Source organism: Lygodium microphyllum, chromosome 29, assembly GCF_053477565.2.
Source record: "Lygodium microphyllum isolate KBCC chromosome 29, Lygodium_microphyllum_v1.1.10, whole genome shotgun sequence".
Classification (NCBI taxonomy): domain Eukaryota; kingdom Viridiplantae; phylum Streptophyta; class Polypodiopsida; order Schizaeales; family Lygodiaceae; genus Lygodium; species Lygodium microphyllum.
In genome coordinates, this window is record NC_141163.1 from 21039051 (window position 1) to 21097832 (window position 58782).

The 58782-nt window shown below is 41.4% G+C and overlaps 1 protein-coding gene across 5 annotated transcripts; it reads left to right on the forward strand.

Annotated features, from left to right (window-relative positions):
- The first annotated feature begins 15870 nt into the window (after window positions 1-15870).
- Window positions 15871-47952, forward strand: CLF (SET domain-containing protein). Of its 5 annotated transcripts, XM_087671238.1 has the most exons (20): window positions 15871-16048; window positions 16160-16292; window positions 16379-16437; window positions 41579-41686; window positions 41805-42136; window positions 42257-42418; window positions 43181-43265; window positions 43480-43719; window positions 43966-44013; window positions 44170-44241; window positions 44352-44904; window positions 44986-45079; window positions 45586-45748; window positions 45851-46071; window positions 46157-46288; window positions 46369-46459; window positions 46592-46639; window positions 46740-46868; window positions 47341-47418; window positions 47549-47952. In XM_087671238.1, the coding sequence occupies exons 2-20, from the start codon at window positions 16184-16186 to the stop codon at window positions 47738-47740; spliced, it is 2916 nt and encodes a 971-aa protein (XP_087527364.1). In that variant the 5' UTR covers window positions 15871-16048; window positions 16160-16183; the 3' UTR covers window positions 47741-47952. The 5 variants fall into 5 exon arrangements, with proteins under 5 accessions (XP_087527364.1, XP_087527360.1, XP_087527361.1 ...); XM_087671234.1 differs by having other exon boundaries at window positions 44352-45079; XM_087671235.1 differs by having other exon boundaries at window positions 44352-45079; window positions 45586-45745.
- The last annotated feature ends 10830 nt before the right edge of the window (window positions 47953-58782 follow it).

Here is a 58782-nt window from a genome sequence, read left to right on the forward strand (position 1 = left end):
TGACATGTAATCGGATCCTTGTTGTTGTTGATGAATCCTCGACCTCTTCCTTTAGGTACAGCAGCTCCTTTGGTGTACAAAAGATTGTCCCTAGATGATGAGACATTGTCTTTTTGCATTCTTTTTTTTTACTTTGCCTTCTTCATCGAGTAGTGAGTGCTCAATATCTTTAAGTGTGAGGATCGGAACATTACTCAAAGTGGACACAAGATTTTTCATATGGATCCTTGTTTACACTTGCAAGCAGTACGACTATTGCTTCATCTTCCTCAATATTCTTTTTAAGAGATGCAAGCTGAGTTTTTAGACTCTTAAACTTATTAATGTGTATGGTCATAGAAGCACTGTCTTTGATATCCAGTTTATAAAACTGCATGAGAAGTTTTACCTTTGAATTCTTTGCTTGAGTACCAAACATTTTATCAAGTTCCTCCCAGGCGGTTCTAGCATTTCTAATGCCAGATATATGATGTAACACATCATCACTTAATCCCCAAGCAATGATGCCTAGTGCCTTATTATTCATCTTCTTCCATTCTTTGGATTTGAACTGGTCTTCTTCAACAAACCCGTCTTCATCATCTTCCTTCTTGTTATCTGCATCATCTTCAAACAGGTCCCATAAGTCCTTTCGCATCAGGTGATACATGGTCTTTTCCTTCCAGGCATGAAATCCTTCACCGTTGAATTTAGCTATTTGCTCAATCTCTGCCATGTTGCTAAACTTCAGTTAACCAGCAAAAGATTGTATTTTAATGTGTCAAGAGACACAAGAGAATCAGTGTCAAATTGACACTAGTTGAGTGTTAATGGATACTAGTCGGTACTTGATCTGCTTTCTCTCAGGAACTTTGTGGATGGCTTCTGAGCTTCCTTGGACACTTCCAGACTAGTAATGATCTTCAGAGAGTATTCCTCAGTGATTAAAATCATTGTTGATGATGGTAATGAGAAAAGGAACAATGTTGCCAAGCTTTCCAAATTTTTGGATATGGCTTCCTCTAGGGTTTCAGATAGCCGACTGTTCTTTCAGTTCATGCAGCTCAACGAGTTGACCATTGCCCAAGATATTGTATGGGGAGTAGGCTTGCATAGTGAGCTTCAAAAGCCCTATGCTCACAGGGTCGATTGTGGACTGTACGATTGGCATCAGCAGTACGACCGTGGACAGGCGCAGACAGGACAGCGCGTTTCGATTTGTGTAATGCTGGAGCTAGGAAGTAGTAATGTCGTCGATTGAAGTGCTAGGATGAAGCGTCTTGAGCAAGGGAAGATAGCTCCAGAAGGAATCACCTGAAGATATGGCCCGTAAAGAGGGATCCAAGAGCTCCAAGGTGGGTAGGTGCAGTCTGGCTATGGCTGCCACAAGGTCCAACTGAGATTTGAAGTTGAAACTGAAGGTATGAGCTGAATGTGGGCTGGTTAGAGATCACCAGAGGTGAAGGGAGACTAGAGATTCAGAGTATGAGCTGTGCCATGCCCAACTGGGCTCTGATACCATGTTAAACAATGTGGATCTAGGACATGACACAAGCTATGGTGGATCAAAGATGTAAACCAAGTTCATAATGACATGGACAAGTAGAGATAAACTATTACACAAGTGAATTAGGTTCCAAGATAGATTAGCTTGGACTCATAAACACGATCTTGTGTAGAATTGACAATGACAGACACTTAACTGAAAGTACAAAGCATCATGATATTGTGTTCATTTCATAGTCAAGTACAATGCTTTACAGGCTTTGAGTTGTTCCACTCTCCTCACTGTGCATATGGGATTCAGGACAGCTCCTCTTGGAGCATACATCATTTGTCTATTTCTCAACACCCCCCCTCAAATGATGAGTCCCTACACTTGCTGGCTTTTGCCCCCCCTACATGATAACATGGCCCGGAAGACTAGCTCATAGGTAGCCTAGTCAAGTTAAAGCTTGAGACTTTACATCTTGGCAAGGGTTTTACAAATCGAATCCACTAAGGAAAAGAAAGATCCACTATGGGAAAAACATATGAAAGATACAATGAAAGTTCTTCAAAACAATCTGTCAAAGTTGTTGATGACAGCGGAAGCATATTCTTCTTCTTCTTCTTCCATGAATTGGTTCTGGTGATGATCACTTTGCAATTGTTGGGCTCTTTTCTTGTGGAACATTCACCAGCTACATGGCCAGTTTTACCACAATAGTGACATGTAATCGGATCCTTGTTGTTGTTGATGAATCCTCGACCTCTTCCTTTAGGTCCAGCAGCTCCTTTGGTGTACAAAAGATTGTCCCTAGATGATGAGACATTGTCTTTTTGCATTCTTTTTTTTTACTTTGCCTTCTTCATCGAGTAGTGAGTGCTCAATATCTTTAAGTGTGAGGATTGGAACATTACTCAAAGTGGACACAAGATTTTTCATATGGATCCTTGTTTACACTTGCAAGCAGTACGACTATTGCTTCATCTTCCTCAATATTCTTTTTAAGAGATGCAAGCTGAGTTTTTAGACTCTTAAACTTATTAATGTGTATGGTCATAGAAGCACTGTCTTTGATATCCAGTTTATAAAACTGCATGAGAAGTTTTACCTTTGAATTCTTTGCTTGAGTACCAAACATTTTATCAAGTTCCTCCCAGGCGGTTCTAGCATTTCTAATGCCAGATATATGATGTAACACATCATCACTTAATCCCCAAGCAATGATGCCTAGTGCCTTATTATTCATCTTCTTCCATTCTTTGGATTTGAACTGGTCTTCTTCAACAAACCCGTCTTCATCATCTTCCTTCTTGTTATCTGCATCATCTTCAAACAGGTCCCATAAGTCCTTTCGCATCAGGTGATACATGGTCTTTTCCTTCCAGGCATGAAATCCTTCACCGTTGAATTTAGCTATTTGCTCAATCTCTGCCATGTTGCTAAACTTCAGTTAACCAGCAAAAGATTGTATTTTAATGTGTCAAGAGACACAAGAGAATCAGTGTCAAATTGACACTAGTTGAGTGTTAATGGATACTAGTCGGTACTTGATCTGCTTTCTCTCAGGAACTTTGTGGATGGCTTCTGAGCTTCCTTGGACACTTCCAGACTAGTAATGATCTTCAGAGAGTATTCCTCAGTGATTAAAATCATTGTTGATGATGGTAATGAGAAAAGGAACAATGTTGCCAAGCTTTCCAAATTTTTGGATATGGCTTCCTCTAGGGTTTCAGATAGCCGACTGTTCTTTCAGTTCATGCAGCTCAACGAGTTGACCATTGCCCAAGATATTGTATGGGGAGTAGGCTTGCATAGTGAGCTTCAAAAGCCCTATGCTCACAGGGTCGATTGCAGACTGTACGATTGGCGTCAGTAGTACGACCGTGGACAGGCACAGACAGGACAGCGCGTTTCGATTTGTGTAATGCTGGAGCTAGGAAGTAGTAATGTCGTCGATTGAAGTGCTAGGATGAAGCGTCTTGAGCAAGGGAAGATAGCTCCAGAAGGAATCACCTGAAGATATGGCCCGTAAAGAGGGATCCAAGAGCTCCAAGGTGGGTAGGTGCAGTCTGGCTATGGCTGCCACAAGGTCCAACTGAGATTTGAAGTTGAAACTGAAGGTATGAGCTGAATGTGGGCTGGTTAGAGATCACCAGAGGTGAAGGGAGACTAGAGATTCAGAGTATGAGCTGTGCCATGCCCAACTGGGCTCTGATACCATGTTAAACAATGTGGATCTAGGACATGACACAAGCTATGGTGGATCAAAGATGTAAACCAAGTTCATAATGACATGGACAAGTAGAGATAAACTATTACACAAGTGAATTAGGTTCCAAGATAGATTAGCTTGGACTCATAAACACGATCTTGTGTAGAATTGACAATGACAGACACTTAACTGAAAGTACAAAGCATCATGATATTGTGTTCATTTCATAGTCAAGTACAATGCTTTACAGGCTTTGAGTTGTTCCACTCTCCTCACTGTGCATATGGGATTCAGGACAGCTCCTCTTGGAGCATACATCATTTGTCTATTTCTCAACACCCCCCCTCAAATGATGAGTCCCTACACTTGCTGGCTTTTGCCCCCCCTACATGATAACATGGCCCGGAAGACTAGCTCATAGGTAGCCTAGTCAAGTTAAAGCTTGAGACTTTACATCTTGGCAAGGGTTTTACAAATCGAATCCACTAAGGAAAAGAAAGATCCACTATGGGAAAAACATATGAAAGATACAATGAAAGTTCTTCAAAACAATCTGTCAAAGTTGTTGATGGTAGCGGAAGCATATTCATCTTCTTCTTCTTCCATGAATTGGTTCTGGTGATGATCACTTTGCAATTGTTGGGCTCTTTTCTTGTGGAACATTCACCAGCTACATGGCCAGTTTTACCACAATAGTGACATGTAATCGGATCCTTGTTGTTGTTGATGAATCCTCGACCTCTTCCTTTAGGTACAGCAGCTCCTTTGGTGTACAAAAGATTGTCCCTAGATGATGAGACATTGTCTTTTTGCATTCTTGTTTTTTACTTTGCCTTCTTCATCGAGTAGTGAGTGCTCAATATCTTTAAGTGTGAGGATCGGAACATTACTCAAAGTGGACACAAGATTTTTCATATGGATCCTTGTTTACACTTGCAAGCAGTACGACTATTGCTTCATCTTCCTCAATATTCTTTTTAAGAGATGCAAGCTGAGTTTTTAGACTCTTAAACTTATTAATGTGTATGGTCATAGAAGCACTGTCTTTGATATCCAGTTTATAAAACTGCATGAGAAGTTTTACCTTTGAATTCTTTGCTTGAGTACCAAACATTTTATCAAGTTCCTCCCAGGCGGTTCTAGCATTTCTAATGCCAGATATATGATGTAACACATCATCACTTAATCCCCAAGCAATGATGCCTAGTGCCTTATTATTCATCTTCTTCCATTCTTTGGATTTGAACTGGTCTTCTTCAACAAACCCGTCTTCATCATCTTCCTTCTTGTTATCTGCATCATCTTCAAACAGGTCCCATAAGTCCTTTCGCATCAGGTGATACATGGTCTTTTCCTTCCAGGCATGAAATCCTTCACCGTTGAATTTAGCTATTTGCTCAATCTCTGCCATGTTGCTAAACTTCAGTTAACCAGCAAAAGATTGTATTTTAATGTGTCAAGAGACACAAGAGAATCAGTGTCAAATTGACACTAGTTGAGTGTTAATGGATACTAGTCGGTACTTGATCTGCTTTCTCTCAGGAACTTTGTGGATGGCTTCTGAGCTTCCTTGGACACTTCCAGACTAGTAATGATCTTCAGAGAGTATTCCTCAGTGATTAAAATCATTGTTGATGATGGTAATGAGAAAAGGAACAATGTTGCCAAGCTTTCCAAATTTTTGGATATGGTTTCCTCTAGGGTTTTAGATAGCCGACCGTTCTTTCAGTTCATGCAGCTCAACGAGTTGACCATTGCCCAAGATATTGTATGGGGAGTAGGCTTGCATAGTGAGCTTCAAAATCCCTATGCTCACAGGGTCGATTGCGGACTGTACGATTGGCGTCAGTAGTACGACCGTGGACAAGCGCAGACAGGACAGCGCGTTTCGATTTGTGTAATGCTGGAGCTAGGAAGCAGTAATGTCGTCGATTGAAGTGCTAGGATGAATGGTCTTGAGCAAGGGAAGATATCTCCAGAAGGAATCACCTGAAGATATGGCCCGTAAAGAGGGATCCAAGAGCTCCAAGGTGGGTAGGTGCAGTCTGGCTATGGCTGCCACAAGGTCCAACTGAGATTTGAAGTTGAAACTGAAGGTATGAGCTGAATGTGGGCTGGTTAGAGATCACCAGAGGTGAAGGGAGACTAGAGATTCAGAGTATGAGTTGTGCCATGCCCAACTGGGCTTTGATACCATGTTAAACAATGTGGATCTAGGACATGACACAAGCTATGGTGGATCAAAGATGTAAACCAAGTTCATAATGACATGGACAAGTAGAGATAAACTATTACACAAGTGAATTAGGTTCCAAGATAGATTAGCTTTGACTCATAAACACAATCTTGTGTAGAATTGACAATGACAGACACTTAACTGAAAGTACAAAGCATCATGATATTGTGTTCATTTCATAGTCAAGTACAATGCTTTATAGGCTTTGAGTTGTTCCACTCTCCTCACTGTGCATATGGGATTCAGGACAGCTCCTCTTGGAGCATACATCATCTGTCTATTTCTCAATAGATTTTTCATGCTGAAACACTTTGAAATGAAGTACTTTCACTAGTACTTGGTGGACAGTAGCTTTGGTTTCACTTTTCTTCTCCATTTTTCCTCGATTTTGGTGATTTTTTGGTCATTTTCTGTAGCAAACAACAAGCAATTTTGAACTATCTACAATCTTCCAGCCTGCATTATGGTGAGTTCGTCCACTAATCATGCTATTTTCAATATCACTAAGCTTGATGGTACGAAGTACTCTTATTGGAAGAGCCAGATTTGGTAGGTGTTGGTGCAGAAATAGCAGATCAAACCTTTGAGGTTAAGCGGGCATCCGCCTACAACTATGTCAGATGAGGAATGGCTTGAGCTTGATGAGTTATGCAAGTCCACTATTGTATTGTCTCTCACAGAACAGGTTTACTATAATGTCTTTGAGGAAGAACAAAGTGCATGGCAGTTGTGGGAAAAGATCAAAAATCTCTATAACAAGAAAAGTCTAGCGAGTCAGATGTATTGGCTAAAGCAGCTTATGGATCTGCGCATGAAGGAGAATGTGACTATGTTTGCTCACTTGAGCCAGTTCCATGCTATACTCAAGAACTTGACTTCGCAAGACATCACTTTTGCAGAGGATGTCATTTCTCTTTTCTTGCTTGGTACTCATAATGTCATGGGATGTATTCCGCACTACATTATGTGCCTCTACTACTACCTTGAAATTATCTGATGTTGAGAGTGCTCTTCTGCAGGAAGAGGTTAACCGTAAGAATTTGGATGCCTCTCATGTGTCTCATGCTATGACAGTTAGAGGCAGGAATAATGGAGAGGCAGGAATAATGGATATGGATATGGAAAGCATGGCAGTGGTAGTGGCCGTGGACAGGATTCTCAGAAATCTCGGTCCAAGTCTCATTGGAAGTCACGTAGCAAATCCTATGGCAGGAATGCAGATATTACTTGTCACCATTGTGGGAAAAAGGGCCATATTAGGCCACAATGCCATGAATTGAGCAATGAAAGGCGCAAAGATAAGGGGAAAGACAAAATGCAAGATAAGTCTTTTGATCACAGCATAGTACTTGCAAAGTCCAGTGTTAAAATTGAAGAGATCAATGTTATGTAGCCTGAGAATGTTGATGATGATGATTATATCCTAGCAGCTTCTTCTAGCCTTCGTAGATGACAGAGATACACTCTATGTATGCATAGTATTGGCTCTTGGACTCAGGTGCGTCCTTTCATGTGACACCATGCCGAGAGTGGTTTCATTCATACCATACTGTTTCAGGTTCTGTGCGCTTGGATGATGACAGCTCTCTTGATATTGTGGGCATTGGTGATGTTAGGCTGCAATTTCCTTTTGGCAGCAGTTTTGTTATACATGATGTACGTCATGTACCTACTTTGACACGCAGTTTCATGTCAGCTGGACAGCTTGGTGACGCAGGATATCATGTATGTTTTGGAGACTCTGCATGGAAGATCACTCGTGGCAGACTTGTGATTGCGCGAGGTGCCAAGGCTGGCAGTCTCTACCCCTTGATTGTATCATCTTCTTCCCTTGATCATGTTTTGTCTGTGGGTTCTATCCCACATGTATCTCTTTGGTGTGCCTGTTTGGGCCATATGTCTTTGAAGGGAATGAAAATGCTTTTTGGTTTGCAGTACTTACCGCCCTTGATTATGCATGTTTTGATTCATGTGAGCATTGTCTTTATGGCAGGCAGACTAGGTCTACACATAAGAAGTCTGGTAGGCCGCGCATGAGTGAGCCCTTAGCATTGGTACATTTGGATGTCAGTGGGCCCATGCCTTGTCAGTCTATGGGTGGTGCAAAGTATTTTGTTACGTTCATAGATGATTTTTCACGAAAATTTGGGCTTATTCCATTAAGCTGAAATCTGATGTCTTGGCTATGTTTCAGAGATGGCTTGCATTGGTTGAGAACCAGTCTGGGTATAGGCTAAAATGCCTAAGGACAAATAATGGGGGCGAGTATGTCTCACATGCTTTTGAGCAGTTATGTGATGAGAGGGGTATTAAGCGTCAATTGACTGCCCCCTACATCCCCCCCCCAGAATGGTTTGGTCGAGCGAATGAATAGAACCATCCAAGAGTGTGTACGCAATATGCTTAGCCATGCAGGCCTACCATAGAGCTTTTGGGCTAAGGCAGTTAGTACAGCTATGCATGCCATAAACAGATCACCCTCTAGTGGTTTGGATTTCTAGGTTGCAGAGGAGGTATGGACTGGAAAACCTCCCTCCTATGCACATCTCCGTGTCTTTGGATGTGAGGCATTTTGCCATGTGCCTAGGGACAAGAGAAGTAAGCTAGATTCCAAGCGTGTCAAATGCATTTTCCTTGGTTATGGGGATGTAGGCGAGATGGGTTACCATCTCTGGGATCCGCAAGCACGGAAAGTCATCCGCAGTCATGATGTAGTCTTCCATGAACACAAAATGCATAGGCAGCCTGAGAGAGTTGTTGAGATCCGCAGGGTCATATTTCAGGAGGAGCCGAGAGCTCCCGCACAGCTAGTTGGACAGCCTACAGCTGTAGTAGATGCTCATGGTCAGGGTGTTGGACAGGCAGCTAGGTAGGCGCAGCAGAGCCTGCCATGAGACGGTCTACTAGAGACAGACATCCACCTGCCCCTTGATGCATTATGTCTTGGTTACAGATGCAGGAGAGCCTTTCACCTATGATGAGGCTATGCGTAAGAATGACACTTGGATTTGTTTTCCTTGCCTACGGGCAAGAAGGCTTTGCCATGCAAGTGGGTGTACAAGCTAAAAAGTACCCCTACACACCCCAAGCCGGCATACAAGGCTAGATTGGTAGCAAAGGGTTTTAAGCAAGAGCATGGTGTGGACTTTGACGAGGTCTTTTCTCCTATGGTTAAGATGACCACCCTGCGCTTAGTCTTGGCTTTGGTTGCTCAGCTTGACTTGGATTTATACCAGATGGATGTCAAGACGGCTTTCTTACATGGGGACTTGCATGATGAGATTTATATGGAGTAGCCTAAGGGCTTTGCAGAACCTGGCAGTGTGAAAATTGAAGAAAAGTCTTTATGGCTTGAAACAGGCACCTAGGGAGTGGTATCATAAGTTTGATGCCTTTATGTAGTCACAGGGCTATAGCCGGAGTGCTATGGATCCGTGTCTTTACACGAAGCAAGTCTGTGATGGTTCTTTATTGATTTTGGTACTCTATGTGGATGATATACTGATAGCAGGGAAAGCTCATGATGAGCTAGATGCTCTTAAGGCTCAGCTCAACAAGAGCTTTAAGATGAAATATCTAGGACAAGTCGCTCACATACTTGGTATGCGCATTAGACGCGACAGGCATCAGGGACTCCTCTACTTGTCATAGAGGGAGTACATTCATAAAGTCCTTGAGCGCTTCCGCATGCAGGACGTAAAGCCTATTGGCTATCCATTGCCTTCTTATGTGAAGGTATCACAAGCTAATTGTCCGCAGATAGATGAGAGCAGAGGGCTGAGATGGCCAAGATTCCCTATGCATCCGCAGTGGACAGTCTTATGTATGCCATGATAGCCACTCGTCCAGATATTGCCTTTGCAGTTGGTGTTGTGGCACGCTATATGGCTACACCTGGCAAGAAGCATTGGGATGCCGTGAAGGGTATCATGAGGTACCTGAAGGGCACTGCAGATATGTGCATATGCTATGGCAGCCAGGATATAGAAGTCGTGGGGTACACTGACTTTGATTATGCAAGACATGCAGATAGTAGAAAATCCACTTCTGGCTATGTATTCATCTATGCTGGAGGTGCTGTTTCTTGGATGTCCAGGTTGCAGAAATGCACGCCCCTTTCTACTACAGAGGCCGAGTATGTTGCAACCACTGAGGCTTGCAAGGAGGCCATTTGGTTGGGTCGTTTAGTTGCTGACCTTCGTATTGATGCTACACTGCATTCAGATTCTATGAGTGCTATTCAATCAGCCAAGAATCCGATCTTCCATGCGAAGACGAAACACATTGAGGTGAGGTATCGCTTCATACGTGGGGTCATTGAGGACAAGTCTGTTGATCTTGTCAAGATCTTGACTGACCAGAGTCCTACAGATCTGCTCATGAAAAGCCTCTCTATAGAGCGCTTTGCCTTTCTCAGGAGGTTGATGGGCGTGGGATGAGATGACATCTTTTCTCATCCTGTTATACATGTGTACATGTTGTACTTCCTTTTTTCTTTTTCTTTTCACTCCTCACTGGGGCAGATTCGCCTTTAAGTGGGAGGTTGTTGGGGGTAAAGGCGCCTCTGCCTAGCTGCCTGTGTATTACTACACTGATAGTCACCGCCACTGCACACTGCAGGTGGCAAGCGCCTGTCACACCGTCACTTTATTCTTTATTCTTTTAGTAACAGTTTGAATAAAGGAAGGCCCGATCACACATTGTGACTGTTGGAGTTCCCATTTCTAGTCTCTCCCTTTCTTGCTCTTGCTCTCCCGCCATAGCTCTCAAGTCCAACCTTCGATCCGTCGCTCCCTTTCAAGAAGATTTCTAAGCTGGTGTCCTGCAATTTTACCCCCCTTTCGAAGCCAATAAAACCATTAGATTTGCAATTTGAGCATCGGATTGCATCTTGGAAGCTTCAGATTGCTGATTTTGCCAAGATCCCCTTCATAAATAACTCTTCTTCTTAGTCATAACCCTTCTTCTCTAATTTAGCTATAAATAAGAGGCATGGGGAGCAATTGAGAGAGGCTCGAGAAAAAGGGGAGAGGCCCTTCTCAAAGAGTATAGAGCAAGAGGGAGGAAAAGAGAGGGAGGTAGAAGGATATCCCCCCCCCCCCCCCCCCCTCGAGAGGTTGTGAGAGGGAGCTAGAGAGGAGGAGAATTAGAAAGAGAGAGAGAGAGGGAAGAAGATCCCAAGAGGTTGCGAGAGAGGAAATTAGAGAGGGGGTTAGAGAGGAAACGAAATAACTCAACCTCCCCCTGTCTCGGTCTTCAATTCGGCAAGATGCTTTCACACTCTCCCATCCTAAATTCATTCCACCTTCTCTGTCTCTCGAACCCACTTGTGAACAATGGCTCCAAAGCAACAAGGCAAAAAGATCATGAAATCCACTGCAACCCATCGGGTATTGCCAGAGATATGGAAATGCCTAAGGTTGCTCGAATTGCCACTACCAACGTAACATCGGGTGTGGTAAACACAAGCGTAAGCAAAGACGAAATTCCCAATGATGTCGTGCCAAACCAGGTTGTTCACAACTCAGAAATAGGCTATTATTTTCATATCACCACATAAAATAATATGTTTTTTTTTAAAATTAAGTACATAAAATGTTAGCTTTTGCATTTACACTTACATGAGATGTCAGTTTCATCTAGAGAGCGTATTAATACATGCACAAACGATTAGCTACTACTTATGATTTATAGTTAGATTAATCAAGATAATAATGCGTAGAATCATGATGAAAATAGTTGTAGGAGGTTATTGCACAAAATGAGTAAAGAACGTTATGCACATGTCAATAGAGCAGTAGTTTAGGCAGGCAGAGTTGGTTGCTATGAGCCCACACAAAAAGGAAGGTCCGGCACTCGAGATTAGTAAAATAACTCGATATTTTTATTGCCAAATGCGACAATGGTTAGGAGTTGATTAACACTTAAAAAGTAAAAGTCTATTTAAAGAATCTTGTAAATCATCTTGTTAAATTATTGTCGCAATATTTTTCTAAGTACCAACTGAGGAAATTCACTTATGTTGGGTAAGTTAGCCCTAAACGGAAAATTCGTGTCTTGCTAAACAATGTTGAAAGATTTGCACTCAACACTTCTTTATGGGAAGAAGAATCCTCGTTAGAATGTAAGGTTACCTCGGGTTAAGGATCTACCTTGGCTATGTGAAGCTGTGAATTGCACGATGGTGTGATTGTCATTGTTTGAAAGGATTGTTTGTGTTTGCTAGAATTTAGATCTTTGATTAGAAACATTGACAAATATGACAAAATGAAGGATCACACTAGGCTACTCCCAAGCTAGCTACGAGACCCTACTCCAAGGGGGTCATGCTTATCGCTTTGAGAGGCTTAGACCGGCTCCGTAGCAGAAAGGTTTGTTTGTAGGGATAGTCTCGAGTAGTAGGAAATGTGGATGCCCAAGGGGGACTCTGGCTGTAAATTCCACATTACTCCTAGAATTTGACGAGCCCCTTCGCAACCCAGGATGGGATCCTAGAACCCTAATACTAGTTACAAGGGAGGAATCTTGGTGGACAGAATACCTTGTGGAACTCTGTATATCTTTCATAGGGTTGAAAAGATGAAAATTGTAATAAGCTTCTAATATAATAAATGAATTTATTTTTTATTCAAGGGTTGTTCGAATTGTATGCGTGTTCATGAAATAAATTACGTGAAGGAACCTGTGATTTAACAGACTAATTACGGAAGCTGGTTGTATATGTTTCAATAAATGTGCTGTAGGTAATTTAAAAAATAAAGATAATACCGTCATCAAAGGAAATCGGGTGGACATGACCCCCGACGGGCATGTCCAACTGTAGGGTGGTCCCAATTAGCTGGGAGCTTTTCTAAATCGGTGATAGAAATAGGAAGACGATAAATTGACCAACTAGTCGTAAGGTAGAACTAACTTGCATTGTTTTAGGGGGCTGTAATGGGATTTTGCATTATGGGTAGGAGGGTTGACGTATTGCACTTCCCTCCGTCTTCCATTCTCTTTGAACCAAGTGCAATGGAAAGTCCACTTCAATTCAAGTAATCCTGTAGGAAGTGGGAACTCGAAATTACTGATGGTAGCTGGCTATTAGGAGACCCATCTGATTTCAGGAACCCAAAAATTTAGGTCGATCCTAGTGGGTTCGACCGGAACTCTTTTGTTGTGATGTAGACTTAGTAGGGCCTAAGTGACAAACCCTGTGATACTCCAAGGGAGCGCCGGGTGGCATCATTTTGAAAAACCTATTGATAGACTACTAAAATGTGTGCCTTGGATTGAGACTGTCAGACACCTCACAAAGGGCATGTCAAGCCTTAATATCCCATTCCTATTACTGCGCTTCGTGTAGTGTGAATCATTGTGAATCATCATTTTGTCTAGCACAAGGTCAAACACTGACTTTTATGTTTCAATTGCAGGTCATTCAAGAAAAACTTTCCATGTCTTATGAAGACCAAGAGCCTTCTAGATCAATAGCAAGCAATTTGGCCATGGTTGAGCTACATGATTCTCATTGGTTGGGGGAGAAACCACAAGATGAGTCTCAAGACAAAACCTCTAAGGAGATCAAGTCGAGGACTAAGGAGATGAGAGCGAGATCATGCTTCGTTTGTACGAGCCTAGAAATAAACAACAAAGGACCATCACATGACCCTAGAAGCCATACTTGTGAGCTCCTTGTGAGGAATGCAATAGAGCCAAAGGCTTATGGTAATGAAGCTCTCTTTCATCGGCTTCACCCTCCTCTTCAATGCTTCCAATGTGGTCTCCCTTTGCTTTTCTTGCCCTATTCCTATAACTCCACAATTCCTCTATCTTTTGTAAAAAAATAGAAAAGAATATATCCAACACAAAAGCCAAAAGAAAATGTAAAACACTCTGCCACTCAAAAAGCTAGAGATTTATCTCAAACCCCTTGCTTTTGGTTTTTCTCTCTATGGACTTACAGAAATTGAGAATTTCCACATTTCATTGGCCTTTAAGACTTTGAAGCTTAAATTATCATGCTTTAACCTTTCTAAAAAACTTGAAATAAATCTTTGAGTTCTCCTTTGTGATGTGTTCTTTTGTGTTGTCTCTTTCGTTCTCTTCTATATTGTGTTCATCGGTTTATTTCTGCACTTATTTTGCATCCATTGTTGCATCACTTCTATTAGACTCTCCTTCTATGAAGGATCACATCAACAAATTGGAGAATATGCAAGATGAGCTTGCGTCCCTTGGGAAGGACGATAACTTTAGAGGATGTGGCCATGATTATATACTGACTCAGTTGCTCCTAGGTACAATGTTTTCTACACTAGCCTTTTGACATCAAGGACTCGAGATAAGATTCTTTGGGAGGAGCTTTCACCGTTTATCTTTGAGCATGATGTCAAAAAGTTGTGGCTATTGAGTGGTGCTAAAATTGGTTCTATGTGAGGTTCTACAATAAACTCATGGCAAAGGGTTATGCTCAACAAAAGGGCATTGATTATGATGAAACCTTTGCTCCCACTTGCTATATGATAATTATTCATAGCATTTGTGCATTAGCAGTGAGTTGGACATGAAAATTGTATTTTTGAATGGCGATTTATATGAGGAAGTTTATGTTTTTCAGCCTTGTGGTTTTGTGTAGAAAAGGCAAGAAAACAAAGTGTGTAGATTAAAAAGGATTTGTATGGTTTGAAGCAAGCACCTAGGCTTAGTATGAGAAGATATATGTATAGTTGAGTGCACATGGTTTCCAAAATAGTCCCGTTGAGGGCACATTATATGTCAAACATGAGAGTGATATGCCACTCATCATTGCGGTTTATCTTGATGGTACACTGCTCATTGGTCCTGTTGAGACACATATTGCTGCTTTTAAAGTAGAGATAAATTTAGCTTTTGACATGTCAAAGTTGGGTCTAGTGCATCATTGTTTTGGATATTCAATTTAAGCAGTGTGATGGAGGTATTGGTTTGTGTCAAACCAAATATCTTGAGGTATTATTGCAACGATTTAGTTCAAAAGATTACAAACCTATTGTTACTTCTACGGAGATAGGTTTAAAGTTAAGCCTTCGTGATACCAATGACATTTTGATGCCTTTCTCTATCAACAAGCTATTGGATGCTTGATTTATGCATGCACTACGAGGCCTAGTATTTAGTTTATAGTCTCATAGATGACTAGATATATGCATAGCCCATGCGTTAAGCATTGGTAGATAGTGAAGCTAATCTTTCATGTTTGGGCTAGTTGTTATGACACTCATGTATCCATAAGTGGTTCTTGCTTCATGCTTGGCAGCTCATGTATATTGTGGTTAAGCAAGAAGCAACCCAATGTGGTCACTTCTAGTTGAGAAGCTAAGTATGGAGCAACTTTCACATCTACAATTGAGTGTGGTTTGGCTCATATGCCACTTGGTTGATTTATGTGTTGGATAATCATTTGCCACCACCATCTTCACTGACAATCATAGCACATTGGCAATACATAAAATCCAATGTTCCATGCACATACTAATCATGTTGAGATGTACTATCATTATGTCATCATCGCTCTCATGTACTAACACATGATAATGTTGTAGATCTTTTTATAGAGGCTTTGCCTTTGAGAAGTTTGAAACTTTTTGCAAAGCTTTGGGATGTGTGTACCCTTTACCCTAACAAAGTTTGCATTGGGCTCATTCTATTCAATCGTCCAAATACAATGTTCACGAAAAATCGAGGATTAATGTAAAGTGAATTGCAATTTAAAAATAAATCAAAATTGAAAGAAGAAGGTTTAAAGCGTGGAACTCTTAAGAAAATTTACTTGTAGAAATGACAAATATATATAATTTCATTCAAAAATCTCAAAAATTTGAGTTAGAGCTACCAAAAATATTTTTCATGAGGAGTGGTCCGAACGTATGATCTGTCCATTTGCCTTAATTAATAACGTCCATTATTACTTTGCTTAAAAGGGAGAACGGATGAGAGTTCAAACTGTGCAGCGGACTTTAGTCAGCATGACGCAAAGGCAGAAGCAGTGAAGAGGGTAAGAAGGAACGCAGGACACCATTGTTACGATGGATGCGATCGACGGGATGCCTAGTGAATCCGTAATTATGCTGTCATGGAGGTGGATGACCGAGTTCTGATGAGTTGAGACGTGAGTCCATATTCCATCGCGTTGTGGAGTTTCCCTGAACATGAGATTTTCTTTTCTTCCTATGCATGCATCTCACTTCGAACGTTTTTCACTCTACTCGCTGTTGCGTAGATTGATTTCCTTCCGTCTGACGCCATGATTCTGACCACAAGAGAAGACCCCCCCGAGAACGTGAAGGAACAAAAGAAAGAGAGAAAAGATTATCTCAAAAAAGGCAAGGAAAAGATGGATGCTTCCATGACAGGTTAGCGAACTCATGTGCTTAGGAGCTTTTGGCAAGCTCCATACTTGTTTCTTTTCGACATAACTTCCTCATTTCTTGGATTATAGGCAAGGAAGCAAAACATAGCTTCGTATCTAGGAGGAGCTTTGGAGACTCTTTTTCACAGGTTCGCTCCTATGCTTGAATTATGTAGCATTGTGATAGTGTCCAAGTCTTTTGGAAACACATTCTCAGTTTTTGAAAAGGTTTAGTTGGGATGGCACAATTGAGGATCTCACTTGCATCCACAAATGCATGTATGTGTGTACACGTTGATTTCATTGAGAGCTCTTCGTATGACCTTGCCATGGTGGCAAAACCATTGTATGGCCGTTGTGAAGTAAAATGGCAAACAGTTTGGAAGCCTTCAAAACTTAGGCCAAAGCTTAAATATTGTGGCACCAAGGTTATGCGAGAATGTGCAAATAAACAGCATTAGGAAAACACAGTATAGTTACTAACACAACAAACAACGAGAGAAGAATCTTGGAGAGTGAATGATGAATGGGCAATGGAATCTGTAACTCAAAGCATGAGAATGACCAATACAAACCACACCAGTACTAGCACATGTGACAACTAGCAATGTCTCTAGTCTCCCTCTCTCTGAGTGATGCGGTCTGATTGTACTAAGAGTGGAGGAGTGCAAATATATAGTGCATGGAAAGCCACTTGAGATAAATAGGTTGGCCAGCATACAAACACCTTACAATGGGCAGGTCAGCCCAGAAATGAAGCCACTGATGACAAAAACATGCCACTCGAGGTGCCTTAAATGTGCCTAGTCTAAGCCCTAATAAGAACGCCCAACACCCATGAAGTGTGTGCTGGTAACACCCTCTCTCAAGGCATAGGCGACCAATCGGAATCAATCCATCCATGCAACACCAAGGTGGTGTCTCTTATACTTGCAGGATAGAAAATGCAAGTATAGAAAATGCCAAGATTGGGGGTACTCTTGAGGAATCAAAGAATCCTCAAGGCAGCTTGCCAATGAGTGTTCTTGGGATCACTCATAAAGCTTGCAAGCAGACCCACTGGAAAACAAACATTTGTGAGTGTGCAATGGAAGACAAGAACATTTGAGAGGGAAGAGAGGGTAGAGACAGCAAGAGAGAAGAGAATGAAGTGATAATCTACACTGAATCTGAATGGAAGGCTGAATACAATGGCAGAATGATCAGTTGTGCATGCATCCCAACACATTAGTGAGGGCACAGGATCAGGCTGATGACTGTGGCAGCATCAGAGACAGGAAAGCCGTAGGTGGGGTGTGTTGAATCAGCAAAAGGAAGAAGACGAATCTACCAATTGTCAGGGCAGGCTATAGATAGCCTGATCAGGCCAAAGCTGGGTGACTAGATTTGGGCCACTAATCTGCTGCAGTCGGCCACATTAAATGCTGGCCAACTAGCAGATAAAGTAATAAAAAATGTGTCACAATCGTCTAAACAGGCCACCCATAATCAGACAAAAAAAAGAGCTGCCCACCCACTAAGAAAGAAATGTAAGTGTGAACACACCTCAAACTCATTGAAAAAAAAGCACACAAATAGAATAGGCTGAAACAGTTAGAGCTCCTATGTCTTCGCTAGACTTTAATGGAGCTCACAACTAGGAGATGATAGACTTACAAAGTACAGATTTAATAGCCCCTCTCAGATCCTGGGATTGTTTGGAGATCCAATGACCTCATGTCATAGAAGCTTGAGACAAAGGCTTCATGAAGAAACCTGTTGTGTTGTCCTTTGTGGGACGTAAGGCCATTGCTAAATCAGAATCCACGATCTGGTCCTCTACAAAATGGTACTGAATGTCTATGTGCTTCACGTAAGTATAAAACATAGTGTTCTTCGTTAGAGTTAGTTGAGTGGGTTCTATCTGTGGAAAGCTAATCTCCACCAACAATCGGCGGAGCCAAGCTGCCACTTGAGCAATAGAACAAAGTGCTAAGTATTTTTCCTTCGTAGAAGATAAGGCCACAATAGGCTACTTCTTACTGCTCCATGAGATAGCTCCCAAGCCAAGGGAGAAAGAAAAACCTCTAGTGGAGTGTCCAAATTTCACGTCTCTCACCTAATTTGGGTCATTCCATCTAGCAAGAGCACCCCTCTCTCCATACATGATCTCATAGGATCGAGTATCCACATTGCAGTTCGTGGTCTTCATCTCTCCTTGCATCGGGCGGCCTGTCTCCTTCACCTTTGAGACTATGTTTTGGGTTGCAAATTCTCTTCCTCCACCTAGCGACTATCTCCACCCTCTGGCGTGAGATTGTACCTGCATTTTTGGCCAGAGATTCTCTTTCTCCACTTAGTGACCATCAACTCCATTCAACGTCAGTAGACACTTACATTTTTGCTGCCAGATGATCTCTCTCTATATAACAATAATGCTCTCCACTTGGTGTCAGCCTCTCAAGTAGTGTTTCACAATTTGACATCTTCCTAGCATTGGCGGTGGGTTTGGTAGGCACTTGCTATCTTAGATACCTGTGTTTTTGTAGTTCTTAGTCCATCAAGGGGTGAATTTATCTAGCAAACCATCTTGTTGATCCTTATCTTCCAGAGTATGTGTTTGTTGTTGGTGATTCTCTTTCTTCTCTCAGACAGCATTAGAGTACCGCATTCTGCTTCCTTGATAGCTATCCATCTTCAAATTACCTTGATAGCCCACCGCACAAAGGATTATGCTTTGATTCCTTCACTGTGTAGATTGCCTTTAGGTGTTGCGGCCTGATCAGAAAGGACAATGCAATCATCTTTTAAGCTTCAGCTCCGCTGTATCAACTTTGTTCACTCAACATGATTTAGTGTTTCATCATCTTTTTCTGTGTTTTTCAAGTTTCTCTTCTCTCTCAGTGTTTGCTGTACACACTCTATGTGCCATGATGACATGTATTTTTGAAACCTCACTTAAACATGTGGATGAATTTTTAATCACATGATTAAGTAAATGTTGCACATGTGAGGTGCAACTGGGATTAAAGTAAATTTATGAGTTCGGGACCCGAAGAAATCACGGAATGTCAAAGGCAAAAGTTGCTATAAGTTATGCCACACAGGTACTTGGTGGTATCTGGTGCCAGTTGTTGGCCTAGGTTATCCATTTGGCCATAAGTGTCAATTGGTGACACTAGAGAAGTGGTGTTTAATGGTACCTAACGCCAATTTGATGGTCAAAGATGGTGTAAAGACACTCAGGAATGAAAATTGCCTAGCCAATTTAATTATTGGCCAGTTAGATTATTTTTCAGGGCATTGAAATAATTATTAGATTAATTTTCAGTATTTGAAGATTGAAAATTAATATTTAATTATGAAAAATACTGAAAAAACCATTTGGGAAGCCTACCACTTGTCAAAAATGCCCATACAAGACTAAAAAACGTCTTAAGAGGCTGGAGAGAGGCATTTTTATAAATTCAGCTTGCAAGAGAGAGGGAGGAGAGGCTAGTGGTCTGATTTGCAGCCATTGGAGAACCTTTTGAGGTTGCCAAGGGTAGGAGAAGACCAATCAACAGCGGGAGACATTATCTACAGGTTGTTGAGATAGGGCAGCAACAGTAAATGACTGATTTTTTTTAGTTCTTTGCATCTACAAGCTATTGTGGTAGGCCAACAGCTGCATTTGATTGATTTTAGTCATTCTTTGTGACAAAACTCTAAATTTTCTCTCTCTATAGCTTTTCCTCTCATCTCCCAGCCATTTCACAGCCTTGCTCTGAAGATCTCAGTATTTGGATCCTTGGAGGCTGAGAAATTTCAGATTTCTCTTAGCAGCAGCCTCGGGAAGTGTGCTAGAAATTGGAAGCTCCAAGACTTGGATTCAACAAGGCTGAAGCTATTTTAAGCCTAATTAAGTGGAGGAACGAGCACATAATTGAATTTGGGGCATTTTCCATCTCCATCAAAGCGGATGAAGACCAATTGATTGCTCGAATCAAGGGGCAAATCAGATTAAAGAATTCCTGGTAATTTTGAACAGCAAGGGGAGTTGAAATACCGAAAGGGATTGGGAGAATCCCATTGTAAATCAACTTCGTTTTCAATAAAGCTAAAGAAATATCGAAAGGGGTGCCGATTTTGGGGCCAATCGGGTGTGCATTGTCCAAGATCAATAGGTAAATTTGTATTTTCAGATTTGCATTAACTGTTTGTTGCTGTAATTAAGTTGTAATCGGGGATTTACCACCCATCCACGGAAGGAAGGCTAGTTATATGGTTCCATTGTCGGGATCACCACTCAATCCCTTGATTTGGTGGACCCAAGGCACTTGATTGCAAGTCAAAGCTTTGTGCTAGTGCTGATTTTTACTTTTAGCTGAGAAATTACAGCGATATGTCTTCATATAGTGAGATGGGCTCAAGCAATGATGGTGCCTCTCTTAGTATGAACGTTCACATGGGAATGAAGGAAATGCAATGCCTGACCTTGGACAAGGCTCAGACCATGGAAAACAAGCTGAAAATGTTGCTGTTGGGCAAGATGCACGGTCTTCAGGGCATAAGGAGGTTGATGACCAGCAAAGTGAAGAGAAATTTGATGACCAGTTCAAGAATCGGATGAGGACAGTAGCAACTCTCTTTGCTAAATTGACAAATGATCCTCAATTTACTCGATTTTTGAATGCTCCAAAGAAGGAAAGGTCTTCTACACCTTCGGGACAGCAAGATATACCGAAGATAATGCCAAACCCTTCATTTGCAGCTCCCAAAGATGCTAATGAAATAAAATAGTTGATACTTACGGGGCAAGGAATGCAAATGCAAGGCCATCAAGGAAGTGCCAATCCAATGGATTTTTGACAGCCAGGTGTGCATGCTATGATGGGGCAACGAGGATATTTTGGTGGAAGTACGATTTTTCATGCTATGGTTGGACAAGGACCGCATACGGGAATGTATGGCACAAATCCCTATGGTATGCAACAACCAAAGCATGGAGTTCAAGGCCCAATGTATTCAGGTATGATTGGAAATATGCAAAACCCTATGTATAGCAGCATTGGCTTGATGCCTGGGGCACAAAGTAGCATGTTTGGTACTGCATCTGCACCCCCGAATGCTTATGGGGCTCAAGGAATAAATGTTGGTCATGCCAATGCTCCGTTTGGCGTTGGTTTTGATGTAAATTTAGCAAATGCACCTTTTTTGTAGCAGCCAATGTATGATAACTTGACACCCAAAGGGCAGCAAAAGACTATGATGAGGGTGGAAAAGGAGTGAAGTTTGAGTCCTTCAGCAATGTACAAGATAGGCTGAAAGCTTTGACTTTCATTTAGTAGTTTGATGTAGCCTATTCAAGAGGGAACTTCACGGAGTCCTCAAAGATTCGAAAGGCAACCACTTTCTTGAAAGGGAATGCATTATAGTGCTGGTCCACTCTTTTGATGCAAGGTAGAGCACCGTCAACGTGGGTACAATTCAATCAAATGTTTGCATGGAATTGGTTGACAAGTACCTTTGAGGTGGACATCATGACAGCGTGGAATAAGCTGGATGCTAAGGAATGTAAGAATTTGGAGCAATATAATAAGAAGTTTTGGAATGCATTGCTGCCTATTACTTCTTATCGCCTCGTACCCCTTCATGAGCAAGTGGAAAAATATGTTTGTGGGTTGCCCAAAGGAATAAGGGATTTTTGCATTAAATCCATCGTGTCTAGCATGTCTCAGCTTATAGAGACTGCTGCTACAGCTGATGCTTTGTTGCGTGGGAAGGATTCGGGCTTCCTAGAGAGTGGGGAGAAGCCGAATAAAAAGTTGTTTAAGGTGGAGAAAAGGGGCAGATCTGAAAATCAGCCTGAAAAGAGACCAAAACAACAAAGAAAGGGCTCGAAAACATTGGAACAACGTAGGGAATTGATGGCTGCAAATAAATGTTTTATTTGTGAACAAGAGGGTCACATTGCAAGGGACTGTCCCAATAGGCAGCAAGCTGGAAAATCAGAAAATCAAGGAGATTCTGAAGGAAAGAAGCCCAAAACATCCGTGGGATTGGTGCTCGATGTTGTTAGTGATCAGCCCAATGATGATGCTACTGAGTTGTGCAGAGCATGGGGCAAAATTAGGGATTAGCATGCATTGATTTTCTTTGATAATGGTGCATGAGCCAACTTCATCTCTGTTGATATGGCCGCCCGTTTAGGCATCAGAGAGGATGAGATGGGACCCATGGGGGAAGTTGGAATGGTATGTAAAGGCCATGCAGACCCTGTCACACCGCTCATTGGAAAGCTTCGGTTGCACATACAAGGATATGTGGACAATGAAGAGTTTTTCATTGCTCCACTTGAGGGTTGTGATGTATTGCTTGGTATGCCATTGTGTCGCTGTATGCATGCAGTGATTGATTCTTGTGCAAAAAAGATCACTATTCAGCATAAGGGAAAGGTACTCACACTTGACGTAAAGTTGAAAGGTGAATTTGTCCATGTTGTATTTGCAGTTGCCATTTCTAAAGTAATGAAAAATCATCTTTCAATGTACTTGGTTTTTACTAAGGATAAAGATGATACTGAGAATGTTGGGGATATCTAAGTTAGAGAAGGATCGCATGCCATTTTTGAAAATGTATGCTGATTCAGTCACTTCTAGGGCAGCTACCGCCCGAAAGGCCAGAAGATCATGGCATAGACCTTATCCCTGGAAGTAGCCCACCTAATAAGCCACCCTACAGAGTCAATGCAGCCCAACAAGAGATAATGAGTCGGGTAAATGAGCTGTTAGAAAAAGGGTTGATTCAGCCCAACTCATCTCCTTTTTGTTCTCCAATGCTTTTGGTGTAGAAAAAGGATGGTTCATGGCATGTGTGCATTGATTATCGTGCTCTGAACAATATCACAATAAAGAATTGCTTTTCGATTCCTCGGATCGATGATGTTATGGAGAGATTGCAAGGGGCAGCCATATTTAGCCGTATAGATTTGAAAAGTGGGTATCATCAGATACGTATTAGACCGGAAGATGTGCTTAAGACAGCTTTTAGGATATCTTTTGGATTGTATAAGTTTCTTGTTATGCCTTTTGGACTTACGAATGCTCCTGCCACTTTTAATCGGACAATGGATCGTATCTTTAGGCCACATAGAGGATTTGTGGGCACTTTCTTTGATGACATGATTGTCTATTCAAAGAACGAGGTAGAGCATAGAAAACACTTGAACATTGTGTTCAATGAATTGCGTGACCGTAGGTTGGTTATAAATGACAAGAAAAGTGAATTCTTCTTGCATGAAATTCACTTTTTGAGGCATATTGTATCCGATGATAGTATTTGCATGGACCCTACAAAGGTTGAAGCAATATGATCACAGTCACCTTTGAGGAATGTACATGGGATCTGCAGCTTCTTGGGTTTATGTTCTTACTATAGAAAGTATGTATGCGGGTTTCCAAATAGGCCTTGGCAGAGCATTGCAATGGACTTTATTTTTGAGCTTCCTAAGGCACCTACAGGGAATGATGGGATATGGACTATCATTTGCAGGTTTAGTAAACAAGCCCATTTTATTCCGGTGAGGAAGAAAATAAAGGCTGATTATATGGCACGATTGTTTTTGCAGCACATCTTTAAGTACCATGGTATGCGAGAGTCGATCATTAGTCATCAAGATCCCCGAATGACCAGTTTATTTTGAAAGGGCTTGTTTGAGAATATGGGTACCACGTTGAAATTCTCATCATCCTTCCATCCGTAGACAGATGGTCAGTCTGAGGAAGCAAATTCCATAGTGTTAGATCTTTTGAGGTGCTATGTTTCAGACCACAAGACACAGTGGGAGCAGTATTTGCCCTTGGTTGAGTTTGCTTACAACAACACAATGCATAGTTCTACGGGCAAAGCTCCATTTGAGGTGGTTGAGGGTGGCAAGAAGGTACCACCTATTTTGCAAACTAAGGATAAAATCTTTGAGGCTGATCATTATGTGGAGAACTTGGATGTAGCCTATGCAAAGATAAAATATGCACTTCAGAGATCGCAAGAAAAGCAAGAGAGGGTAGCTGATCGCCATAGACATGCTTTGCAGTTTGCAGAGGGTGATTATATATTGCTGTGTTTTGAAAAGGCAAGGCTGGAAAAGATGAAAGGAAGAGAAAGATTATATCCGAAGTTGAGTATGAGATACTATGGGCCCTTCCAAGTGTTGGAGAAGATCAAGGATGTGGCATGTCGGCTGAAATTACCTCCACATTGGCGGATACACAATGTCTTTCATATCAGTCTGTTGAGGCCTTTTCATGGTGATGTGCCAGAGGATATGTCTGCTGAAATTCGGCTTGAGATTGAGGAGCTAGATGAGATTTTGGTACCTGAGTAGATTTTGGCACATAAGGAAAGAAAGGTCAAAGGTAAAGTTTCTAGGAGATACTTGGTGAAATTTCAGAATTATTCACCAATGGATGCCAAATGGATGGAAGAGGATGACTCAGCAGACCATCTTCAGTTGTTGTAGCTTTACCTAGATGCTTTTCAGTTAGAGCCGACTTTAGTTTGGGCTGCGTTAGGTTCAACAGAGCAAGGGTCCGGAGTATTGCCTGATGCTCAAGGGGGAGGTAGCACTTCCCCTTCTCTAGTTATGGACAACTTTTGTATGTAGTGGATCTCGGATGTATTCAGCATGCATCCAAGGTACTAAGCTGACAATATGTTTGCCATGAGATCACTATTTAGTGTACTAGTCACTGTGAGATGTATGTAGATGAGTATGAGTTTCACCCGGGCACTAGAACTATACTTTTGCATAAGCTTATGATCAATTTAGCATGAATTTTGCCTCAATTTTGAGACAAACATTCTGATCAGTTTCAACTCGATTTTTGATCAGCTTGAGAACCATTTATGGTTACTTTTTGAATCAGTTGTGCATCAGTTTTTGCACTGATTGCTGGTCAGTTTTTACAATGAGTTTGTGATCAGTTTGGGGTCACATTTGCAGTAGTTTGTGATCAGTTCTCAGATCAGCAGGTGATCAAATTATGCTTAGTTTTCAATGGTTTACATCTAGTTCCATGGACAACAGCATATGTTATGACGCTATTGATGTTTTAGCCATGGTTTATACTTGGTTTTCGCTATACTATGGTTTGGTTTTGCAAGATGAGTTGAGCTTATGAGAAATGGACATGTGACATAATAATCTGGCAATGTTTTTGAGATTCTTTGTGAGTCTTATGCTATGTTATGTTGGCTGGTAATTTTCAGCATATGTTGGACATAGGAATGGTTGCACAATAGTGCGTAATGTTGTGTTGACTATGATGCCCTATGGAAATTCCAGTGTAGTACTTTGCTTTTGATGCATTTGGCAATGCAATCGAGGACGATTGCAAGGATTTCAAGAGGGAGGGCGGTCATGAGGACATGCATTTTTGAAACCTCACTTAACATGTGGATTATTTTTAATCACATGATTAGGTAAATGTTGCACGTGTGAGATGCAATTGGGGTTAAAGTAAATTTACGAGTCCGAGACTCGAAGAAATCACAGGATGTCAAAGGCAAAAGTTGCTATAAGTTATGGCACACATGTACTTGGTGGTATCTGGTGCCAGCTGTTGGCCTAGGTCATCCATTTGGCCATAAGTGTCAGGTGGTGATACTAGAGAAGTGGCGTTTAATGGTACCTAACACCAATTTGATGGTCAAAGATAATGTAAAGATACTCGAGAATGGAAGTTGCCTAGCCAATTTAATTATTGGCCAATCAGATTATTTTTCAGGGCACCGAAATAATTATCAGATTAATTTTCAGTATTTAAAGACTGAAAATTAATATTTAATTATGAAAAATGTTGAAAAAACCACTTGGGAAGGTTGCCACTTGTCAAAATGCCCATGTAAGACTAAAAAACGTCTTTAGAGGCTGGAGAGAGGCATTTTTATAAATTCAGCTTGCAAGAGAAAGAGAGGGGAGGCTGCTAGTCTGATTTGCAACCTTTGAAGGACCTTTTGAGGTTGCCAAGGGCAGGAGAAGACCAATCAACAGCAGGAGACAGCATCTATAGGCTGTTGAGACAGGGCAACAATAGTAAATGATTGATTTTCTTTAGTTCTTTACATCTACAAGCTGTTGTGGCAGGCTAACAGCTGCATTTGATTGATTTTCAGTCATTCTTCGCGACAAAACTCTGAATTTTCTCTCTCTATAGCTTTCCCTCTCATCTCCTAGCCATTTCACAACCTTGCTCCGAAGATCTCAGCATTTGGACCCCTGGAGGCTGAGAAATTTCAGATTTCTCTGCTGTAAACCCTAATCTGCAGCAGAAATTAGGATTTAGTAGTAGCATTGGGAAGCGTGCCAAAAATTGGAAGCTCCATGACTTGGATTCAACAAGGTTGAAGCTGTTTTTAGCCTATTCAAGTGGAGGGACGAGCAAATAATTGAATTTGGGGCATTTTCCTTCTCCATCAAAGCGGGTGAAGGCCAATTGATTGCTCGAATTAAGGAGCAAATCAGATCAAAGACTTGCTGGTGATTTTGAACAGCAAGGGGAGTTGGAATACCAAAAGAGATTGGGAGAATCCCATTGTAAATCAACTTCTTTTTCAATAAAGCTAAAGAAATACAGAAAGAGGCGCCATTTTTGGGGCCAATTGGGTGTGCATTGTCCAAGATAAGTAGGTAAATTTGTATTTTCAGATTTGCATTAATTGTTTGCTACTGTAATTAAGTTGTAATCAAGGATTTACCACCCATCCACGGAAGGAAGGTTGGTTACAGCTGTCACCATCAGTCAGACACCATCGCCTTCATCTAGAATTTGCATTTGCTAAGTTTCTCTCTCCTCTAGCTGTTGCCTACACTTTTTGTAAAGTCATCTACTGTCTCCACCTATCACCCAGTTTTTCTCTCTCCTCAGGTACTTGTGTTTTGGGTCTTTCTCTCTCCTCACTACGTGTCTACATCAGATCCAGTCTCTTTGGTTGTGTTTGCTGTTGTTCGACGCACGGAGGTTGCCTTGCTGCATTTAGGGGTTCGTTCAGAGTACGACACACTCTCTAGCTCATAACCTCTACCTTGATCCCAGAGATACGAGAGTTTAAGGTTCAATATTCACTGCATAGTGTGGTTGTTGCCTGAGTACTATATATATTCAATAGTCATTTACTTCATTATTCATTGTGTTCACCGTCTCTAAGTTACCCTAACCCTAACTGTGTTTTGTGTTATTCATTTATGCTGTGTCGTATGATTGGTTTTGTGTTTTTTGCATTTAGAGCATTTCTTCACAATTGGTATCGTAGTCAAACAATGTGCGCACCGATTGCTTAACCATGCTCATGCCCTTTGCATGTGAAATTCCAATCACTTAAACTAGTTACAATCCATACATATGAATCATAACTAGTGTTAGAACTATAATGGGTGCATCCACATGCCAAAACCCAACACTGTTTTGACCACTAAGGCATAGCAATGATGTGCCACATGATGGTTACATAAAGCATACATTAGCTGCAAATCACATGTAACCCATGCGAATGTATTTCTTTTGCATGATTTGCAAATGCACTTTCTATACCATCCATGTATTCCACACATGCCTTGCAAATCTACATGACATTAAAATATACATTCCATGTATTCCTTACATGTCAATAACCTTGCAAATGTATAGTTTTAGATCCTAGGTGCAAACCATACACATATGCATACCAATTCACAGTGAATGGTACATTGAATAGTGATCCCAATGGCAAAAATACTGTTAGGATCCATGTATTCCACACATGCCTTGCAAATGTACATCACATTAAAATATACATTCCATGTGTTCCATACATGTCAATAACCTTGCAAATGTATAGTTTCAGATCCTAGGTGCAAACCATACACATATGCATACAAACTCATAGTGAATGGTACATTGAATAGTGATCCCAATGGGAAAAATACCATTGGCATATAATATCTTGAATGCAAACAAGTACATCTGAGATCCACTACATAATTGAGTTTTTCATCCTTAGAGGAGTGGAGGTGCAATCGTCCCCTCAAGCATTAGCCAATACTCTGAACATTCTATGCTCTATTGAGCTTGGGAGAGCCCAATCCAAAATTGGCTCTAACTAAAACACATCAAGGTCAAGTGCATCACTGAGGATAATATGCTAGGTCACTCTCCTCCATCCAATTGCATTATTTCGTATGTGAAACAATGATGAAGCTTCACCAAGAAGCACATGGAAATTTTACCTCTAACTTTACTTGCCTCTAAACCTCCACTAGGTTCTAGGACTTTTTTCCTCTTAAGCATTGCAATGTGTTATAATTTCATAGTGTTGCAATTCCAACTTAACCAACATGAAACCTGGCATCCAATTGACTAGCTTCTCATGTATACCTGGGCTGCTAGAAGCACCAAACGCATTAGGAAACATTCATGTTTGCATAGTTTGGATATTGCAATGTGATTGTGCATGGGAATTTGCATACTACTAGCCATACCAAGATACATTTTTCCATATATTGCATACATTACAAGCTGTATTTTTCCTCATACAGGCATTACTAGTTGCATCTTTTCTCATGACCAATACTATTGAAGCATTTGCATAATTATTATCAATACCATTAGTCCCAAACACAGTGGGTTGGCTACTGTATATATGCATTGCTAAACTTGCCCCTAGCATCATGCCAATATTGCTATACATGGGGTTATGCAAATTACGAGCCATACCTGAATACGTTGGGCCTTGCACACCACACCTTGGTTATTGCATACCATAAGGAGTTGTACCATACATCCCCGTCTACGGTCCCTGACTCACTATAGCATGGAAATTAGTGTCACCACCAAAGTATCTTGGCTGGCCTATCGTTGCATGCATGTCTTGTTGTCTAAAAAGCATTGGATTGACACTTCCAAGTTGGCATTGCATATGCATCAATTGCCCCAGCAACATTGTTTGCTTATGCTCACTATCCACATTTGGAACATTATGCTTTTGTATTGGCTCTTCCTTCGGTGCATCTTGTTAGCACGAAGCTCTTGAAGAGAGTTTTCTCTTTTTGCCATTGCTGCCTTCCTTTAAGGGGTTCAAAAAGCACATGAATTGAGGATCATTTGCCAATTGCACAAGCATTTTAGGTGCTATCCTTAGCTGATCTTTAAACCAGTCATCAAATTCCTTGCTTCATTTCTGGCTGCAAACATACTTTCCAATGCAACACAAGCTACCTTTGATGTCTTACATGAACGGATATGAGGTGTTATTGATCTCCTAATGGATAGAGCAATCAAAGGCAAGGCATGTGCATCCTTCAAATCCCATCTCCTTTGATTAGTTGTAGGAGGAATGGGGGCAGCAAAAGGGGCAGCTGGCTGTCCTCTAGCACCTCCCTAAGGTGTTTGAGTTGCAAGCCTCTTGGTCTCTACAAATCACCAGTAACATAGTCCCATAGATCTTTTGCAACAAGCAAATTTTGCACTATACACTCCATAAGGAGTAAATGGTGCCATCCAATTTGTCCTCTTGAATGAGGAAACCCAAAATGTTACTGTGATAATTGTGACCTTCATTTTCCATGCTGCAATTACTGCACTCCAAGCTAAAGTGTCACTCTCCCAAATACTAAAATCCCAACATGGGGTAGAAATGCAAGTATAGGACTGCCCAATTTGTCAAATGCTTTCAAATGCGTGCCAAGACTGCATAAAACAGTCCCAAATCTGTAATACACAGCAATTCACCGTTGTACCACAGCCTCTCTTGGGATGCGTCCCAAATGACAAATTTCGGCAAATTAATGCTGAAAATCCCCAAATTTTCGCAAATATCTCTGCCCATACTGGTTAATGCTGTTGTTGCACCGGTTCACTGCCTTGGGATGCATGCCAAGCAAAAGCCCCAAATTTCTCCAAAGAAATTTCAAGAAATTGCAGAAAATTTAACTTACAGCCTGAAATTCGATGAAATGTCTCCTCAAGATGTGTGCAAACAGCAACCAACAGCGGGACCTCACCTTGTGATATGTGCCACCCAAAACTTGCAAAAGTCCCAAATTTTGGATACAAATGTTGAAGAAATTGCACAATTTTGATGATTTTGATGAAGATTCCCATGAAAGACATTGGATCAGGCCAAAGTCCCAATATTTTTTTGCCTCATGATGGTAGGCAGTGGTTGAGGCATTGGTGGCACAACTTGTGGAGGGTGCAGATTTCTGGTGACTAGGGCGGCAATGGCATCGCAGCTAGACAGTTTGACTGGTTACACAGGTGATGGTATGATTGGCTTTGGCAAGCGATGATTGCAGGTCGTAGGTCAGCTAGGGGCAATAGCGGCTCTCTCATATGATGGGGTGAGGGATTCTATCTTGAATGAAGAAATTAGACGTATGTCTAGTGGAGAAGGCAACAACTTAGCTTATAATGTAAGAGGCAAGGCTGAAAAGAAAAATGCAAAAGCAGGGCAAAGCAACAGGAGCAAGAGCAAAGGAAAGGATAAGAGTGATATTACTTGCTATCACTGTGGTCGGAAGGGCCACAAGAAACCTGATTGTAGGTATTATAAGAAGGAACGAGAGATAAAGAAGAATGCATGAGATAAAAAAAAGAAGGAAGAAAAGACAAGGCATAAGGGATTAGGCCATATGAGCCAAAAAGGACTTGATGTCCTTACCTCTTTGAAGAGGGTTGATGGAAAAGGCTCTAAACTTGATTTTTGTAATGAGTGTCAGTTTGGAAAGCAAATAAAAAATTCCTTTTACTCTGGTGTCTCTCGTAAGTCCAATGTCTTGGACTTAGTGCATTCTGATGTATGTAGTATGCCCGTGAAATCATTGGGTGGTGCTACATATTTTGTCTCCTTTATTGATGATTGTTCCAATAAGATTTGGGTATACTTGCTGAAAAAGAAAAGTGAAGTGTTTGCTGTTTTTAAAACTTTTCATGCATTTGTGACCACTTAGACAGGTAGAAAGCTGAAATGCTTGAGAACTGATAATGCGGGTGAGTTCACATCGACTGAGTTCAAGTCATTTTGTGACTTACATGGTATTAAGAGGGAGCTTATAGCCCCTTACAACCCTTCTTCAAATGGGGCGGTTGAAAGATATAATAGGACTTTATGTGAAAGAGTGCGGTGCATGCTGTCCACTGCTAATCTCCCTCATGCATTTTGGGGAGAGGCACTCAAAACCACGGTTCACATTTGCAACCGCTCTCTCAACAGGTCTTTAAATAATGGCATCCTTGAGGAGGTCTGGTTTGGCAAATCAGCCTCATATGACCATTTACGCATATTTGGCTGTGATGCTTTCGTGCATGTTAGGAATGAGCTGAGGAATAAACTTGACCCAAAATCCACCAAAGGCATTTTCATGGGCTATGGTGATGAGGGTGAATTTGGCTATAGAGTGTGGTTACCTCAGTCCAAGAAAATTATTCGCAGCCATAATGTCGTGTTCAATGAGGCAAAATTGCTAAAAGCCACTTTAGCCTCTAATGAAGATTTGAAAAAGGTGAAGTTTCAGAGTTTGCAGCCACTTATTACTTCAGAAAATGAGCCTCATGGTGCTGTACCACAGGCTGAAACTGATGATCAGCCGGTTATTTTTGAGCCAGATGATGATGGACAACAAATAGAAGCAGAAGGAGGTCATGGACAGCAAGATAGGCTTGCTGATTATGAAAATTTAGATGCTGGAAATGAAAATGAAGGTGTTGTATAGCATGAATAGCATGCTGAAAATGGTTTACAGCAGCAAATGAATGCTGAAAATAATATACCTCCAGATGTAGACCTAATTCTTGAAAATGTTGATCATTGGGTATGCAGGTCTTACACGCGTAAGAAGGCAACCACATAGGTTTGACCCCTCGCATTATGTGATGCTTACAGATGAGGGTGAGCCTCTTACATACAAAAGAGGCCAAGTCATGTGAGTTCAGCAGTAAGTGGGAGCTAGCTATGCAGGAAGAGATTAAATCTCTATATGCAAATGATACTTGGGATCTTGTGTCATTGCCAAAGGGAAGGAAGCCACTTCCAAACAAATGGGTGTACAAAGTCAAGACAGTTGATGGGAAACCCAAGTACAAGGCAAGGCTAGTTGCCAAAGGTTATGCACAAAAGGAAGGGATTGACTTCCAAGAGGTCTTCTCACCTGTTGTGAAGATGACCACTTTACGTGTGCTTTTTGCTCTTACTGCTGTTTTGGATTTAGAGTTGTATCAAATGGATGTAAAAACAACTTTCTTGCATGGTGACATTGATGAGGAAATCTAATGAAACAGCCCGAGGGCTTTGTAGTTCCTGGAAAAGAGCAGATGGTGTGTAAGCTAAAACGCAGCCTGTATGGGCTGAAGCAAGCACCACGGCAGTGGTACAAAAAGTTTGATACTTTTATGCTATCTCATGAGTTTACATGCAGCCATGTGGATCATTGCTTGTACATGAAAAAGGATACAAATGGCAGCCCCATCATACTTGTTTTGTATGTGGATGATATGTTACGAGCTGGGAAAAGAAGGATTAGCTTGGATGCTCTCAAAAATCAGCTGAAATTAGCTTTCTCCATGAAAGATTTGGGGATGCAGAGCATATTTTAGGCATGAAGATTCATAGAGATAGAATGCAGAAATTGCTGTTTTTATCTCAAGAAAAGTACATTGGAAAGGTACTGGACAGATTTAACATGGCTGAAGCTAAGCCTTTTGGGGTACCCTTATTCCTTATCTTAAGCTTAGCAAAGCCAACAGTCCGAGAGATGACGCGGAAGCAAATGCTATGAAGGGAGTTTCTTATGCATCAGCTTGTGGCTCTCTTATGTATGCTATGGTTGCTACTCGTCCAGATATTACTCATGCAGTGGGAGTTGTTAGCAGGTTTATGTCAAATCTTGGCAAAGCACATTGGGAGGCTGTCAAGTGTATTCTTCGATACCTTAAGGGTACACAAAGAAAAAGTATTTGCTATGGGCAGGGTGCACTTAGTTTGTAGGGTTATTATGATGAAGACATGGCAAGTGACTTGGACACTCGTAGGTCCATCAGTGGGTATGTCTTTACAGTTGCTGGTGGGATTGTTTCTTGGTGTTTAGGTTGCGGAACATTGTTACATTGAGTACCATTGAAGCTGAATATATATCAGGTACTGAAGCTTCTAAGGAAGCTATATGGTTAAGCAGACTTGCAGATGATCTCGGCGTATCAATGGGTACTTCAGTTTTGGGATGTGATAGCTAGAGTGGTGTGTATCTGGCTAAGAATGCAATGTATCATTCACGCACAAGGCATATAGATGTGCGACATCACTTCATCGGACAGATTTTGAAAGATGGTCAAATCACATTGACTAGGATTAAAACACAACCCTGCAGATGTTCTCACTAAAAGTCTAAGCAAAGCTCAGCACGAGCATTGCATTCGACTAGTGGGAGTTGGTTAGCTAGAGGTTCATATCAGACCTTTAAGTGGGAGGTTGTTGGGATATAAAGGCTCGGTAACCTCCGTGTATAGTACACGCACATTGTACATGTGAACGCACCCTTTATGTGCCTTAAGTATAAATACATTTTATTCTTTGTGTACCAACACATTGTTGGTACACTCTTATTGTCTCGTACTTTCACTCTGCTCACACTCTCAAGCCGTCACACTCACTCGTTTACTCTTGATCGAGCTGCGCCCCTATCGCTTCCAACAGATTATAGAATCTGCTACCTAGGTTACATAATGCATTAGATTATCAAGATTGGAAATATAAAAGTCACCAGTCACATACCGAAGTAGAAGCACAATTGCTATATTTCTACCACCAAGAGACAAGCTGAAGTTGTCTCTCTCGAAGCTTAGTTGTGGGTCGGCCAAAATGAAGAGAATGATTGCAGAATGCTAGCAAATCATCCTCTACTCTCCTCATCATATCTATATTATTTCCTGTGAGGTGCCTCATGTACTCCATGAAGCCCTTCTCTAACTCGCTAGTCTATTGCTTCTCGTTGTGCCAAAGGGGATGCAAGATTTGTGCAACAGCATGGATTGGTTAATGGAACCAATCCCATCGTGCATTTCACATTGCATGAATCTCATCAACCCTTCAGAGCAGAGGATGATAGATCATAGATAAAATAAGTTAAAAACTTAGAAGTTAAAACAATGATTAATCATCAAGGAGTTGTTAACACTAAATAATTACACGTGTAAAAGTTAAACAACAACTTACTTGTCTTGGGACAAAAAGCTGTTGCGAAGCAAGGCCTTGCCAATTTTATTCATATACTCATATAGAAGGCCTAAAGTACTCCCCTGCATATACTCATATAGAAGGCCTAAAATACTCTTTTGCATATACTCATATACTCATATAGAAGGCTAATTTTATTTATATACTCATATAGAAGGCCTAAAGTACTCCCCTGCATATGAGTGATGCACAATACAGTGTAAATAGGAGTGAAACTTTTTACCAATACCTGTGTCTCAACCCACCAACTCTCATTTAAAATATTGCGCCTAAAAGTAAGAGCTGTTGGAGAGACTCTTTCACTCCATGTGAGTCATTCTTGGCATGCAATTGTCCGTATCAAATTTGGACGGATTTGTATCAACCTCTCCAATACAATAAACATATAAGTAAATTTGGTGGCAGAGGGCTTCAATAGCTCAAGTGTGCTATTGGCTCGAAACATGCTTGTGACGGATGATCTCTTTTTCACAAATCTTACTATACTTATTGCCATTTTGAAAATGTCATCCACCCAAGATATTTGCCTAATATCTTTAATAAGCAAGTTAAGGCAATGGGATGCACATGGAGTCTGTACTATGCTAGGAAACTCCTCCTCAAGTATACCTCTCATGGACACACAATTGCTTCCATTATCTGTCACCACTTGCACCACATTTTGGACTCTTACGTCCATGATAACTTGTTGCATGTGCTTCCAAATGAAAGCTCCTATGATATCAAGACTTGAGGCAGAGGCATCGATGGCCTTAATGAATATAGTGCCTTTGCATGAACACACCAGAACATTGTAAACATTCCTTCGGCGCATATCCGACCATCCATCGCATAATATTTTGTATCCATATTTCACCCATGTCTCCTTCAAGGGCTTCAATTGAGCCTCTATGGATGGTTTCTCCTTTCGAAGCTCCCATGTGTGCAATGCATCCACGGATGGGCCTTCCCACTCACACCCTATGCGGCTCACTATCCTGATTGTCTTCTTCGATTGATGTGTAGTGGCCATATTGAAAGGGATAGCACACTGAATAAATAAGTATGTGAGTTCCCTAGTTGCCTCCACACTTGCTTGTCCTGCATGGACACTTGCACCATGCAAGGAGTCCTTTTGCCCACTACCACTAGAAGATGACAATGGGATTCTTTTTGCACTTGGATCCGATACAGATATGGATGGACTTCTTTTTGATGGGCCATTAGCACTTCCAATTTGGCTAGCCCCACTAGGTCCACTAGCCTCTCCTTGCCCCACGTGCTTCATTAGCCCGATATGGTGTTGGATGTGAGGATTTCTCCTCTTCTAGCTCAATACGCATACGCTTTCGGCGCCAAAGATGGAGACTTACTGTCACTTCTGCCGACACATTTGTGCAAGGCCCGATGTCTTTGTTGGAAACGCATGCCAAGTGGTCTTTCTCGCGTGTTATGCTCCCTAATTTCTCCAATCCACAATAATTGCACTACCACTTCTTTGATCCGTCGGAGCCCTTGTATCCCTTGATTGGAGTGACGTGCCTTCGATATGGATCTGCCGCCATGATTAGGTAATGGGGAGGAGGAGGAGGAGGGACTCGAGAGCTTGAGTGTAGCCTGTAGGAGAGTTGAGACCTGTAGGCCGTTGGAAAACCTGCAGGAGAGTTGAGACCTGCAGGCGTGTCTTCTCCTTGGAAAACCTGTAGGCCGTTGCCCATTTCGGACTGCAGGACACCGAAATGCTAGTTTGCAGTTTCCGTTTCGGTCTGAAATGGCTGGTTTGTTTTGGCAGCCTCGAAATGCTGTTTCGGGGTACTATGCCTCCAAGACCATTGCGGTCCATCCTACGGTTGCCAATCCTTAGGGATTTCCTCAATCCTTGAATCATGGAGTGTGTCTCGTACCCAATGAGGAGGAGGTCGGATCTCTCCTCTACATGCACTATGTGCTGAAGTCTTTGGTATATCCACCAGCGGTGGTGCAAGCAGGGAAGCCGATGGGGAAGTAGTATCCTTATCTGAAGATGAAGCATCTCCATGAGGTGTGGGCTCCAAAGGTACTGTTGTTGGCGCTCAACTATCTCCTGGATCTCCAAGCACGGGTGGCTCTGCAACCCCTCTAAGGTTGGAATGTCCATGAATTGAACATCTCGACTCATATAGACATCCCCCTTAACGGGATCATACAAACGGTAACCTTGGGATTGTGAGCTGTAGCCACAAATACTTGTCTTTGGGAAGCTGTTTCAAATTTATCATGTTGTGTCTTCGGAATGTGGACATAGGCGTCACACCCAAAAACCCTGAAATTAGAAACATCAGGCTTAGATCCAAATACGCCTCATATGGCGTAATACCAACAATGGCCAAGTGGGGGACTGATTTAGGATGTGGATTGCAGTATCCATAGCCTTGGCCCAAAGACACTGAGGTGTTTGTCGATGCTTCATCATGGTGCGAGCCATCTCAATCGCACTTTGGTTCTTCCGCTCTAATATGTCATTCTCTTGAAGTGTGTTTGTGTTGGCAAACTCTTGGTGGATATAAGGATCTGCACAAAGCCTAGTAAGCTCATTAGAAACAAATTCACCACTCTGATCCGATCGTAATGTCTTCAGTTTTCAGCTTGATCGGTTCTCCTCAAAGAGCAACCAATCCTTGAAGTGGGAGAACGCCTTTGACTTCAATTGCAAAAAATAAGCCCATGTTATCTTGCTAAAATCGTCCACAATCAGCATGAAATACAAGCTCCCCTTAAGGGACTCCGTCCTCAGAGGTCCACATAGATATGTAGATACAAGCTCCAAGGGTGCTGAAGACCCGTCTTGAAGCCTTGTTGGGAATGGTATCACGATGCTATTTCCCATGAATGCAGGATACATACGGCTATTGGCTCACCACTATGCTTGGCATATCTTGAACAAGTTGTCCCCTAGAAGCCTTCTGAAGCTAATCGTAATTTAGGTGTCCAAATCAAGCATACCAAAGCTTGGTGAGTTGTGTTGAAGAGGTAAGAAGAAGAGAGGTTAAGGCAGAAGGAGACCTTAACTTGTAGACTTTGTTCTCCTTGTATCTATGATCAAGAATTCGAAAGAAATCCTTGTCAGACCCAACCAAGAGGCCGAGTGCACAAATCTTGTGTATCGCAAGTAAGTGGTAACCCAAGCTTGGCACATAAAGTACCTCTGAAGTATGAGCACCACCTTGCCCATCTTGAATAAGATGCATATTATCCCTCCCTTGAATAGGGACAGAAGAGCTATTACCAATGAGAATTTGTCCATGCGAAGATTGCAAATGTGCAACACCTGTTGGAGAATCTACTCACGAGATCAATCCTCAATCACCTCCAAGTGGAGGAAGGCAGTTGATGATGGAGCAACCATTACTCCTAAATCCTTTGTATACTTCTTCTTCTTCTTCTCCTTGTCGGGGCATTCCTTCTTCTAGTAACCTGTCTTGCCACAGATGTGACAAGTGGAATCCTTCTCTTTGTCCTTCTTCTTTGGGTGCTTTCCCTTCTTTTGAGAGGATTGACTTGTCAATGTCTTCGATTTGGAAGCATTCTGTCCTTTCAATTGCCCCTCATGGTCCAAAACCATAGGAACCTGAAGCAATCAAGGTGGAGTAAAATGTATTGAATCGGGGCGGTAATTGAGAAAGAAGAGTTCTTTCCATGTCTTCCGAGGTAATCGACTTCCTTGCGTTTTGGATCTTCATCTACAATTGCTGAAGCTTATTAACATGCTTTTGCATAGAAGAAGACTTGTCATTTGAAGAAAGCTTGGAGGGATCATGAGGTGTAGGACGGTCTATAGCCTTGGTCACAAGCTCCACCAAATCATAAGACTCCAAGATGATAAGCATCATTACACGCCAGATGCGGTAATTCTCCCTATCAAGCTTTTGATCTGTAGGAAGAGCCAGCAACATGGGGACCGTATGGTCCATAATAGCCTAAAACTTCGCGTCAATTTCGGTCAACATTGTAAATAGAATGACTCGCACAAAAACAAGGGCAGCCCCCTTTGACTCCACGCACGGTGCTGGTGCTTGCTAGGGTTTCCTCCACTCGTCCTCAAAGAGTTTCACCCGCCGGAGGTGATGAAAACTCAAAGTCTGCAGCAAAAGGCTGAAAACGTAGCCTTTCCTCCTCCACAAACAGCAAAGACCTGCAAAAAACAGCAACTTCGCTCCTTTTCCATACACAACCTATCCACCATGGCCTCCAAAGGTTGAAAACTCAGAATTTTGTCGTGAAGAATCCTCTCGATCATGTTTGCCCACAATCAATCAACCCTTCTATGTTGCTCGGATACCATGTCAGAGTGCAGCAAATGCGGAAGCGTATGGACAAGACAAAAAGAAAATGAACACGAGCGAAAGGGGGAGAGAAAAGAGATGGAAGAAGGCAGAAATCTGAATCTATGAATGCTGAAATGAAGAGGGCAGATATACAAGGGCTGTAGATGTATCTCCTCGAGCAGAATCTCTCTTGATAGCACTTGGAAAACAAGCCCCATCAGTTGCGTAGCCTGGTTGTATCAAAAGCCAAGTGGGCTAAATAGGAGAAAAAAATGCAATAAATAATGCAGTTGGCCAGCAAAAAACTAGCCAACCTGATCAAAAACTGCTGACTACAACATAAATGAATACAATAATCAGCGATTAGTCATTGAGCTGCCACGTGGCACCATTGCTTGTCTAGCAAATTGCCCGTACAATGTGTGCTGAAAATGCCCACTGACTAATAGGAATAATGAAAAATGCCCTTTGAGAGTACCTTCGAGAGAACCGATAGTAACTTGAGAAATGTTAGTCTAGGGGATGAATAATCTCTAACAGGGTAGGGGCGATTGCTCAAGAGAGACGAAGGTGGATCGTGGTGAAGAGGGGCTTGACAGAAATTGGGCAGGGATGGCTGCAGGCTAGAGGCTCGGGTAGTGATGGACACAGATGGGTGAAGAAGATGGCGGCACTGAATGCAATCACCAATAAGGCTTGAGCCAGCACAGTGGCAATGGCTTATGGGGCAGTTGGCCGAGCGGGGGCTCAATGGCAATGGGTGGTTGTGAGTGATCGCAAGCGATGGCGAGGGCGATGAAGAAAAGTGGCTTTGATACCATTGTTGGCCCAGGTGTGGAGCAATTGTGCGATTAATTTAATAAAAGATGAATGAGAATGAAATAATTAATTGATGCATAACGATACTTGATCACGAATGAGAAGCAATGTATTAATGAGTGAAAGAGAGTACAACGCTCAAGGTGATCACATTGAATAATGCTACTCTTGTGCAAATGAGGCACGAAGTGCCTTTAAATAATAAAAGATGAAACCCTGATGGCTTAACCGTCATAGGAAACCCTAACCCTAGTGTCACCGAGTGTCCTAGTGTGTCACTTTTAGTGCCTAGAATACTAGGGGCGACAATTGCATTTAATGACAGCTTAAATGCCTAGGGAGCTCTGATCATGGATCAAAGGGCATCAACACGTAGCCCACGAGATGACCTATACATTTGATTGAAGTGGTCCCTTTGAGAGCCTATTCTATTAGTGTTGTTATCATCCTCATTGTAGGCTTTGAGGGAATGGTTCTTTGACTTTAGTCAAAAGAAGGATTATTGCTCTATGGAGTATCTCTCCAGAAGAATATGATGAGACCTTGAGATGGAGAGACCAAAGATAGTTAGAAGACAAAAGACCTAGTAATTCTCTACCTCAAAACCCTCCTTTTAATATTCCTCATATATTCCTTTTGCATATTATCCAAACGATTGAGTCTACAATTTGGAGGGAGGTTCACAATAGCTAGAGTTTGAAGCTCTTGGAACTCCCTATCCAAAGAGAACTGACATCGGCACAATGGTATGTCCAGTGAATTTGCTCCCATCAAAGTCAATACGAGGTACATATATTTATTTTTCTGCTAGTCCTTTGTTACTCAATCTGATGTGTAGACTCCGCGTGTAAGTAATCATGAAGATCTAAACCCATACCAACATGTGAATGTAAGAAGAGGTGGGTCTAGAGAAAGAAGGTCAAGGAATGCCTCTTTTTCACATGATGATTTTACTCGCAATGCATCTTCTAATAATTTATAAAACCCACCCATCCCATCCCATCCTTTCATTGCTCCACACACACACACACACACACACACACACACACACACACACACATCCATTTCAAATTTACCACACGAGGGGGTACTTATCCATAGGCATGTAACCCATAGGATCCCTTAGCCGGGTGGTGGAGCTGCATAGGTGGTTGGGGTTACACCCTGAAAACAAGCACTCATGGAGACCTAGACACAATCATCAATGCTATCCATCCAATGCACATTGAGCTTGTAACATCGCTCAGATAGCCATACAGTCCACATTGGTGGGTCATCCACCTTCTATTAGGCTCAACATTCCACCACTTTTAATGAGTCCAGTGCCTAAACTCATGATTCTCAGCGCCTTGGCGCTGCATGTAGTATCTAGCCAACCACCTACCTACTCAATGCCACCCTCCTAACCAACACCACATCTCTCTCACACTTCTTCCTTTATGGCCAAGAATGTGTTTAGTGAAAAGACTCATTTTAATGGCCATGAAATTTTGCATACTCGCAAATCTTATTTTCATTTAAATTTAAAGCAAAAACATACACATACATGCACACAATGCAACTTTTTATATGAATACATTCATACAACTTAGGTTGTACCTTAGTGGTGATGGCTCTAAGGCTTGCTACTCACTAAGGTACAACTCAGGTTGTACCTTAGTTAGGACAGCTCTAAGGCTCAATAGGTTAAAGTCTATCTAGAACGGAATTCTGGCAAGGAAACAAAATAATGGTAATGGTCGCACTGAATATGACTACTGGCCTGGTGACTCTCCATAAGCCCTAGTCCATACACTACAAGCCCTAATGCATTGATGTTCTCAACTTAATGCTTTAATTGTTCTTCAAAATTAGGAGGTTGCAGCATGTGCAGCATGCACATGCACCCGAGAGAGAGAGAGAGAGAGAGAGAGAGAGAGAGAGAGAGCTTATTACGAAAAAAAAGAGACCTAGCTTCTTTTTGCAGAAAACGGAGAGTGTGGACCAACCAATCAAGCCGTTAGCTTCAACAATTGCATCAACTGTGAGCAGATTGAAGAAGCAAGTAGAGCTTTACCGGACTTCTTATGTCAAGGTATAATTTGGTGGAGCAATTTTTATTTGTATAATGTTACCAGATTAGAATTTACAACTGCAAATATTCTATTAACAGTCTTTGGAAAATTCACCTTGTTCATTACCTTGTTCATTAGGCAAGAATGGAGTCCAACAATGAAAAGCTGCAAGCATACACATCCAAATTGCTTGAACTTTCTGAGGAAAGAACCATTGATGCTGGTGGTGAAGCGGGGTCTGAAGCAAAAGATCTGCTCTCCCTTCAGATTCAGAAGGCAGTTCATAAATTGCCTGGTCTTGATGCATCCATGTTAGAGAAGGAAGGACCTATGAGTCAGGAGGAAGGATTAAGTACATTTCTTTCTTTAGTGTCTGGTAATGTTCAAGGTGCTAAAAATGCTGTACGGCCAGTGAAGCTTCCTGCCATTCAAAAATACCCTCCATACACGACATGGATCTTTCTGGACAGGCAAATTTCGACAGTTTTATTGATAATTAGTTGATCCTTTTAATTCTTGTCTCTTTGTTACTTGTATCTGTGCAATGCTGAGCCAGCATGGTTAATCATTTGAAATTGTTTTTTTTCCAGAAATCAAAAGATGCCAGAAGATCAGTCTGTGGTTGGAAGACGGCGAATTTACTATGATCAAAATCGTAGTGAAGCTCTGATATGCAGTGACAGTGAGGAGGAACAAGTTGATGATGAAGATGAGAAACATGAATTTAGCAAGGGAGAGGATTACATCCTCTGGTAGGCTTGCCATTAAGACATGCTAACTGAGGTTCTGTTGGCAGTTTCATGATTTTGTGTGGATACATAATCAAATATCCTTGCATGCTTGGTTTCTAGTGTTTGTGTTGTCCTCCTTGAACATGTGTAGGCACATAGTTAGAATCACCAAAGCTGTTTTGTGGATACATGATCAAACATCCTTGCATGCCTGGTTTCTGGTGTTCTTGTTGTCCTTGAATATGCATAGGATCAACCATCCTTGCATGCTTGGTTTCTAGTGTTTTTGTTTTCCTCCTTGAACATGTGTAGGCATGTAGTTAGAATCACCAAAGCTAGCATATGACATAATTTGGGGAATGGATGAAATGATACTGGTTTGGGTGAGTGGATGCATACAAATTCTTTATAGGCACTATCTACTACTTTATGCATTAAAAGCTCACTGTATGTCTTAAATATGAACACAAGCTTATTTCTGTAGCATGATTGGCTCTTTCGTAGCTTGAAATCATATTGTGATCACTCGAAGTTATGCCTGTGTTTGTGAATACAAATTAATCAATATGGTTTCTATAAGCACTCTCGCTCACTATGCTGGGAAGCCTCTTTGGCAAGTCAAAGGTCCTAGTTCATTAGTAGTGAATTCTTCAATAGGCAAAGTGAACAGAAGTATCATACCTTTATAGGTTTTAGAGCAGGAGGTATTTGCAGCCACATCCTATATACCACTTTTGATATATAAGATGTCTTATGCATAAACTTTTTCTGTTGATTTTGCAGGAAGGCTATTCAGGAACTTGGGCTTAGTGAACCTCTGTTAAAATCTTTAGGAAACTACATTGATGCAACTCCAGATGAGGTTGAGGTATATCACATCAAGATATCTACAAACTCTAGAACTTTCACTGCAAGGCTTGCAGTCACTAATGGGCAGCTTAAAAACCTGTGCCATATTATTACATATGTGGAAGTACCGAGTCACCATGTTTATGCTTATGGCATGTCTAGTTGTCTTCTTCTATAAACATGCTTTTGTTATCTTCCTGTTATAGTTGTGACCAGAAGTACTGTCTTACCAGGCAAGATACGAGTTGTTAGAGAAGGAATCCTCAACAAGTTGCGATTTCTTAGCCCATGAGCGTCCTTATGGAGAACCAAATGTTGGTGAAACTCTTAATGCAGGCGAGAGGGCTGCTGTTGAGGATGACTGTGAGATGCTAGAATCACAATCTACTCTAACAGAAGAAAACAATTGTGATGACAAGGATCTGGATGCGGCTATGGACTCTTTTGACAATCTTTTTTGTCGCCGCTGTCTGGTATGAGTTTGGTTGCCGTATTGATCAAGTTCCCAAGCACATTTCTTACTTCTTCAATGTCGAAGTTTTTCGTTTCACTCCAAAACATGTAAATTGAGCATTGAGATACATGCTTGTCAGAGAAGCTTCCCAATTGTTAAATTACGAGCAGCCAAAGATGCGGTTATACAGGAGTGTTGTTTCTGTTTGTTTGAGTGCTTTCAGTGCAAGTGCATGGAGACTCATACTCTGGACTTGTTTGTACAGGTATTTGACTGTCGCTTGCATGGTTGCTCTCAGACTGTTATCCAGCCTGTAAGATGACTTCCCCAAAATCTTGGGCAGCTTTTGGTGTTCGAATTTTTTAAAAATTTCATTCGGGGTTGAATGCATCATCTCGAAACACAGTTTTCACATCCTATTATCTCCTGTGACTTTGGTAGGAAGGAATCTATTTGTTATCTTTTGCAGAGTGAAAAACAACAGCCATGGAGTAATCCTGAGGGGGGATCTACCCCTTGTGGTCCAGAATGCCATTTACTGGTAAATATGCAACCTCATTTTGGAATACAGTTGTTTGATTATGATTTCCTGCAGTATTATCTTGGTTCAGGCTGGTGCCTTTGTTGAAATTGCACTTGACTAATTTACAGGGGTTTTCACAAGAAAACCAAGAATCTGTTCATTCTACATTGATTATTGCAAGGAAAAATTCTTTGGAATCACAGATGGTGGTTAGTCCCCAGCAACGTGGCACTGAGTTTGTGCATGCAGATGTAGTTGAACAGAGTTTGAAAGTTGAGAACGAAAAGGCTATTGAGGACGCTGAAACTCTTCCTCAAAGTACAACTGATGCAGAGGAAACTCCCAAGTTAGAACGCCCACGGAAAGGTAAGAAGCTAAAGAAAAGTCCAAAGAGGAGAGCTGAAGAAGTTTTGGAAAATATTCGGAAGAAACAAAGCAAAGTAGCTGCTTCTGATCCAGAGAATAAGGCAAACAGTCCAAGTTCACCGAAGACTGATTCTGGGAAATTAAAGGTACATGAACGGTTATCCCAAACTAAGGATACCTTACGTGCAGCATGGAAGAAAGCTAGCAAGGCACTGCCTCTGCCAGTGGGTAACAAATCCATGAAGAGGCCTGACAAAGGAGCTATACAAGTTCAAAGTGAAAGCAATATAGAGGGGTCAGACATGAAGATTGCAGGTAAAAATTGGAAGATTCTTATGGGAGCAAGTCATGTAGACACTCAGCTTAGTTCTGAGCAAACAGTTGGAAATGTACTAGGAGATGCAAAGTCAGGGAATTCAGTGGAAAGTAAATGGTCTAAACTGGAGAGGGGACTATATGAGAAGGGGCTGGATATTTTTGGTAAAAGCAGGTCTGGCTTTTGTCCTTTTCTCTATGTGTTATACTTGTAGAAACATATGTTACGTTCTTTTATAATGGTAAGGTGAAAAGACAGACACATTGGATTTTGTGCATTCCATATCCTCCCTCATTTCTTGAGCAGAACTTGTGAAATATCATTATATTGTACGCCCATAAAGAGGGAGAGAGGCAGCTGTATGTGCTGCTACATCATAGTCACACACCATGCTAGATTGCTGGTGATTTTGTTAGAAGGCTTAATCTGATATGCATTGCTACCAAAAAACAGCAAATGAATAGACCTTCAGCAAGAACAAATGCGGCATTTTATACCTTCAAGAACCTCTCTTAAACAAATTAAATTGCAACATATCTACACAGCTCTCTACAGCTAACCCTACCTTAGACTTGTTATCAGTTCATCAACATATTCTTTGGCTCCAGTTTTTTGTTTGTATTTCAAACTATTGAGTATTGAAGTGATCATGTAGTAAGGGCATTTTGTTTCTGACACAGCTGCTTAATTGCACGGAACATGCTGAAAGGACTGAAGACATGCAGAGAGGTTGCAGAATATATTGCTTATCATGAATTGGCTGCTCAGTGTAAATTAGGCGATGGCATCCACTCTCATCTGCATGGAAGTGGAAAAGCTTCAGAACGTGATGACACAGTGGTTGTTGCACCTTTTTTGAGTTCACTTTTGGCAGAGGATGGTTTAATGCTTGTTTGCTTTACTGTTTTATTGACTTCAGATTCCCAACTGCTTCATGTTGGATAGGATCTGGATGTCCGGACACGAACAAGGTTCTGGCGAAGAAGGGGAAGGGTTCGAAGGCTTAAATATACATGGAAGTCTGCAGGGCACCCTGCTATCAAGAAACGGGTGGTTGATTCCAAAGACCAGCCATGTAGGCAGTACACGCCCTGTAACTGCCAGTTTATGTGTGGGAAACAGTGTTCATGTTTGCACAGTGGAACCTGCTGTGAGAAATACTGTGGGTACGATTCTATCGAATTATCATACATCATGCAATTTTCCTAGGTCCTTTGCAGCATAAGAATGATAATTTTAAACTGACATCAGGTGCTCCAAGAGTTGTAAGAACAGGTTCAGGGGATGCCACTGTGCAAAAAGTCAATGCCGCAGTAGGCAGTGCCCTTGCTTTGCTGCTGGGCGTGAGTGTGATCCAGATGTTTGTCGGAATTGCTGGGTGGGGTAGGCCTTCTGACATTCTTGTTATTTGTTTTCATATATATACCTCAGCATGTACTTAGTTGTCTTTCTTAAGCGCAAAGGTGTGGAGATGGAACACTTGGGGGGCCACCTCAACGAGGAGATAATTATGAATGTCAAAATATGAAACTTTTGCTAAGGCAGCAACAACGAGTAAGCTAGTTCGATGCGAAGTTGTTTTATACATGCTTTCAATGTCCTTTTGCATAAATATGTAATTCAAAGAAATGTTCATTTATATTTCAATCTATGCTGCTGAATTGCCACAATATCATCCAAATGAAGGTATTGCTGGGAAGGTCTGATGTTGCTGGTTGGGGGGCTTTCCTGAAGGTTATCTATCTTAGTGATGAATTTTTTTCTTAGAAAATGAATTAGCTGCATTCTGTTATTTTGAGGCTTTAATGAGTTCTACTCACCTGTGTCTTTGTAGAACTCTGTCTCAAGGCATGATTACCTTGGAGAGTATACAGGAGAGCTTATTTCACATAGAGAGGCTGACAAACGTGGAAAGATCTATGACCGCGAGAATTCTTCTTTTCTGTTTAATTTGAATGATCAGGTATTGTTGGATCTCAAGGGCTTATTCTCCACACAAGTTTGTTATGTCACATGATCCTCCAAACAAATCATTCTGTTATTATCACAATGCACTTGGCATTTTACAGCTACTTGTCTGTTCTGTGGTATGAGAATGCATGTTACTTTTTTGCCTGATAAACTGATGGTCTGGGCTCCTGTGTCTGGTTGTTTGTTTCTAAGTTATGGTAGGGTAAACTGCATTCATACATTGGAATGAGGTAGAGCTAACGGGTTGGATGCAGAGATGATGAAACCTTTATGATGCCTTTTATGCCATCTGAATGTGAGTAGGCTTTAGAGGAATTTAAAACTGGAAGCCAAAAAAGTTTTAGGCAGAGAGATGGGTCATTGAGCAGAACCCTTGTGTAACTGGCTCATGTACCATTGCATGCATCCATACATCCACAGCTGGAGGCATGCAATTCTGCTGACCTGCTTTGGTTCTGGTGCAGTATGTGCTGGATGCGTACAGAAAGGGTGACAAGCTGAAGTTTGCAAACCACTCACCTAATCCAAACTGCTATGCAAAGGTATGACTTGGCTTCAAGGATGAAGTGTTCATACTGTTTTAAGGAACATGGCCCTTAAAGCTTGTGATAATGTTCTTGCTGGCATCTCTGGCAAGCCTATGTAATTTTGCTGACCTCTTCCAATCAACAGGTGATAATGGTAGCCGGAGATCATCGTGTGGGGATATTTGCAAAAGACCGCATCTCAGCTGGGGAGGAACTCTTTTACGACTATAGATATGAGCCTGACCGTGCTCCTGTTTGGGCAAAGAAACCGGAAGGTACTCACACCAAAAGAGATGAGGTTGCTGTCACCGGAGGACGTGCCCAGAAGGTGGCTTAGTGAAGGGGAGCAGGATCTTGGAGCACAATTTCAACTTTGTTTCCCTGTGCCTGTGATCCGGACCCATTTCCAGTACTTCGATTGAGGCCAAGTGCATCCTTATTCTTGACAGAAATCACTGCAAAAAAGTGGTTCAGATGTCTCCACTAATTTGTAGACTTGTTGATGCACATTTCACAAGTATTCAATACAGTTCAATTTTGTTTAGCTCATATTTGTATCTCCATTGTAGCTTTTCAAAGAAATGTTTACTTGTGTTTTTTGGGCAAGTCTAGAGTATGAAGAGGAGAAATAAGAGAGCTAATTGAAAATTCACAGTAACTCCACTGTTCAAGGACTCTTCACTTTAACTCGTCTCGATAGGACTAACACACCACAGGAGCTTATTTTGAGTCTGTGTAGTAGAAGAAACTAACAAGAGTCAAAATGTCTTTAGTAGTTTGTTTTAGCTACTTCAAACCTCTTATAATAAAATGGTGAGGTCTGTTACAGAATGCCTCCATTTGTAAAACCCTTGCAAGACCTTCAGGTCTGAAAGGCAACACATATATATTATGACTATCATTAGATCATTACTCCATTATTTCCACATCTCTCAGGTGTCTCCTGTTGGTAATTTCATTGCTCCCTGACGGATGACCTGGCTGCTAACTTTTTAGACATCGGTCAGAATCTCAATGGCATGATTCTGACCTTGTTAGAAGCTCCTATAAATAGATCAAGCTCACTATTGCTCTTGCAAGACTTTCAGTTTGTGTTTAGATAGCAGCCTGTCTCTTTTTCTGAGTAATCATTGTGCTTTCAGCTCATCGTTCCTTCTTCTCAGTCATTACAGTATGATCACACCCCTCTTGCTTACAATCACCCCTCTTGCTTCTCTTTGCCGACAGTATGAACAATGTTTCCAAGTGCCCTCCCATCCCCTCCTTTCCATCCACATATCCTCAACCCCCCTTGTTTATATGAGGATTTGTTCATGACGATGAGCCGAGCAGTTTTTAACCTCCCTCATCACCTCCCCCTATGGTTTAATGGTAGCACCTAAGAGGTGAGGCTTAGACCTAAGCCCTTGCCCTAATAGTCAGATGTACCCAAAGACACTTTCGACCCAAATTGAGAGCTGAGGTCGATGTTCAATCTTCATTTGCTTTCCTTTATTTCCTTCAATGCGTTCAATGTTCAATCTTCATTTGGGTGATATAACTTTATACTTTGCTAGTCACAACATTTGAGAAGTAAGTTTTTGAGCTAATCACTTCTCAACCCAATGCAATGATATCCAATACATTCTTTTCTAGTTGAACAATGAACTTACAATGAAGACAAAGGCATAATATCAACTATATTTTAAGGTGAAAAATTAGGGTGATATAGAAATACATGGAATAAATGTATTAGGAAGATTGAGCCTAGTAAAAAAAAAAAACAAAAAGGAAAAGGAATATTGGCTTCTAGCTACTCCCACTTACCATCAACACATGTAGCCATCATCCCTCTCTAATGTTGTCCTAGGTTATCACAAACCCACCTCAACCAAATGCAATCCACACTACTAGCTCGCTATTGGTGTAGCGACAATGTGTTGACTAGGTTTGAATCCTAGGCTAAATGAAGGAACATTTCTATAATTCAATAGATTGGAGGTCATCCATCACCTTGAGGTTCTGGAGGTTAGATGGCTAGTTTGATTATGGAAATCTTCCAGTTAAGCATGCACTAGTGTGAACAATACTAGGATGGTTAACCTCTTGAGAAGGGGAGGTACAAGGGCTCCCACCTAGTTTCTAACTTCTAACAATAACCACCCCCTTGATCCACATTCAATGTCCTCTTCACCATAACACATCTCACTTTTCCTCCATGTTGGATGGATTAATATAAGATGATGTCCTTGAGGATGTGTCCAATGTCATGATAGAGGAAGCAGGTGGGAAGCACAAAGTATGTTGGCTTGCACACGTTGGCTATCACCACGCCTATGCAATTATCTGATGGTTGCTGCCATCCATATGCAATCCTAGATGAAATTATCTACCTTACTAACATGCATGATGTTTCTTCACATGGAATCAAAGAGAAGAAATAGATTTTGAAATAATTGCATGTAAGAGCTTGGGCATGCTTTTAATGCCCCACGTCTAAAAATGAAGACTTATGAGCTCCCCTCCACTTTGTTGGAGATATGGTGGCCTTAGAGGCATGGTCCTCCCAACAATACAATGGGTTGATTTGGAGATTTTAGTGACTTTGAAATGAAGGGGAGAGAGAGAGGCCACAAAATAACCCTCATTCCTAGTAGGGGTAGCAACCCCTTGGAAATTGGCATTTAGGTGCATCCTACAATCTCTTTGCACATAATTAAGATCATGTTTACACTAAGGCATCAACTTTGAGGGTTTACCCAATGTACCCTTTAGGCATGACATCATAGGCATCCTTAGAAATCCTACAGACATACACAATCAAGTTCTCAACAACCGCATAAGCCCTAAAGGAAGACACATTTAACTTTGATTCCTCCACATTGTGTGCAGGAACACACCACATCAAGAAAGTTAAGGCATGAAGGGCACTTTATTGAGTCTACTTTTTACTTAGACCCTTCTCATAGGAGCCACTTTATTGAGTGTACTTCATACCTTAGACTCTTCTTGTAGGATCCACAAGACCTTAGGTTACTATCAAAACCTCAACTTACAAAGGCCATTTCTACATTTGAGCCAACTCATTAGAATCATCACATCCTTGGGCTAGTCACAATCACTTTAAATTAGGTACATAGTAGGAGTCTCTTTAACCTAAGATGCAACCCTACAAATTTGTCTCTAAAGTAGGCACCCCACAATCACTTCGATCACTAGGACTCCAAAATGCATTGAAGCTAAGATCTTAAGGTACAAGTTAATTGACTAGAGAGAGGTTGAAAATAGAAGATCAATGTTGAAAGACTCATAGACATTAGGTTTAGAATGCAAGTAGCTTGAAGTAGTGCAAGTGTATGTGCCATCTAAGTAAGAGAATGTCCCAACTTAAAGTGGTGCCAAGGTAGGGATCACTCAAAGTAGGTGCCAATTGATTTAGTAAATTTATTGATCCGACTCAATGCAACTGAGCACTCAAGCCTAAGGATCAAGGGTAATATTAACTCTAAGTATTGGAGTTATAAGCCCCCACTAGAAGTATTGTGAATATGTAATGGCTTGGGGTAGGTGCCACTCGAGGTAAGTGGATTGATGTGATGAGGTTTGTAGATCAACTTCAATTTATGTGGCAACTCAACATAAGCATTAGTAAAGCACTCAAGGTAGGTGAGTTGAGCTGGTACAAAACCCTCTCAAGGTAGCACCACGTGAATCAAGTCCAACTCAAGGCAATAGAAGATGTGTTGTAGTTGAGATAGGTGAATTGAGGGTGTGTGTCATAAGCACAAATATCAACCTCACAACCATTGAGGTATGTATGTGACTCAAAGTAAGATTGGAGGTGAGGCCCTAGATGAAACTCAAGATGAGATCTAAGGTAAGACTCAAGACCGATCTTGTGAGGATAAGACTTGGGGTGGGAATCAAGATATGTGACTTAGGGGAGTCAAAGATATGTGTCTCAATGTATGTGACTCAAGGTGGTCAAAGGTGTGTGACTCAAGGTAGTCAAAGGTATGTGACTCAAGATAGTCAAATGTATGTGCATCAGGGTATGTGACTCGAGGTGGTCAATGATACATGACTTGAGCTAGTCAAAGGTAGGTGCCTCAGAGTGGTCTAGGTGACTTGAGGTAGTCAAGAAAAATGGCATATCAAGGTGATCTAGGTGAAATAGGATAATAGTGGCTCAAGATCAATAATTGAAAAGTGACCCATTGAAGGTGGTCACTCTAATTAAAGGTGTTCAATGATGTTACACTTGTGACAATCAGAGTTGACTCTAACTTGATATGAAGTTAATGGTCAGGTGTTGCTAAAGGTAGGTCGATGGGCTGTTTAGTCAATAGCTAGGCTATGTGGCTCAAGATGATTACTCCAAGAGGTCGACTCAAGGTGATTGATGGCAATGTTAGCTTAAGGTGACCAATCAAGGTGATCAATGTAATGTTGGCAATGTATAACCCGAGGTGATCAACTAATAATATCAAGGAGATTTATGATCATTGAGTACTAATGGTATATCAAATCTATATTATCTCTTATTGTAGGATGCACTAGACCTAGCATCAAACCTAATAGATCCTACATAACATGCATTCCAATAATCCCAGCATTAAAAAAATGCCATCTTTTAGAAAAATCCAAATGCAAGTAAAGCCCCATAGTCATCTTGTTTCTCTCTCTCTCTTTGTGCATATGTGCTTTTTTGTTTAATACATCACTTAGTTCTTTTTCTCCCTCCCTCATCTCTTTGCATAAAATCAATAGCCAAAAATGGCATCTAATCATGGAGCTTCGAGATAGGTTTCTTTTGATAAGTTGGATATGGAAAATGCAATGCTGCATTTAGTACTTGTGAGGATGGCCAAGGCACTTTCTTGGTGGTCTATGCCACTATTGACATTAGTGTATATCCCCCTCCTTACATACATGAAGAAAAAGAAAGAGCTGAAGAAGGAATAAGTAGAAACAAGGCATCACCAGCCTCCTCCTACCCCTTCCCTACAGCTTATGACCATGTGAGGCATTTGACTTGCATATAGAAGGTATCGGATACCTAGCCTAGTGACTCCCTCAATGATTTTACCTACATCTCAATCATGCCTTGCTGGAAGACATACATCACAAGAATATTAATTTGTACGAACAGTTAGTGGCCCAACTCTACACCATGTGCAAGGTTGGAATCTACTCTATTGTTGAACGACACAAGGTGCAAAAAGAAGGTTTAAGAAGGAGCATAAGAAGACAACCCAATGGAAAAAGAAGACCAAGAAGCACGGGAAAAATTTTAAAATCAAGAATAGTTCACACAAGCGATAAAGCACATTTTAGCCCTTTGTAAAAGATGCTAGGCTCCCTTCTATGCAAGTTGTAAATGAAAAGACACAATGTAAAGGAGCCATAAGAATAGGAAAGAATAGGAAAAGAGTGGAAAAGAGGATCAAGGCCAAATGATTGGTCATGGAAATGGGCTAGGTACCCAAGGGGAGAAGGGCATGTATAAAAGCCAAAAGTGAATGGGTAAGCTCATTCTTGGTGTGTGTGCAAACTAGCTCTCTTCTTGTTCTTGTTCTTGCTTCTTGCTTCTGCATGAGAGAGGGAGAGTGTGAGTGTGAGGGACCGTGGAGAATCTCTACACCTCTTCTTCTCATCGTGCGACTGTGGAGCTTAGATCATGGAGATGGAGCTTGCTTGAGCTAGTGCCTTGAATCGTGGAGCCATCAAATGATCTGAGGAAGAGGACTACAATGATCGGATTCAATGGTAATCTCACTACATCCGTGTGTGAGAGCATGCATGGCCATGTGAGAGGTAGCCATTGCCACTCACTTGAAATGCTTGACTTGATAAGCGGTCCGTAGGATCTCGATGGTTGCTAGTGAAAGCAATGAAATTTTGGTTCCGTCGCCAGGACAAACGGATTCAAGCTTGAGCGCTTGCACACTCCAAATTGAGCAACAGAGTAGGAGTTCATCTCTGAAATGATGCTTGATGAAATGGCACTTGGTGTAGGTAGACAACGAGGGAGTCGGAAGGTATTCAATCTCCTTTGCTAGACAATTTAAGTTTTGGAAGATTTAGGGATGTCAGTTAGATCAGTGGTATGGTGTTTTTCATTAGTAAGATGCATTAAGGTTGAGGAAATAAAGAAAAAATAAAGAAAAGATAAGTTTTTGTAATACCAGCCAAGAAGCAAGGAAAGAAAAGAAAAGAGTTTCTGAATACCTTAGAAGGAAAGTAGAGAGTAAGGAAAGAAAGAGAGAGATCATTAAAAGAAGTGAAAGGGTAGGAATAGCTCATTTTGGCATTTGAGAGATTAAGAGAGAGAGCAGTAGGTCAAGATAGCAACAATAGTAGAAATCCATCGTATTATCACTCTTGGTGATTCCAAGTAGGCTCAGAACCTTCCTTGTTTTGCTGATTGAGGGATAAGGACATGATCATAGTTAAGTACACATGTGATTGAGTGAGCTATTCTTCATCAATTTTTGTCATTTGGTGCATTTTTACCTACTTGGATGGTGCCCCAAGCCTCAAACAACCGAGTCCTAACCGGCCCCTTGCATAATCGAGTCACTTCTGTCCACTTTTAGATGCACCTCACTTGGTCCACTTGGTCAGCTCTCACTTGAATGCTTGGACAACTGAATTGTCCACTTGGATGCACCTCTTAGACTCAAACGGGCACCCGCGGGCCTGACCACTCACACATGGATGGTCAAAGCTGGGACCTAGACGAACAAAGACCTGCAACATGGACATCCGAATTTCCAAACCATTTGAACTAAAACACAATTTTAGGGACCATTTAGGCCCCCCAAACATACCTAAGGATGTGAGCCAATTACCCTAGATGGATCCCAGACTTGCAACTGTGACCATAGAGCTGACCGACACTTGAATTTACCTTGATAAGCCCAAGAATTGACCAAATCATCTAGTCACTTGCAGTTTACTTCCCAATAGAGACACTATTTGATTGCATGGGTGGACCACCCATCGGAACACCATAGAGAATCGAAATTGACTACCAAATGTGTGATTGTAACTCATATAAAAGAGTTGCAACTGTATGGAACTGACTAGGAAGATGTGTGTGTGAATGATTTCATTGAAGTTTGCATTATATATAGGCACTTAGGTGCATGAGAAAAGTTGAAAGTTTGTTTGTGCACAACTCACCTCGCATTCCACCATCCAAGTGTGCGAGTGAGCATAAACTTGCGAAGTGATTTAATTCACAAGGAACACACTAAAGGGGAATTAAGTTAAGAAACGAATCCACCAGTAGGACTTGCTAAACCCTTGGGACCACAAAAACAAACCAAGAAACCCAACAGTAAGAAGTGAATAGCCTCAAACCACCTAATAATTGAGTGAAGAAAGGAACAAACCACAATTAGAGATGTGTCCTTAGCCAACCTAATCACCCTCATTGACACCTTAGTGGTTCAAGAGACCACCGACATGGTAGGTGCTAACACAAACACAAACAACCAAGACCTTGATCTAGTAGATTTTCTAGTTGACATACAACCACTCATATCATGATACAACTGTCAAATGAAAATAGCACACTATGAGAGATTCGCAGATGAAATCATAATTGATCTCGAGGAGGCTAGGAAGAGTTGCATTGCAATGCATAGCCAACTACAACTAGGAGCAACGTGCTTAGAGGATACACTAAGAGATAGAGCTCAACGAGATCCAACAAGGTATCGCAAGCAGAAATAGAGCAGGAGAAAGTGCCGATAGGGAGAGAGCGTTAGAAGCGGATCTTACATTGAGTGAGCTTCTCATGAGGCCCTATTAGATATCATTGTTGCAGAGCAAAATAGAGCAGCCCTAGCAAATTCGTTGGTAGATAGAGTGGGAATAATCTCAAACACTAGAAGCCAGACCAACATACCTATAGTCGCAAAGAAACTTGAGAAGTATCAAGTAGGTAGTGATCCTTATAGCTTCGTTGTGCAGTTTCAACAGATGTGCGTGAGGCAAACAGCCTCATGGACCCCACTGAGTGTGTACAAGCTTTTGGACTCTGCTTAGGAGACAAAGGAAAAACTTGGTTTACTAGCCTCGACAACGCTGAGTGCAACAAATTCAATAGCCTAAAGGATATTTTCATTAAGAGATTTTTTGAAGCAGGATACTCAGTCAACCTCATTGTCAAGTTGATGAATGTCAACCAAAAAGACAATGAGGAAATCCGAGACTATGTCACTCATGTGAGAAGTCTCTACAAGAGGGTTTTAGTGACAGAGTGACCCAATGAGAGAGTAGTTTCCACAATGTTGTCAACAAAATTCGAAACAAAGAACTCTATAAAGTCTTAGCTAGTAACTCGAACTTGCAAAGGGATGTGTTAGCCAGGGTCTTTGAAGAGGCAATACATGTGGATGACTTGCTGAGAGAGAGAAGCTCAAGACTCACACTGCAAGAGAACACCACTTCTAGGAACACCGAGAGAACCGCAACCCTTAATAAGCAATCAAGCCATATCACCTAAGGTAAGTGAAAAAACATTGACCAAAATCAAGAGATAGCCAACTTGAAGTTAGAGTTGGCCAAGCTACAAGAGATGTTGAGAAGGCCAGTGTGACCCCATGTGAAGTGTGTGCATTATGGTGGGAACCATCTTCTAGCTGAGTGTCTTGACCCTAGATCATGGCCATGTGAGAACTACAGTAGATTTGGGCATGGTTTGATGCACTTCCGACTATTGCCAAGAAGACTCCCATACCCACAACCCTATACTCAGCCCTACTATCTAGGGAATAGGCAACCCAACTTTGAAAGAAGAGCTCCATTAGCTCTACCAACACCCAATGACTCGAAGCCAGCCAGCTATCCCTAGGATTGACACCAACCCCACAAGAATCCCTAGGCTACCTGGACCATAGTGACCCATCCACCAAGTGATTCTTTGATTCACTTTATAAAGGAGCCAGTGGAGGATGAAATGTATGTGAAGCCACATGTCTCCTATGACGAGGAGGATAATCTGATATTGATGGACTTTAGACCAGTGCCAGTTATGGCTCTAGGTAGTAGGGAAAGAGGTAGAGGTCTAGGAGGGGGCCCAAACCAAGAGCCACTAGCATGTTGGACTTATAGACATCCCTAGGGCACATTTCATCTTGTTGCTCTAAAAGGGAGCAAGAAAACAAGGACAGGACTGAGTTGAGATATCTAAAGGCAGAATCACACATTTATACAAGTGATTGACCTAGGTAGAAACCCTCTTCTAGCACAACAATTGTGCCATCAGTACCACTTGAGCTTTTAAGTGTTGAAACACTTGATGATGAAGCCACACCAATCCCACTAAATGTCATGAATTGAGCTCAAGCGAAGTAGTTCAGTATCTCATAACCCAAACCTAGAACCTTAGATGCAACATCTGATGGAAAAAAGAGCCAGAGGAGGAGAAGAAAGAGGACAAACACCAAGATAACACTCAAAATTGATATGCCACCACATTGACCAAAGGGAAACAGGTCATGGACATGGAGGTAGAAACATCTACTCCTAAGATAGTGGAAAAGGGAAGTGCCAAGGTTGGAGAATACCCTGACCCAAAATAACAATTAGAAGTTGTGAACAAAGTCAAAGAGTGGGTGAAAGAAACTCACATGCACTTGTAGGATATGGAGCCTAACATAGAGGATGGGAGTAATGAGCTCTCTAATGTGAGTCCACCAGTCTCCCCTACATACTTGGCATCAAGAGGCACATCAATGCCCCATGTAGCATCACACAAGAAAGATATAGATGCCATGACAGATGAATTGTCCAACATCATTAGCCAAAAGGCCTTGAGTTAAAGGGAAAGGAAAAGGTTGGAAATTTTCTCCCAACATTGATATCAACTCTTGTGACCTTGCAATCAAGAGAGTTTCTTAGGCAAAAGGAAAAGGATAGCAATTTTCTCACAACACTGATATAAACTCTTGTAACCTTGCAATTAGGAGAATTTCTTAGGCAAAATCCCATGTTATGGCAAATGTTGAAGAAGTGGGTAGAAAGACCTGATGGACACAAAGCGACTGATTCGTCTCGGACCATGATGCAGAGATGCATATACTAAGCTTAACCCTGAACCCATTGTCTAAATATCTACAACAAGTGAATGCCTTTTGGGAGGGCACATAAATGCATGCAGTCTTACCTGTTGTTGCATTAGGTGATGCCACATAAAAATGAAATTTGGACATAGGAGTAGGAGATAGTATGCTTAGCCACACAATTGTGCAAGAGATAGTATGCTTAGCCACACAATTGTGCAAGCTTGGGAAAACCCACCAGTGGAAATTGCACGGTTGGATGTTACACTAGAAAATGGATTGAAAGTCAGACCATTTGGAGTGCTAAAAGATTGGTCTATAAAGATAGCATGAATCCAATTATTGGTTAACTTCATAGTCATGAAGGGAGTGGACTATGATATTCTATTAGATAGGCCATGAAGGGAGTGGACATAGGAGTAGGAGTTAGTATGCTTAGCCAAACAATTTTGCAAGCTTGGGAAAACCCACCGGTGGAAATTGCACGGTTGGATGTTATACCAGTGAATGGAATGAAAGTCAGATCATTTGGAGTGCTAAAAGATTGGCCTCTAAAGATATCATGAATCCAATTCTTGGTTAACTTCATAGTCATGATGGGAGGGGACTATGATATTCTATCATGTAGGCCATGGATTAGAAATGCTCGAGTGATAGAGGATTGGGGTAATGGTTTGATATTCTTGGGCAACAGAACAGAAGCTATTTGAGTAGAGATGGATACTTGGAAAACCTCACAGTTGACCTTGATTCTATCTCTGTAATACTAAAGGGTGACTCATAAGGAAAGTGCAAATATGGACCCTTAACTAAGTATATTCCTTGCCCTGAGGATGAGCGTGATTGGATGCATGTATTGGCAACTATTGACTTTCCATTCTAAAAAAATGAGCATGACTAGCTATAAAAGCAGCTAGTAAACCCAACGGAGCCACAAATTTTGAGTTACCCAAGAATGATGCTCTACATCATCAATACCTCTCTACATGATGGCCAAGAGTTCCATCAACAACTAACTAATACCTATCACCTACCATGTACCCACTAATAATCTTGGATTCCATAAATTTCTTGAGTACCTAACGAGAAAGCTAGCTAGTAACATGACTGCAAACTTTAAACCTCTTAAGGATCTCATAGAGGATCCAAAGTGGCAATGGACTAAGGTGCATGACATAAATCTATTGTACAACTAGGTCCTCATTGCAAATGAGAAAAGTCTTACGAACAGGAACCATGGGAACAATGAATAGTCAGAGTACGAGGATTCAAATGATGTCAAGAGGGAGTGGTGGTGATGTGGACTATGGTGCCCCCCAAGTAT

Excerpts from the sequence above, each read along its gene's own strand:
- CLF (XM_087671234.1), top strand. The coding sequence starts at position 16,184 with ATGATTCTGACCACAAGAGAAGACCCCCCCGAGAACGTGAAGGAACAA. Across the intron at positions 43,720-43,965 it reads TTTTTTGTCGCCGCTGTCTG|GTATTTGACTGTCGCTTGCA; the intron begins GTATGAGTTTGG and ends TTGTTTGTACAG. Across the intron at positions 45,749-45,850 it reads AACGTGATGACACAGTGGTT|GATCTGGATGTCCGGACACG; the intron begins GTTGCACCTTTT and ends CATGTTGGATAG.